The sequence below is a fragment of the Adiantum capillus-veneris genome, chromosome 20 (genome assembly GCF_014529385.1).
Source record: "Adiantum capillus-veneris isolate H3 chromosome 20, ASM1452938v2, whole genome shotgun sequence".
Taxonomy (NCBI): Eukaryota; Viridiplantae; Streptophyta; class Polypodiopsida; order Polypodiales; family Pteridaceae; genus Adiantum; species Adiantum capillus-veneris.
In genome coordinates this window covers 143,811,245-143,883,333 of record NC_140950.1, presented here as the reverse complement: position 1 = coordinate 143,883,333, position 72,089 = coordinate 143,811,245, and the positions used below count along the sequence as shown (strand labels likewise).

General features: G+C 41.9%; 2 protein-coding genes across 3 annotated transcripts; one reads left to right on the top strand and one right to left on the bottom strand.

Annotated features, from left to right (window-relative positions):
- Positions 1-28,351: 28,351 nt before the first annotated feature.
- Positions 28,352-53,465, bottom strand: LOC147433348 (uncharacterized). Of its 2 annotated transcripts, XM_086491753.1 has the most exons (7): positions 53,343-53,465; positions 53,015-53,183; positions 52,606-52,758; positions 48,688-48,733; positions 48,469-48,565; positions 46,068-46,138; positions 28,352-28,708 (listed from the first exon to the last, which is right to left on the bottom strand). In XM_086491753.1, the coding sequence occupies exons 1-7, from the start codon at positions 53,463-53,465 to the stop codon at positions 28,459-28,461; spliced, it is 909 nt and encodes a 302-aa protein (XP_086347879.1). In that variant the 3' UTR covers positions 28,352-28,458. The 2 variants fall into 2 exon arrangements, 1 of the variants encoding a protein (XP_086347879.1); XR_015185477.1 differs by lacking the exons at positions 28,352-28,708; positions 46,068-46,138; positions 52,606-52,758; positions 53,015-53,183; positions 53,343-53,465 and adding an exon at positions 47,253-47,672 and having other exon boundaries at positions 48,688-48,818.
- Positions 53,466-54,872: 1,407 nt separating this feature from the next.
- On the top strand, positions 54,873-55,181 carry LOC147433347 (uncharacterized). Its single transcript, XM_086491766.1, has 2 exons — positions 54,873-55,018; positions 55,103-55,181. Exons 1-2 carry the CDS (start codon positions 54,873-54,875, stop codon positions 55,179-55,181), a joined length of 225 nt encoding a protein of 74 aa, XP_086347892.1.
- The last annotated feature ends 16,908 nt before the right edge of the window (positions 55,182-72,089 follow it).

Genomic DNA, 72,089 nt, shown 5'->3' with positions numbered 1-72,089 from the left:
ACATATAATAGAGAAACATAACATAAAATTACCACAGATATTAGAGGAAAAGACTCTTGAGAAGTAATTTAATACAGAAGAGAGAACTGAATGAGAGTTTCTACCCTAGAACAAAGATTAAATTTCATTGCACGCTATATTTTTCTATGGTGTTTTAAATAATAGTATTTCTTGTAGTTTGGAGGATGTCTCTCAAATTATTGTATCCTTTGGTGGACGTCGCATCTTGAGTAATTATCTCTTGTGCTTCTAGTGCAATAGCAGTGCTCCTATCGTGTGTATTGTGTAGTACATGAAACTCAAAGTTTTGACAAAATGGTGGAAAGGACAACACATCATGTTTCATCCGTTTTAGTGGATTTGTCATGTGTGCTCTTTTCCTAGCTTCAAAATCGGATGTCATGCCTATATAAACACGGTTATTGATTTTGCACCTAATAGAGTAAACTATTTAGTTCTCTTCGTCTGTCGTTGTCTTTTGGGAGTTGGAGCAGCATTGGAAAGTGCTGCTTCCTCTTGTGAAGTTGTTATATTTTTGGGGATCTCCTTGTTGGTATCGTTGTCGATGTCATGCACTGAAGTGATGTGCTCAATTAGTATGTAATCAGATAATTATATTCTATAAGGGGTGCAGATGGTTACCATATAGCGGTTCAAGCTTTCAAAATGGATCAGTTGTCTCACCAATTCGGGCATCAAAAAGGTCTCTATTAAAATGCCATGTGAATTTCACATCAGTTAAGATTTCTCTCTCGTTCCCTTTGAATTTGTTCCCAAACTCTTTGACCATGTTGGAAAGTGCCTGGCTTGTTGTATTCTTGTCGAGAACGACCAATTTATCAAGGGCAATTTTGTAACCGTAGTGAAGCATCTTGATTGCGTAGATGGTAATTCCAGTAGTCTTTGTGTTCAGTATTTCTTGGGCTTCTATGTCTAGCAGTAGTTTGTTTGACTCATCAAATTCAATGCCCAACGATAGCAGTATTTTTTTTTGTAACCCTATAGAAAAAAAAGATAGATGACCAAATTTGTTAATGTTTAGTGTTTGCAATACAAGAATATGAAGAGATCGAAGTACCTATTGCCAACTTTAGCTCGTTATTTCTATATTCTTTGTTTCGATTACTGCATTTATTGATGTATGAGTGGAGGAGCTGAGTCATGCGGAACCCTTCAAAGAATGAACCCGGGGCCTCGCCAGCCATATTTTCTAGTCGCATTTGATTTGAAGATGGGTATACAAAATAACTGTTTTTTGGCTTTGAGGTAGCTGCGATGTTGATGAATTTATCAAATATCTGAATGATAGAGAAAGAGAAATATGATGGTTGAGTTTTCTACGTATTGAATGGCATAAAATGTAGCTACAAAATAGATTAATGCAAGGAATGGTTACATGGTCGGTGTCCATGAGGAGATGTTGGAGGTTGTTACTTGCTGTGAAGGAAATCTGCAATCAAGAAAATTGTCGTCAAAGAATTGATTGTGTAGTCCATGCACCTTACGCATTAAATACCGAAAGAGTTAGAGGACTTGTTTGTGAAAATAAGCAAGGAAATGTCTAACCATTGGGGAAGTGTTTTACTGGCCGGCCAAAACATCCTTAGGGTTGGAATGTTCAATATTTTGAGGTGGTGTCTTTCTGTCACACGAGAGAACATGACGTATGCCAATCCTGGGGTGAAAGCTTGTTTTGTAATGAGGATGGCTTTCTTTGATATCGTTGCTCCTTGAGATTTGTGTCCAGTGATTGCGTACGCGAGTGACAAAGGGAATGTGCTTTTGTGGAACCATTTGCAATTGATTGCTCTTGTAGCATGCTTAGTCCTTCGTATTGTCATGGTGGTATCAGTGGAAAGTAACATTACTTCTATAGCAACAATTTGACCGGTAGAGTCATATGAATAGGAAAGTGTACGACAAGTGGAGCCATTTGCGGCACCTATAGCCAAGTTAATGTTTTCAGTAATCATACATCTAGCCCCAATTGCAGTATTGTCCATCTCATGGAATGCCTTGTCTTGGAGCCATTCTTGCAGTAATGGTTCTTCAAGAGCATTAGTCTTCAGTGGAATGGAAACAATATCAGATGCCGAGAAGGACTTTTGCAGAATCAAGTTGTTGTACAGCTCAAGTTGTTATATATATATATCAACTCCAAATGAGTACATATCAATGTAGTAGCGTCATCGATTACTCTTAGGAGTTCAGTTTCATTAATTACACATTGTGAGAGAATTTTTGCTATCTGTTTTTCTATTGGTTGCTTGACACGGATCGTATCCAAGAATTGGACATAAGCGGGGTCTACAGCATGGCGAACTGAGAAGGTCATGTTTTGGGTAGTGGTTGCAGTGATGTAAGCTGAGTTTTGTATGTTGCAAACATGGCATAATGGCTCCTGGTGATGACAGACCGGAGGAAGCTGCGCCAAATCCCCAGAAACCAAGATGAGCTTCTGACTAAATGGATCAAGAAGTGTTCCGTTGCTGATGCTAACTATCTAGTGAACGACCATATTGAAGATTGTACTCGTTAGCATTGATATCTCGTCTATGATAATGACGTTGGCACCATGTATAGCGATAAATATTTCATCTGTGGGATGAATTGCTTGTGGAAAATGTTGTTTGGAACAAGGAATCCTGAATTGATAGTGTACTGTAGTTGCAAGGCTGCTAAGGCGGGCAGCCTGCTCCAGTTGATGCAGTCAGGATAACGGTCTTATTATTTTTTATGAAGCTTGAGGTGAAGAATTTTATGAGGAATGTTTTTCCACATCCTAGAACGCGTGTAATGACATGGAGGCCATTACTTAGGCCTGATATACGATCAAAGATTTCTTGTTGTTGAGAGGTCATAACTGCATTGTTGGTCTCAGTGAACTCTTGCAGTAGCTTCAACATTCTAGCACGACTTTGAGATACTCCTGGTTTGACTGTGTCATTCACTATACAAGTGAGTGGATCTTCACGATTGAGGATGAACTTTTGTTTTATGAGGTTTAAAATGTGTCCTGTATTTTTTGAGACGAGCATATTGCATTGGGTGTGCTCATTTATGTACATCTCCAAGTCTTCACCATCAAGAATCATCCGACAGATTTTTCACTCTAGGAAGTAAGAAGAGGGTGTGTTGGTTGGTGATAGAAGTTCCATCTCATTCCTAAAGGGAATTTTTTGCAACAAGACATTGAAGAAGAATCCCTCTGTTTGATGGCCAGGATCATATTCTGTAAATTTGACGAGGCGTTGTTTGTCTATGATGTTGTTGTACGCATCACGAAAACTCACTACGAGAGTATGTTCGTGTGGCTTTAGAATTTTGTATCTTTTGTGGTAGTCATAAAATGTAATCTTTTCAAAATGAAGGGGCCTTGCACAATATAAATCAATTGGATGCATGATTATAGTCTGGCTATGAGATAGAAACCTTTGCCGTAGTGATGGTGGAGAGGAGTAGATGTATTCAACCCGTTCACTCCTTGTGATGATTGGAATCTTCAAACAGTTGATTGCTGCCTCTGTTTGCAAATATTGGCTTTGATAATATAGAGGCTACAATTAGTTGAATCTTTACTTTGTCCAAGCTGTGAAGTCCAAGGCTTGCTGCATCATCTGTGGAGAGGTTCAATTTTCCAAGGGGTTTGGGTTTCATTGCATATTTGAGAAGGTAATGCAATATAGATGAATTTGTGACTCTTTGAATATTCATCATGTGTGCCTTCCATAGGAGCAAGATTGTGGGATGGTACCGGACAACATTTCGATGGTCATACCCAAAACGGTAGTAAAGCCATCTAGTGGTACAGGCATCCATCGTTGAAGTCGTGCTGTATTGTGGTTCAAACGGAAAGCCGTATTTGAACACTCTAGCTGATCCCATAACTCTGCAAGATCTCTACATCTGTGTATGTGTTTTGTCGTAATGAGGCTCCGCAACTCGGTGGTGAAGATGTCTTGTGATCCTACTGGTATGTATGCAGCAATCTCGTTTGTAACTTGGCACAAATCTTCGTTAGAGATCCACAGTATGACATGTGTATGCAGTGAGCCTCTATTTTTCACTTCGTAGCGCACCATGTGATGCTCTACATGGCCAAGTATGCTGCTTCCATTGATGATGTATTTATTCAGGAAAGTGTGCAAGCGAAGGTGAAACAGTGTTGCACACTCTACAGGGCAATCGTTCCACTTGAAGTCTTGGTTGTAGCCTTGAGCAAGTTTTTCAATTGTGATGACTTCTTGCCATCTTTTTTGGGAAACCTCATCAACAGTGAATATCAAGAACACATGTGGTAGTCCCCATGTGTCCACCATTGTTATGAGGTCTCTCAAGTTTCGTCGATGCCATGGTGGAGTACCTGGCATTGTGGCTGGGAGATTTTATTGAATAATATGCTTTATTGCATCATGTGTAGATGTCGTGGTGTGTGCTCGTTTGTAGTTATCAATATCCCTTTGCAAAAATGTACTATTTGTGGAGTTTGCAATCATGATAGCTTGTTTCAATTGGTACATCATGAGCAAATATGGCTTGTACAATGTGTACAGAGAGAAGGAAGTTCCGATTCTCATTCTAATGTATTCACTAAAGTCGAATTCTCTTCCTTTTCTTGTGGGAAATACCTGATTCTAATGTAATATCCTGCCGAGACATGTTTTGCTTTGTTGACCAGCAAATTAGTGGATTGTCAAGTAGCGACCTTCTATCAAGCAGGCCTTTTGCAATCGCAGTTGCTGTTTTTGTGACGCTGATTGTGACATCGATGACGCTAAGGAGTTGCACAATTAGTTGATTTGTGTTTAGGAAGGCTTCTATGTAGTCCGGTTGCAAGATGACAACGCTACTTGCTCTTCATTAGGAAAAATATGAATTCTCTAGGGGCCCTTTCGGATTAAGGTTAATTAGAGGCCAGTCAATGAGAAGAGGGTGGTGGACACACTCTATGCCTTCAAAAATGTAGGGGGACAAAGTAGCCTTACACTTCTTCAATGGGCTCTTACCTAGTGAGAAGGTGGGTGGGGGGGAGGGACATATGGAACCTCCAACTTCCCTCCTTTTTGATCCGGTTATGAAAAAATCCCAAAAATTTGAAAATTTTCAAGACTCACATTTTATCTTCTTAAAACCCCTCTAAATCTATTTTATGGTCAAAAAAACATTTTTTGACCTCAAAAAGTCAAAACGTGCACCCAAAAACCCTAAAATTCAAATTTTTAAAAAAGCTTTTGGAATATTTCCATCCAGAGCTCCCCCAAAAGTAGTCCTTAGGCAAAAAGTTATTTTCTCTCTCTAGAACCCCTTTTCCAACCCCTCCTTGGTTGCAACCATCACACTCATGCTCTAATCCAACACTCTCTCTCTCTCTACACCATCTCCATTGTTGCTGCAAGGAAGCTCCTCTCTCCTCCCCTACCACCTTCCATTGCCACACCAAGAAAGGGTTATCCACCTTCTCCTCCCATTGCCACACCAAGCAAGGATTATCCACCTTCTCCTCCCATTTCCACAAGGGTTAACCACCTTCTCATATCACTTTATCCCACCTACATTGTAGCAACAAGCAAGGTCCTGCTCCACCTCCTAACCATGGCCAACTCTACTTCGCAAAGGCGGCCAAAGGATGAGGTCACAACACTTGCATGCCACAACACTAGAGGTATAGATGATGAGTGGGTGCCACAAGAGCTCACCAAAGGTGCTTGGGTATACATGCAACCATCTGCTATTGGCCCTCATCGTGTGCGGAATCATGCAAACTTCGATCTTCATTGGAAAGGAAAGCCCCTTGGATTCAAGAACCGCAAAGACAAGGGGACCGTAGCCATTGTGCAACATGTTTTCTCAATGTCAACCATGCAATTGCAACAACCACCTCGATTTCCAACACATTGTAAGTACATGTTTTGAGAATACAAAGCTAGGTGTGAAATCACATTGTAATGTTATTATGGATTCATACTTAATATTTGTCATGCATTTATAGTCATATTTCCATCTACGTTGGTGGAGGAGCAGCCACTACATAGTCTCTCCGTCACATTCAATGCTATACATGCGGATATTGGAGCAACAATGTTCCCACATCATTGCCCAACCAAAATGGTTCAAAGAAGGATTTTCTTCTATTCTCACTCATATATTGTCCCTACTTCTACACAAGCGTTTGGAAATCTTGAACCCATCAAAGTAACTTCTTATTAAGTATGGAGTGGTCGGTGCCAGATTTGTGGTCGGTATCATCTTTCAAGCAAAAGATGATAATAGATGTCCAAAACTCTTTGAAATACTCTCAAGCTTCTAGGTCTGTGGGCTTGAGTTGGTGTTTGCCTATTCATTGTTTTATGCACATTTTTAAAGAGTTTGGATTCATGGAGACTACCACAATGCTTGTATGTAAAGATGTGCATTACAAGGAATTAGGAAGGCTTTTAGAAGAGGATTAGGGTTTTGTGGAGGGCCTGCACAATGGGGACCAGTACTGTTGTAAGGTTGGAGCTTCAGGTATTGGAATGCACTATTTGAAATCCCGCACCTCCTTGTACATACGATTTCACTATGATCGTTGGATGTGCAAGCTTGGAGTGTGGACTCCCTTACAGAGTGTAGACGGCACTATTGCAAGCTTTGACATTGCAGTGAAGATGCCCAATGATGCTTTGGAGGCAGTCCAAGTGAACAAGCATTGGACTCTCAGTAATGTGTGAGAACATTTGGTTATTATGGGTTTTGAGGCCCTTCAACAAGAACAATTTCGTTTACAAGGTCACAAGGTGAGAATCCTTCCACCACATACATCATGGTTTGTCGATCATTGGATGCTTATTGTAATGAATGTCCGCAGATTGAGAAGAGAATGGAAGACAAATTGAAGGTCGAGGAGGACTAGGGATGGATGGAACTATGCTATCGATCTTATAACTTTGTAACTCTTGCAGTTTTCATAACGATCCCCGATGTAATCAACATGATTTGCTTCGGCAAATCATGCCTTTCAATATAATTTTTTGCATTGAGATGAGAAATCACTTTTTGGTGAAAGTGCCTTTTTTTTTAATAATGTCTTTAAAAAGGGGTCCATTATAAAAGGGGGCCACCTAACTCATTCACTATTTTCACTTTTGCAACTCTTGAGCTCCTCCCCTCTCTATCTACACCCCAGGCTAGACATGGATGCTTCCACAACCTCTGCATCTGCAGCCACATCCACCCCTTTGTCACGCTTCATCCTCTTCCTCGAGGACACCAAATACAAAGGGAATTTGGACCTCCACACCTTTTTTACTCGTCTCCCTGACCTTGACGCCACAATTTCCCTTCACATGGATGCATTTGCCGAGATTTTTTCGTTCATGGAGGAGCACATCATAAAATATTATGTATCTATCTCCCCACATGCAGGGATCTGGGTGCCTTGCGATCTTTTGCTCTATATACACAAAGGTGATCGCCCATTCTCCAAGCGATTGCAACGATTCCAAGAAATTGCCACCGATGCAGGCCATTACTTGGACGAGCAAGCCCCAAGGGTGTCAGCGCTCAAGAAGCGCAAGTTGGGGGTGGAGTACCTTTCTCGGCTCGCAACGTTTATCTTCTTGGTGAGCGAGGAACCTGATTTGGAGAAGCTTCACTTACCACACCTTCAAGTTGGGTCCTTTATCAAGGACACCAAGGAGCATCAGGTTACCCCCATGAACCTTGCAGCGGAAGGAAAGACACTCTGGCTCGAGTACCCCAGAGGTCTCGAGGAAGTGGTTGAGAAATCCATAGTTGTGGCTAGCCCTAGTGACACCACTGACGTATGTGGCTATCCCAGAGCTAGAAATCAACCTCTTATCCTCAGTGGTAGTGGATGGGGAGGAGTATGTGTTTATGCATGATTTGGAGAAATCATCTGGCATGCGCATGGATGAATGCTTGAACGTGCTATGCAACAACACCAAATGTCCCTTAGACAATACGCCAGATGCCCTAGAAAGCAAGCTCTTGCCAATTGGGGACTCTTTTGCTGACAATATTGCAGTTGTAAGTGCGGAGGTCCTGGCATCAGAGCAGTTTCACGTGACTGAGGAAGAATTCCAAGCCACGCAAGCCAAGGTTGAGGCTGCTAGGATGCCTATGCCATTATGCAACCTCCCATCTGATGATCCAAAGCTCGTATCTGCGGTGCATGGGAGCATTGACTTGGATGAAAAGGGCAACAGGGAGGAGGACGACAAGGAGCAGGAGGTAAACTGTATCCTAATTTTCATGTTACTATTTTATCCTTCGTTGTCTTTTTTCTCAACCTTCATCGGTTTATGACAGGATGTCGTGGAGCTTGATGATTTTGTTGCAAGGACGGGTGGCAAGCGTACGGGCTTTGGACCTCAAGCTTCCCTTGCACATTACCTAGGACAACTCCCCCCTGGCAATGTGGCCATTATCCATAATGAATATACTCCCCAAGCCCATTTTATGACTTGGTCGTTGAAAGCTTTGAGCAAGTTTTTGTGTTTGAGCACCATTGCTCAAACTGCGCATCAAGTGTTCCTAGTGCGTAGATCCCTTGTATGCATAGCGTTTGGCACTGGCTTTCGTGGTGAAGTGCTTACCCAGATAGGGATACATGCTTCCATTGGCTCAACTGACCCAAAGGCCATAGCGCAGTCCCTCTTGACTGGGGAGTTGCCTTACGGGCAAAATAGGCTCCAGGAAATGGTCAAGAAAATTATGAACTCCTCATATACATGATGTAAAATCACCGTTTTGGAAGTAATAAAAAATATTTGGAATTGTCTCTCTATCTTGCAAATTCTTTTAAATGTGATTTGTCAATCTTGAAAATTGTTGTAATTGGTCATATGTTTCAATAAGCTGTCTTTTTTTACTTGAAGTAACAACATCGTTCTGGGTCTATTATCTTTGTAATGATATGACTTTGCACTTTCAAGTTCTGTATGTAATTTCAGTTAATTTCAGTAAATTTAGGTATTTTAAGTACCTTGGGGGGTAGATAAGCCCTCCAGGAGCAAAAAAAAACCTGGCCACAAGGGAGCGCAAATGGCCCATCGATTAGTTTTCAATGGTCCATTTGCGCGCCCTTGTGGCCAGGATTTTTTTTGCTCCTGGTAGGCTTATCTATCCCCCAGGGTACTTAAAAAGCACAAATTTATTGAAATCAATTGGTTTTGCATCATTAATTTAGATGGAGCCTTGTGGCCACCCTTTTTACGGCAATTTCATCATATGTTCACACTCAAGGACACTAGAAAAGGTGAAATCAATTCTGAATTTAAGGTTCCAGCACACTATCACCTGCATAAGCTCTACCTAGTGCACCCCTGCACCAAAAAGCCCAATTACATTGGACATTTGAAAAATCCAAATTAATGTTGCATAGACACTTGCTTTCACAATTGTTAACTTTTTTGATATCCTATGGGGAATTCAAAGCTTGAAATGGCCAAAAAAGGGTGGCCACAAGCCTCCATCTAAAATAATGATGCAAAACCAATTTATTTTAGTAAATTTGTGCTTTTTAAGTACCCTGGGGGATAGATTAGCCTACCAGGAGCAAAAAAAAGCATGGCCACAAGGGCGCGCAAATGGCCCTTCCAAAACTGATGGATGGGCCATTTGTGCGCCCTTGTGGCCAGGCTTTTTTTTGCTCCTGGAGGGCTTATCTACCCCCCAAGGTACTTAAAATACCTAAATTTACTGAAATTAACTGAAATTACATACAGAACTTGAAATTGCAAACTCATCTCATTACAAAGATAATAGACACAGTAGACACAACTGTTGATCACATTGTCATTGGAAAGTCAAAACATTACAAAGATAAGGGTGTGCAATACAAAAAGAGGGGTAACTTTGGCTAATGCTCGAAGTCATTGCAATCGACGTGCAAGCTGCATATCTTTTGGCTGTATTGTCACTCGCTTTGCATGAATGGCGCATAGGTTGGTATCTTCCAACACTGAAATGATGTGGGCCTCTTCAGCTTCTTGAATAGCCTCTAGCGCTATTCTTTGCATTCTATACTGATTTCCATAGCTTTGAAGCACCTCCTTCACTATGCGAGCAAAGGGGGTGCGTCGAATCAAAAGCTCCGTAGTCTTCTGGTAGTGGCGGATTTTTGCAAATGCCCTTGCTATTTTTCGGCGTCGCTGCGGGGTTATCGTGGGGGCACTTGCACATTTGCTGGCGGGTGGCGTTTAGGCTTCTTGAAAAACTTAGACGTGCACCTGTTTACATGCTTAGGGGCTGGTTCTGCAGCCTCTTCTGATTCATCCTCTTCCCTTGGCTGCCAATCTTGTTGTGTGGGGAGAGCTCCCTGGCCTCGAGGCAGTGTCTTCCCCCCAACGGCCACCCGGTGTGTGCGCGGTATTTTATCTCGTTGCCATGGTGGCTGACTCTTTGATTCAGTGTCTGTATGGACCACCCGATTCCTGGATGGTCCTGCTTGTGATTGTTGGCACGATGGCTGCTCCCTATCGGACTCTGTTGTGTGCTGTCCCTGTTCTTCTCTCCAACGCTGGGCACGTTGCTTCATTCTTTTTCTAGGTGTTATATCTTGAGGAGGTGGAGATTCAACAGCCCTCGATGACTCTGGTGCCCTACCACCATGCCCACTACCAGAAGAGTTCCTGGAACGGCCAGGTGTTCGTGGCCGTTTTCTTGTGCCTTTAAGCCATGCCGGTTCCTCACATCCTTGGAGAGGTAGTTTGTTTGGTGCGTGCCATTTTGTTGGTAAGAGCTCACCTGTTCTTAAGAAATGAGTGGTTTATGAGAGCATGCAATATTTATAAGGGCCCATTTAAAAAGGGCCCTGTTCACACTAATTTTTTTTAAAAAAACTATTATTTTTTAAATAAACATGTCGCTAAGAGTTGGACCTTGCATTCATGTTTAGTGACTCGCGCAGTATCCACTTTGATCCTTGTCGCACTCTGCATCGCCGCCATGCAGCATGCTTGGTGGGACCTTGCGACATTTTTCACTTGTTGCTATGCTCTTGACGAATCCATTTCTGCACTTCAATAGCAATCTTGGATTGTCGTGCACGCTCCATTGTGAGCTTACGAGCAAATGTTGTGCGAAAAAACCAGTTGAACATCTCCTCTAAATAATTGGATTGCACCATTCCACCACCATGTCAAGTATTTTTGAAGTACACTCCCCTTGCTCGATAATGGGACTTCTCCATACCTTGAGTGCTAAAAATTTCAAGCGATCCATACTTGTGCATAAAAAATGCACCATGCACAAACAAGATATGTTGTTCACATGAGTAAACGATCCACATTATTTAATAAAAACAATCCCTTGTAATAAATACACCACGTAAAATGGCTTACCATGTAATGTGTGATGTTATTTTCACCCCAAGAAAGGGTAAAGACCGTGGTAAAATCCGGCAAGGCTTCTTGAAATGATTGGCGTTGTTCTTCTGTTGTGCTGTTAAGGTCCATAAGCTTGACCATTTTATCAAAATGTGCCCAAACTTGCTTGCGCTTGTTTGCAAGCTCGCCATTTGAATCATTGTCAGTAGTAGCTTTGCATAACTCCTTCCAAAGATCCCAAAGGTTACCTGCCTGCTGGTTGGAGCTGTTTTGAGCATCATATCGACTTGGCTTTCCTTGGGAAACTTTCTTCAAAAAGTGTTTAGCTTTTTGTCCACTCATTGAAACTTGTTGAGCAATTTCATGGGCCTCCCCTGTGTTCTTTGCAGCAACGATAGATACATTTCCACCATGACAGCCAATGGAATTCAAGAGTCTTCCAGTCTTTCGATCGCTTCCTCGGACTTTTCCAACGGTTTCATTGTGAAAGCATAGTCAATGTGGAGCTTCAATAGACTATCAAAAATGCGCATGAATGCGTGTAATGTACAAAAATGTACATTCGATAGAGGAAATGGAAAGATTGGATTCCAAGCGTGGTCCTTTTGATCACGGTCTGGGGCATTGAGCATGGGACATCTCAGAATAGACGCTTACCATTCTCTACCTTCATCTCCAACATCACGACAATCTAACCCTTGTTCTCCATGCCCTTGCCATGGAAGCATGGAACCGCCCTTTGCAGTGCTCTTATGTGATTTTTGTCCATTAGGTTTGTACCCTCGAGTGCAAAATGGACAAGGCATGAGAGAAGAAGCCCGTTGTTTGCAGCCAAGCAAACACTTTATGGTCTTCAAATCCCCACCTAAGTGCCACTCCAAATCATAACTACCAAAACCCTCAATCTTCAACTTCTGACCTACAATTTGGGAGTGTATTACTTCTATGATCCATGGAGTTCTCTCAAAAATCCATGAAAGTACTCCATTGGTCTCTTTGGGCACCTCAATAGAACCCAACCACCAAATGTATTTCTCTGATTGCACGCTAAAATATGGGGTGGGAGATTGCTCGACTGAATCCCTTCGCTTGGTTTGCAGAAGGGCCTCGTTCATTAGAGTCACACTTAGCCTCTCTAACCTTTGGCCTTTCACTATTTGACACTCATCGAGCTTCAGCACAAAAGCGACTTCTGTGCCAAGCACTACAAAATAAATAGTGCCAAGACCTTAAACTTCAGAGTCTATGATAAGAACAATACCAAAGAAAAAAGTAAAGTGTGTCACCTTCTTCAAGTAACTCATAAAATCTAAGCATGGCTTCTTGAAGCCTTCTAAGATCCACGAAAATATTGTTCCACATTGTGTAAGGAAAGCCCTTCTTCGAAGGTCTTATGGATTGTTTCTTACCTTTTCCCCTTGTCTTTGTTGCGCACGAAGCATAAAGAGAAGTTGGCATCACTATAACAAAAGAAGGTGTTATCGACACATATATTGACGCTGCCCATCGCTATGAGCGTCACTGTAAAACCAGTCGCTATTAGTGACGCCGATAGCGACGCGCATAGCGAAGACCATAGCAGAAAATTTTTTTCTTGGACAGAGGGCAGGTAGCCTGGCCTGTGCCCAGTTAAAAGATGGACACAGCCACAGCTAGACTTCCTGCCCTCTGCCCAAGAAAGCGAGCAGCACCAAAATATCAACCATGCTCCCCCGCGCAAAAATTTCGGCAGAGTTCCCTTTGTTTTTACATAAACTTTTAAAAAAAACCATATCATGTATACGCCTCCTACATGCTATCCATGTAGGATCTCACATGAGATTTAAGGCCAATGAAAGACAACCGTACCAACTGAAAAGCATAGCCATAACTTAAAAGCATAACCATAACGAACCATAACCATAACTTAAAAGCATAACCATAACTTAAAACCATAACCGGCTATAATCACTTTGATCAAAACCATAATGCAGATAACCATAACCCTAAAAAAAATTAACAATAACCATAAGCATAACCAGAAAGAGAAACAATAACTGTCTATACAATGACAATGACAATAATCATAACCATAAGGGAAACAATAACTGTCTGAACACTAACTGTTTGTACAAAAAAGAGACAAGCGTGTATATGTCTCACAAAGCATATAGATGAAATGTGGTCTACTAATGACTAGGCATCGCAACCTGCACATAGGACAACTCACAAAATAAGTATTGATATTACTTTACATATACTGACTTAATTAAATCAACTCACACATATTAACGTCTCACCTCAAGCGATCAGCGAGACTGTAAGGCCTCCCAGTATACAGGCTCTCCTGAAGCTTCAAGATCATTCAGTACTTCATAGATACCTCTGTGATATCCATCTGACTCCTCCTTGCGTGATGGAGCTCGATGCATCGCAAGATTCTGTGTTTATACAAAAATCAAAGTAATAAGAATACATGATTCATCGCGTTTTAAAAAACGCCATAGTTAAGATTGGATTAAAAACTCACAAACTCATAGCGAAAGGTGTCGAAGCCTCCGCTGCCAAGATGAGATGTCCCCCTAGTCATCTGCCGTACCTGCGCGGCCTCACGCTGATGTCTGAACCGCGTGGCCGCTGTCCGCTCATCCTCCCTGATCTACAGCCACGTCTCGTGTGGGATGCCCGAAGGCTTCGGCGAGCCGGTCCTAAAAGCCTTCCGAGCTGCATCTCATCGATGTTTGATGGTGTCCCGTGCAACACCCTTGATCCACCGCGCCGAAACAACGAAAAAACCCAGAGTAGGCTGGTACTCTCTCAGGATGGTCTCCACTATGTAAGTGACTTTTTCCTTTTCTTGTTGATCCCAAGACGTCAGAATGCTGGTTGAAAACTGCAGCTCCACGAGCTGGCGAATTCGCTGTCGCATCTCAGTCCCGACTCTATCCATGTCAACAGAACCATCTCCCCGTATAGTATAGAGCTTGGAGGCACTAGGATCGTGTGCCCCCCAAGGTGTCCGAGGTGTGCCAAGAGTTGTGTCGAGAGGTGTGCCTGGGTAAGACGGGGGGTCGTGAGCGAGGAGGGGTCAAAGCATCTGTGGACCCTCCTCCACAGCAACCACCACCTCCACCTGACGATCGCCGAGATCGGCGAGTGCGCCTGTGCTGCGAAGATGAGAACATACCCACCTCTGTCCCACCCCTAGGTGTCGAAGCGGCCGTGATGGGAGAAGAAGGCGTCGTACCCATAGGTATCCTGAACCCCGTAGGCGTCCCCCCCCAGGCCTCTGCCATCTGAGAAGGCGTCATCCTTGTAACAAAGCCCATGAATGCATCTGCACTCATGGAAGCGAGATCTGGAATCTCGTCTGCAATACTAAAGTCCTGCACAAAGAAAGTAAAATAAAGCGTCAGAACACAGTTGTTTAAATTAACTTTAAGCTTAATTTTAAATCAAATTCTTAACACAAATACTTACAGGCCTAGGCCTCGACGAGTGAGGCATCATCGATAAGATCTTGCACCGTATCATTGTCTATCTCTAATTGCAAACATAACTCTGCCCCAACTCGTTCTGGCAGATTGTCTTCATCCATTGCATCTTCATCTACAAGTGTCAATTCTGGCACGTCTGCGTCATCCCTCGTATATCTGTCAGATTCCTCTGCGATACCTTTGTCCATCTCATCTAATGTCACAGTAGTATGGACGTCGTCTGACTAACTTTCCTCCAGGAGATCTTTCCCTTCAAATACGTGTTTATTTCTTGGAGCAACCTGAACCACAAACCACCATTGTCGCTCTCGAGTGTCCAGTACAAAGAACACTTGCTCGCAATGTTCGGGGAGAGCAAATGTGTCGCTCGCATCTGTCCAAGTCTTTGTAGAATCTATTTGCACAAGTTTTTTTCCATCTCTGCGTACCGTTGCATTGCAACCAGAAGTAATCACCTTGAACCACTTCACATCCAACGAAAACATCTCAAACTGCCTGAAGATTACTTTCAGGATATCTGACACCAGACCACAGTAATCCAGGTTGCTAGTGCTCTCATCCGTGTCTCTAGCACTGGCCCTGCTCTTTTGCATGAAACTAACCATTACCCCACTGTCAAACGTGTTTCTTCTGCTGTCAATTTGTTGTGTTCTGAAATGCTTTCCATGCAACCACAGTGCCATGTATGTATGATACTTCCAGTCACATCCAATAGCCAGCTCTTCCTCTTCTAGAGATATGGGTTCTCCGATCTGTCGAGATGCTCTCACTGTCTTGTCCAACCATGCCATTGAAGGGAATTCAGGTAGAGGAGCGAGATAGTCTGGTAAGGGTAAGCCTCTAGTCATTCGACTTTGCCTGAAATCCTGTCGCTCTAGATTGCGTCTCTCTTTCTCTTCTTCGTACCTTTCAAGCCATTTTTGCATCGGCGCTGAATTTAGTATACAGAACTTCATGATCTTTTCTCGCATGGCCAGGTTCATTTTCTTCGGCACCCCTTGCCCTTGCGGCTCCTCTCCCACCAGTCTTACATCCTCCTCATCGCTCCACAGTCGAGGCAATTCTGGGTCAAAAACGGATAGAAATTCGGTCGTCAATACAAGAGACTCTTGCACCAGCCATCCTTCTGCCATGCTCCCCTCTGGACGCGCTTTTTGGCAAACAAAACCCTTAAGTGTTTTCATGAACTGCTCTAGAAAGAACATCCAATGGCTATGGACTGTACCTGCCACTGCAACCTCATCTACTACATGGACGAGCAAGTGCATTTGGATAGTTAGGCAGCTCGTGGGTAGATACTTCTCAATCATGCAAACTGTCTCAATGGAGTTAGCCCTTGCGACTGCAATAGATTCCTCCCGTATCTCCCACATTCTTGACTATATGCATTGGATCCAGCAAATGGTTAATTAGTAGATCACCCCAGTATGGCAACGTATGGAGAATGGACAAACGTTTCATTCTTGAAACATGTTGCCCCTCATGTTTCTCCCATCGGTGACGCCACTCTTGTACATGCATAGGACGACATTCGACGCGACCAAGCTGGCCTTCGCGCAAGTGATGGCCATCTGGAAGATAATGGTGGTGGCCTTGATAAATTGTCTTTCGAAGAGAGGTAGAATAGTGCACATCCAAAGACTGCCCGCAAATTGGACATGCATTGTATCCCGAAGTTGTTAGTCCTGCATATATCAAAGCATGAATCAGGCCAAGGCAAAGGGCTTGCGAATAGCGAGAATTTTGTAAATTAATAACCATTACCAGAAGCTTCTTCGTATCCTGGCCAATCATGCATAGTCCACATAAGAAGTCCATGGATCCTTGCATGTTGTTGTCCTACTGGTTCAACCGCATCTGCTATGTCGATCCCATGCCATAACTCCTGGAGCTCGTCAACTAGTGGAGCTGGATAAACATCCATGGTTTTTGCCTTGAACTTACCAGGTACAATCAAGCTTAAAATCAAATGACCCTTCTTGATAGCAAGCCACGGCGGGAGGTTGTAATTGATAAGGCACACAAGCCAAGTGCTCCATGACGAGCTTCTCAAGCCAAATGGATTGACTCCATCCATTGCAATGCCCAAACTCAAATTGCGTGGTTCACTCTTAAAATGTGGCCAGGTATCTTCAATGTGCCTCCAAGCCTTCGAATCAGCGGGCACCCTAAATGTTGAGTCAGTGGATCTATTCGTAGAATTCCACCGTATCAACTTTGCAATGGAACCACAACGAAACATGCTTTTTATCCTAGGAATAATAGGGAAATGCCGCAACACTTTAGCTGGCACTGTCTCGTCAACTGCATCTTGTTTGTAGCGCATTGCTCCTCACTTAGGACATGACAGACAATCTGTGAATTCATTGCAAAAAAGAATGCAATCATTTCCCAATGAAAGTTTTCTACCTGATTGTAAACCGGACGGGGCCTCCATGTCCAAGCCAGAAGATAATGTGGAGATGGATGAGCAACTTGAGAAAGATTCAGAAGCCTTGCATGGTTCTTGCTCAAAAAAGCGATCTCGATCTCTCTTTCTCTCTCGATCTCACTCTCTCTCGATCTCGCTCTCGCTATCTCTCTTTCTCTCTCTATTTCCTTATTTTTCTATCTCTCTCTCTGTCTCGCTCTTCACTTCCCTCTCTCTCTCTCTCTCTCTCTCTCTCTCTCTCTCTCTCTCTCTCTCTCTCTCTCTCTATATATATATATATATATATATATATATATATATATATATATATATATATATAGAGAGAGAGAGAGAGAGAGAGAGAGATATTCTCTTTCTCTATCTCTCTATTTCCTATCTCTCTCTCTCTCTCTCGAGATATATATATTCTCTTTCTCTATCTTTTATTTCCTATCTCTCTCTCTCTCTCTCTCTCTCTCTCTCTCTCTATATATATATATATATATATATATATATATATATATCTTTCTCTATCTCTCTAGCTATTTCCTATCTCTCTCTCTCTACTTACCTCTCTCTCTCTCTCTCTCTCTCTCTCTCTCTCTCTCTCTCTCTCTCTCTCTCTCTCTCTCTCTCTCTCTCTCTCTACTTCCCTATCTCTCTACTGATCGAACGAGCGACTGAGCTAGGGAGATCTAGACGTCCACAACTGCGGAGGACTACACAACATCGACAGAGGCTGCATCAGAGGATCTAGCTAGGTCACTTTGGCTCAACATGCATAACGCCTGGTCAGACTACTGACCATGCAGGAGATTGATGAGATCCTCCAGCGACAACTGTTGGATCTCCTATGATCTACCTATCCCAGCTAGTTGGTTTAGCCGTTTAGTCCATTCCCAGCAGTTTAGGATTCCATAATATTTTATTTTGTCATCTTCTTACTCTGACTTTGTATCAGATCCATCACATTGTAACTTTCTTGTCTCATGTCTCATAGGTCACTTTGGCCTTTCGAAGACGTTAATATAACATTTCATTTCATTTCTCTCTTTAATTATTTTTCTTTAATTTTAATTTTCCAAGCATACATTAATTCTCTATCTCTCTCTCTCTCTCTCTCTCTCTCTCTCTGATTACCTACACACACACACATTTCTCTCTCTCTCTTTCCTACACACACACCTCTCTCTCTCTCTCTCTCTCTCTCTCTCTCTCTCTCTCTCTCTCTCTCTCTCTCTCTCTCTCTCGCTGGCATTTCTGTAGCAGCATTTCCGAAGTGAACAGGTTCAACAAAATTGATTCTCATCTCCTATTTTACATACAATGTCTTCCGGCACTCGCAAGGGTTGTTCTTCTTCAACAAGGTCCACAACCATTGTGGAAAATGATCCAAAATCTCCTAAGTGTGGAGATAGCAACACAACCACCCAACCAATGACATCGGAAACCATGATCATGGCGTACTTGGTATCATTGCAAGAGACCGTAAACAAACAAGGCGAAGACTTACGAGCACTTGCAATGGAGAATGGCACACTAAGGGTACTTGTGGTTGAGAATAAAAATCTCAAGAGGACACTTGAGATGCAAACAACACGTTTGATGCAACTTGAAGAGGAAGTCAAGGAATGTAAACGCTCTCTTGTGGACTTGAATGCTTTGAAGGAACGGATGAGCAAAGTAGAGCATGACCATGTATTGAAAGAGGAGAAATTTGACATTGTGAGCCAGATGTATGCGACAAAATTAACAACCTGTTTCTAATTCCTCACTCATGCAAGCTATGGTTCAAACAAAGAATGTTGAGAATGTGGATGTGGAGGAGTTGAAGGAACGGGAGCAACGTTCCAAGAACATTGTTATTCGTGGAATTCCCGAAGAGAAGTTAGAGACACCTCCTTCTCTTGCCATTGTTATTGAAGATTTCTTCAAAACCCACTTTGGCATGTCCGGAGTTATGGTCTACGGAGCACATAGAGTGGGGAAGCAAGGAGCTCCTCGCTCGGGAGAACGGCCAATTGTATGCACCATGCCGGATGAGACCAAGAGAAAGATTATTCTTGATAATAGTTGGATCTATTTGAGGGATACAAAATGTTTTGTATGTGAAGATCGCACTATTAAGCAACAAAATATGCGTCGCAAGGCATATGAGGAAAAGAATAATAAAAACAAGGAGATCTCTCATGAAGAAAATGTGCCCAAGGAGGAGGCAAGTCTCTCAAGCAAATAGGGATGCGTGACCTATGAGACCGAGTTACAATTGAAAATATGCTTTTGGAATTGTAATGGATATCCATGGAATGCGGGGGTTGGCATTGATGAACTAACAAGCAAAGCCGATGTTGTACTTCTTGTTGAAACTTGGGAGCATGATACACAAAGGATTAACGGCTTGGAGGATTACAATGTATATTCATTGATGTGGTCAAAGAATCTCAAGCAACGAAGAGGACAAGGAGGGTTAGCATGTATCGTTAAGAAAGGATTGGAAGATTTTGTATCAAATGTGAAAGATGACAAGTACAAACGTTATGTATGGCTGAAAATTATGACACCAAAAAGAGCACCCATTTTTGTAGCCGGTTGCTACATTCCTCATCATGATTCTCCCTTTTATGCTTGCATGGATAGAGATCAACCATTTTCTGATTTGGAAGAGGACATTGCTTATTTCAAAGGTGAACGTGATGTTATTGTATTTGGGGATATGAATGCTCGCACAAAAACATTGCAACATGATACTCAACAATTTGATATGCCATACATTTCAAGGGAGTTGGAGGAAGTTCACTTGTATGATCGTACTTCAATGGATGAGAAAGAGCCGGATCACTATGGAAAGTTACTTTTACACATGTGTAATAGCACGGGTATGCTCATTGGCAATGGTGTATCTTTGTGGAGTGGAACCAATGGATTTACATGTAGAAGACATTGTACATTGAAAAGGTTATGGAGACAAAAAATTATGGAGACAAAGATTCAATGTGATTGCCAATTGGAAACTAAAATGGAAGCTTTCAAGAAAGCTATTTGTTCTTTGCGGAAGAATGCTTTTCCATAAAGATCTCCATGGTTACAAAAAAGGGGATCACGCATAAAGGTGGTTTGATATAGAAAGATATAAAAAAGAATGTAAAGATGCTCGAAAGTCCTTGTTTAAAGCTTGATGCTGCAACTATGGACAAAGACAAATTTCAATGTCATTGCATACATACAAGGCATTTGATTGATTTCAAAAGATGAGAAGAAGATGGGAAGTAAAGCAAGCAACAAGAATTTAAAGTCCAAGGAAAAGGCAAATGCATGTGGAAAGATTTTGGAAGAAGAAAGAACTTGAGAGGCAAGCGGGTTGAGAATTTTGGTTAACATGATTCTTGTGGATATGTACAAACATTGTAGGCAATTAGATGATACAGAGCAAGAATAATACTGAAAAAGTATAAAATGCCATTTTATGGTTCACTCCCATGTATGCCGTCCTTTTTTTACTATTGAGGATGTATGCGGGTGGGTGGGCTTTAAAAATTTGGCCACTCGCAAAAGCGGGGAGATCTTCAAGGTTCAAGCCGGAGATGATCAAATGGACGGAGGATTTTATTTTACCCATGAGTGGATGTTTGTGATATGTTCAACCTTGCACTTCAACATGGTTAACCTTATGATTGGGAGTACTAACTTTGGGTTAAACCTTTGCATAAAGGAGGGATGTAAAGAATGTAAGCAAACTACCGACATAGTATGATTGGGGTCTCTTATGGAAAAAGTTGTTTGGGTGCATAATGGAGGATGAAATTGAGTGATTGGGGCTGAAAGAGAATGACAAGCGTGCAATGGGACAAGCGGTTTTCGTCGATGCCATAGCACCATTGATCATCTTGTCACTTTCGTGTTCTCATGAGGAAAGTCGGTTGAAAGGCAAGCGATTGTATTGTTGTTTTGTTGACTTTAAGAAAGCCTTTGATATGTTTCCACGTACAATTTGTGGAGAAGGATGAAGAAGAACTCCAAGTGCCACAAGTGAGTTTATCTGCGGTTGCGGTCGTATTTCGAATCTATGAGAAGGTGCTTTGTTAATTGCGCATGGGAAGAGAAATTTCAGAAATTTTTGTAAGCACTACTGGGGTTAAACAAGGCATGTCCATTGTCACCAATTCTCTTTGGTCTATGCATCGATCAATTGGAACAAATGGCACATGACTTTATGCAAGATAAGAAGGCATTGAAGAGGTCACTATTTGCAATGCGGTAATCATGCTTTTGTTTTGATTTGTGTATGGGATGATGTAGTGCTTCTAGCACACACTTTAGAAGATGCACAAAAGCTTATGGTTGTCCTTGAGAACTTTTGCTTGCATAGTGGGGTTGATTGTAAATGAATCCAAAACAAAGGTTTATGCTTGTGAAAACCAACCGTAAGAGAGAAGCCATGCATTGTGTACAACAAAACGAGACACTTGAAGTTGTTGAGAGATATTTAAGTACCTTGGCCTTGAGGTTCCATCCAATCACAAGTGGCATGAATGTGCTATGCGTCGTTTGGAAGCAGGTAAAGAGAGCATATTATGCATTTGAGAACATGTGTGTACTGCGGGAACATCAAGTGTTGGGTTCTCAAGTAAATTATTTTTTTGATGCATTGGTGACACCGGTTCTTCTTTATGGAGTTAAGGTGTGGGGCGGGAGCATTCAAAGTCTACTTGGAAAGAGTTTGTGAGAATGTCCAAAGCGTTTTCTTACAAACTTTCTTACAATCTTTCTCAAGTTAAGACACAAACACCATATATGCTCCTACTTCTTGAGTCGGATCTCTTCCAATTGAGGTTATGTGGCATGGAAAGGGTTGTGGAGTACATGATAAAGATGCGTCAAAACCCCCTCACATCGACTTCCTACAATTGCATGGGAACAAGCAAAAAAGTTCAAAAGACACGTAAAAGCAAGATCTTGAGCACGGGATGGATCAAGACATAAGAAGTGGTTTGGGAGATGGGATTGCATTACACTTGCTACATGATGCTTCAATTGACTCTCAAGTGAATGAAGCTTTCTACAATGCCAATGTAGTACGGCTTGGGAGAAAATCCGATTGGGTCCACGCTTCATACATTACACTACGTATATTGCCCCCAACTACAAAACCATGTTCTTCGTTGAGAGAGGAAAACCGTACTCACACTTACATGCTTGAGCCTATTCCCTTGTCCGCGATATGCACTATCGCAGCAATTCGGCTTAGCTCCCCATTTCCTTCGATGCGAGATAGGGCGTTGGGGCAATGGAGAAGAGTCAAATCGATTGTGCACATTATGCTCACTGCAAGTTCGAGAGTCTGAGTACCACAACTACTAGAGTGCTCAGCTTTTGATCACATCCGAACTTGCTTCTCGCACATTTTCAGCCCATAACTTAGACCTACACACTTTCCTCTCCCAGCCAAAGTGTGGGCTCTCCATTGCGACTCTCATCACTACAATTTTGGAGCATCGAGAGTCACTCATCAACCATACACATACTACATCACATGTAACTTTGGTCCCATAGGTCATATTTGACCTCCGAGGACGATAATAAAATCTATCTCTCTCTTTCCTACACACACACACACCGCGCTCTCTCTCTCTCTCTCTCTCTCTCTCTCTCTCTCTCTCTCTCTCTCTCTCTCTCTCTCTCTCTCTCTCTCCTACACACACACACACGATGTAGAGAGAGAGAGAGGGATTGGGGGGGGCATAATACCTGCGCAGCAGGTGGAGGCCAAGATATGAGCAGAGCGCAGGCGAAAATGACCCCTGCTGCTCGCGGGTTTCGCTTTTTTTCCCCAAAATTTTTTGTGTCATTATACGCATCGCTATACGCGTCGATATACACATGGGAAATAAAGCCTTTTCACGTGTATATCGATGCACATTGTGACGCGTATATCGACGCCCACTAATTTCGTCGATATACGCGCGTCGATATCTCCATGTAGTGTTGTAGTGCATTGTGTCCTCAATGTGTAGGTATGTCCCAATGCGGGAGAACACATTTCGTTTGTGGCCTTCTTTGCGAGCTTGACTTTGTGAGGAACGGGAAATAGGTTTTCCACAATGCCATGTTCTTTGAGGGCATCCTTTAGGAGTTGAAAAATAGCCTGATAAGCTTTGGTGCTCATTCCAGCCTCATCACAAGCTTGTTGCACGTCATCATCACTAACCACATTTCTCAATTTACGCATAAGGTCCTTGGTGACTGCATCCTTAATGTGCTTACCTCCAAGTGGTTGTAAGATAGAAATCACATCCTAGGTATTGAGACAACTAGTAAGAAGGTTGACTCGATCATCTTGGTTTGTTCCACCGCATGCCTTCTGGATAAAGTTTCTCGCAACAAATAAACATAAATGTTAGAAAATAGTGTGAAGTAAGAATGCATCATGTAAGTAAAGACCAATCACCTTGTGGCTGTAACTCATCGTTTGCGTGCTCCTCCCGAATGTGCAAGAGTTTCAATGAATGAATACGTGCGTTTGCGTTCCCTTGCACCAAGGGGTGTTTCTTTCAAGTATGTGATGGTGTTGGTAAGCTTCTGGATGTGGGGCTCCTTTTTTTGCATTTGTTGTTCAAGAGTTTTAACTAACCTCTCTGCAGAGGCAACACTCTCTTGTAATGCCATCGTCTTGAGGTGAAGAGCTTGACATTCGTGCATCCACATATGCAAAGAAGCACCTGCACCCATACACAACTGCTCGCATAGCATAACAAGCATGCTTCTCCCCTCCCAAGAAATTGAAGAAATGTGGAAAGGCTATTAAATGGTGGATGGAAGCGGCTTATAGGATCGTAAGGGTACAAATGGTCATCCACCCAAATGTCAACATTGGTCTCACAAGCGGTGCAACGTTCCTGTGATGACCTTTTGATCACCCTCACTAGCAGTCTTCGGTGCAAATTCCGTGGGTAAGCGAATATATATTCTTTTGGTGTGCGGAGTATGTGGTGGTGGAAGAAAATCATTTGTGATGTCCGTGAGCACCATGGAAGTTGTTGCGTGAGGAAGCAAATGATGAGAAGATAGAGGGGGAAGGGTAGGGAGGTTGAGGAAGATGGGAGGAGAGAAGGAGGGAGGGGGGGGAGGGAGAGATTGGGGAGGAGGAGGAAGGTAGGGGCAGGGAGGGAGAGGAGAGGGAGAGAGGAGGGAGGAGGAAGGATGAGGAGAGGATAAAATTTTTTTTTACTTTTTGGGGAAAAAGATTTTTGAAAAAATCGACTTTCTAAGCTTGTGGATTAAAAAATGGATCAAAAAATGATTTTTGGATATGTATATATGTTGGGAGGGAGTTTTAAGTAAAAATGATTTATTTTTTTTAAAGTCAAATTTTAACTCTTAGTGACCCACGTTTTTGCTGATGTGGACACACCCCTATGCTTCCTTCACTTTAAAAAAAGCTAGAGAGAGAAGGTAACCCCTTAGGTACACATCCTACATTTGTTTTAAAAAAAGGCTAGAAAAGCCTACTCAAAACTACCTTCTTCAATGCCCTTGCCCCTTAAACCCCACACAACATTAACCTTAATCCCTAAAAATTAGGATTCCTTACAAGGCTCATGCAAGGTTCATATTTCTCCTAATGTGAACTTTTCAGGCAAGCAGAACAGCAAGTCCAATTCACTTTGAGACTATGTATTGCTGTTGTTTGCAATAAGGTTGCGTTTGCTAGCTTCATGAGTGTGGTATTAAGACCGTTTTTTTTTTTATATTGCAAATGCCACACCTTCTGCAGATGGAAATGTTGTGAGCTGTGATGTTGCATTCCTCTTGCCAAGCCTCATAAATATGTTGCACACTAAACCATGAAGAAGCAACAGGATAAAGTAGGACTTTTTGTCTATTCATAGTTTGAAAAGTGGCGTATTTTCGGCGTCTTTTGTGGGTAGCACGTAGCGTAGTAGTGATTGCCATTGAGAAGGCCTACACTTAAATGCATTGACTAATATAATGAAATTGAACGACAAAAAAAAAGTAGAAGGGATTAATATAATGGAAGTAGGCAACGAATCAATGGTCAAAGAACTATTGCAAACCATAATGGAACTTTTAGCTAATACTGAAGAAGGGCATGCTAATGTTGGATACAAGTTGGAAGAAAAGAATAGAATCTCTATAAATAAAAAGAGCTTGGTAGTTGCGATAAATTTTCTAGACTCGGTGGAAAAAATAAATACACATTTCTGAGATGGGACGCAAGCATTGTTCGGGGTGCATATGCAGATGTTCCAGATCTTTATCTAAATCAACGAGCGTCTTTCTTTCAGACGGACTCTCCAGAAGGTAGGCATTGTTGATTATATTCTGTATGGCTTGAACCTCGATAGCAGTGCTTTTTGCATCAAGTCAAGTTTGTAATAGACACAAAATTCGTTGCAAAAAATATCGAGCTGATTAATGACCCATGCAAGTGCATATACATCAATTGATTTGCTCCAAGGGCATGTAGATCTGGTGTTGAGTATTTCAGCTGCTCGCCAAGGCCTTTTGGCAGGCTCTTTTGGCTTGCAAATATTTGTTGGTCTTCTCTCATACGGTGGTCGAAGGGCAAGACCCCAATCTATAATGCCTACTCTTGGTATTCCCTCTCTAATGAAGTCTAGCATAATGTTCCAAGGGTGAAGGTCATTGTGAATAGCTCCATTGTCATGTGCAAATGTCAAAGCTTTTATTAGTGCATGAATCAAAGATGAAGCATGATCGATGATAAGCGTGCATTGCTGCAACTCCAGTTCAGTTGATTTTTTGTGTTTTTGATCACCCATGGCAAGTACAATTTTACTAATGCTTCCAGAAGGTGTAGGCACACACTTCATCAAATCGCCAAGGGAAGATCCATTGAAATAAGGAAATATAAGTACCCATGGTGATTGAATTTTATGTGCAAGAGCACGCACAATACCTCGGTGATTGAGTTCAACACTACTCTCGATTAAGAATGATTTGAATTGTTGTTTTGCTTGACCTTTGAATTCCTTACAGCAGTATACATTGTTGGACAGAAGGAAAGAAATCCCTTTGATCTTGCATTCATAAGTGTCTCCATATGACCCAGATCCTAGTTTCCTTCCTTGTTTTATAGCCTCAAATGGAATGCCCAAGGTGACAGAGCAAAATGAGTTGAATACAGTTTTCTAAATATGCAAACTAGACATGGATCCTCTGGTATCTTGAAGGGTCTCCTTCCACAATTTCTTACTGAAGGTGTTCTGTGTGTCAATATTCCTTGCACGAGTGGATTTTTCCTTTTCAACCTTTCAGCAGTTATACCAATGTTGTAATTTCTCCATTTGTATGTCCTCTGGTAAGTCAGCTCACAGGTCGATAGCACATTTTGGCATGTCTCCAATAATACTAAAGAGAAGGTGATGCACGTCACTATTATCTGCACCCTCAAACTTCAAGGCTATTGAGCGGACCACTTCAGAGAGCAAGGCTTGCAAGCGCCACTCATCTCGCAAGGTTGTTGTTATCTCGTCCAATGTGAGGGCATCCACTACACGCACTAATTGTGTGCGTAATCTCTTTTTCAATTGCAGTGCTTGTTTGGGAAGCATTTTACCTACAAGCACTGAAATGACATTATGATGTATTGGCGAGAGCATTTATCACTTCACAGCTCAAAAGGGGAGCTAGATTTCTAGCAACAATGACAAGTACTGTATTGACAAGGAGGAGGGAATGGAAATCAATAAATTAGTGTATATAAATAAATTTTTTAAATGACCTCAAATATTTGATAAAGCAGTGCAATATGTTTGGTCAAGATCCATGCTCGTAACCTAGGAGGGGCCCTCCACGTACAAACTAATAGGAAGTTCAATTGTTCCACATTGGATGGCGTGCTAAGAGTAACAACTAATGGAAATTGTGCCCCTACAATGGGAACTAACAGAAAGTAGCTTGGTTAGGCACAACGACATGGGGGTCCAAAGTGATAGCAAATGTTGTAGTACGAGATCCGATCTTTGCAGTCGACAGGTTAAACAATGGAATTCTATAACTAAATGCAACTTTACAGTTTAAAATGGGGGTGTGTACAAAGGAGGCAATCACCACAGTTTCTGGATGGGAGACAACGACATTTGCAATCGAGAGGAGGATTGGTGTCGAATTAATCATGATTTTGGTGTGTGATAAAATTTTACAGTTCAAGACGGGGACGTACACAAATGAGAGATGACGACATTTGCAATCGAGAAGATAATTGATGTCGAAGTGATCAGGCTTTTGGAGTGTCATATAGGTCTATATTTACGGCACAATAGAAGTAAATTCAATTTTACAGTTTAAGACGGGGGCATGCACAAATGAGATGATGATTATAGTGTGTGAATGGGAGATCACGACATTTGCAATCGAGAGGACGATTGATGTCGAAGTGATCAGGCTTTTGGAGAGTCATACAGTCCTTCACATCTACCCAACAACAGAAGTAAAATTCAATTTTCTTCTTAATACCCTAATTTGATATGTACACAAAAACGACCTCTAAACTTGGAACGATAAATTGATAATACCGAACAATATACTAGCAATCAATTGATCCCTGGTTTTTCAACAACAACATCATAGTACTGCATAATAGATGAGCAACCTTGATCACTAAATCACCAAATAATGACAGAGTGTTAAGGAAATATGGTTTCTCAATAAAAAAGACAATGCAGAAGTTCTTCGTTAATTGATAGCATGGAATTATTTGTTGCAGTAAACCATACAATACAGCAACATGCACGTGCAAAATGCTAGTGTTTTTTGTACAAACATCGTGCATAGAATGCTGGTGTGTTGTGGAAAAAAAAACCATACATAAGTGTTGTGTGGAGTTGGCACAATTCTCCACATTTTTTATAATACCGTAAGGAATGTGCCTTCCTCCCCGCCACTTTTATCCCCTCCAGTGTTGAAGGGGGACTTATGATTTTCCTCTAGTGTTAGAGGGGCTAGTTTTTTTAGTAAAATATATATTTTTTTTAATGACGATAGTTTGTTAGCTTTGCTTTCTTACATTTGATTCAAGGAACAAGCACTCATGCAGTACTGTCGATATGCAGCGTACTAAAATTTGAAGTAGGGATTCTATTAAACAACTTTTTTAAAGGAAAAACCCAAACATTGGCTTAGACAAAGATTGTAGTGGTTAAGTTCTCTCTCTCTCTCTCTCTCTCTCTCTCTCTCTCTCTCTCTCTCTCTCTCTCTCTCTCTATGAGGTTGCTGAAAACAGCATGTCCACACACACACACGTAGATGCACGCGTACATCTCCCCAGCTTGGAGTCAGCCAAGATGCACGCATAGGTGATTATCTCTCTCTCTCTCTCTCTCTCTCTCTCTCTCTCTCTCTCTCTCTCTCTCTCTCTCTCTCTCTCTCTCCGACTTGGAACAAGCCAAGAATATGGACGCAGACTGCAACTTTTTAACCTTGTTTCGATTTTATTGTTGCGCAGCCAAGATCTGCACGCATAGGTGATTATGTCTCTCTCTCTCTCTCTCTCTCTCTCTCTCTCTCTCTCTCTCTCTCTCTCTCTCTCTCTCTCTCTCTCTGTGTGTGTGTGTGTGTGTAACAGCATCTCATAACTGAAAAAATTGTCAAAACTTTTCGTTTTTGTTGCCGACCTAAAGGCAATGTCAGACAAAACTCGCAAGGGTGGAAAAGCCACACTCGCCATGGAGAATGATGCAAAATCTTCAAGGAATTTGGATGCTAATCCAACCACATCGTCTACAGCAACGGAAGCAATGATCATGGCTTACTTGATCTCGTTACAAGAAACCGTCAACAAGCAAGGTGAAGAGTTGCGCGCACTTGCACTGGAGAATGGCACTTTAAGAGTTCTCATTGTGGAGAATGAGCACCTCAAGAAGGTTCTTGAAACGCAAACAACATGCTTGATGCATCTTGAGAATGAAGTTCAAGAATGTAAACGCTCTCTTGTTGACATGAATGTATTGAAAGAGTGCTTGAGCAAAGTTGAGAGTGATCATGTATTGAAAAGAGGAAACAATAGATACAATACGACATGATGTATGTGAGATGAGAAACACATCTAAATCATGGGCTGATGGGTGAAAGCATGTTAACCTGTCGCGCTTATTGTGCTAGTTAGCAGTTTCAAGTTAGCACATCTTCGAAAAGTTGGGCGTCCGGTAAATTTTTTACAAATAATATCAAAATTTGTCGGAGGTTGTACATTTGGATTCCTTGTTTCAAGTGCTTTCTATTGATATATCATATGTCATAGATCTTGGAGATGTAGCTCAAGTTATTGTACTAGTTAGCATATGTCAAAATTGTGCTAGTTAGCATTGTCCGGGACATTAAAAAGCATGACAAGTTAACATGCTTTCACCCTGATATATGTAAGGATAATGTGGTTTCTACATCTCCTATTACACAAGCCATTGTCCAAGCAAAGAACGTAGAGAATGTGAACACTCAAGAATTGCAAGAACGAAAAAAATGTTCAAAGAACACCGTCATTCGTGGAATCAAGGAGGAAAGCATGGAAACACCCCAATCTCTTGCGGTTGCTATTGAAGAGTTTTTTGCTACACACTTTAGCATGTCAGGAATCATGGCTTATGGTGCATATCGGGTTGGAAAACAAGGACTCCCTTGCTCAGGAGAAAGACCTATTGTATGGACCATGGTTGATGAGGTAAAGAGAAAGATCATCATTGACAATGGTTGGATCTACCTCAAAAGAACGGGTTGTAATGTATATGAGGATCACACTTTTATGCAACAAAATGTACGTCGCAAAGCATATGAGGAAAGAAGCAGGAAGGTTAAGGTATCATCTCAAGAAGAAAAGCCACTTGAGGAGGATGCAAGTCCACCCAACAAATACGGACACATGATCTATGAGACCAACTCACGCTTGCAATAAGATTTTGGAATTGTAACGGGTATCCATGGAATGCGGGAATTGGCATTGATGAGCTTACCAATGACTCCGATGGACTTCTTGTCGAAACATGGGAGCATGATGCGCAACGAATTCTTGGATTTGACAAATATGATGTACATTCTTTGATGTGGGCCAAAAATGCAAAGCAACGAAGAGGCCAAGGAGGCGTAGCATGTATGACCAAAAAGGGTTTGAAATATGTTTCCATTGTCAAAGAAGATAAGTATAAACGCTACTTATGGCTGAAAATTAGCCCACCAAATGGTCAAGTCATGTTTGTGGCTAGTTGCTACATTCCTCACTATGACTCCAACTTTTATGCTCGCTTGAATATGGATAGAGATCAGCCCTTTGTTGAACTAGAGGAAGACATTGCTCATTACAAGGATCAAGGTGAAGTCATTGTTTTTGGAGACATGAATGCTCGCACAAATATGTTACAATACGACACACAACATGTCGACATGCCGCATGTCTCAAGAAGAATGGATGACTCATACATGTATAATCGAAGTTCTAATGATGCAAAAGAACTGGATCACTATGGAAAGTCACTTCTACATATGTGCAATAGTACCAAAATGCTCATTGCAAATGGTGTATCTCTATGGAAAGGCACCAATGACTTTACATGTAGAAAGCACAATGGTGATAGCGTGATTGACTATATGTTGTTCTCGGAAGCCACTCTAAAATGCATACAAAGCTTTACACTTGGTGAATAGAATCCGGAATCGGATCATAGGATGTTATGTATTGACCTCAAGTGTGGTAAACGGCCTGAGCATGTAGCCTCCAATCATGATGTGAATCATTTGTACCTACGTCTAGACTTCAAACGAGCACTTATATATGATGATATGGTGGACCAAATGTTAAGCATGATAGAGCATCAAGAGAGCCCAACATTAGAATGCAAGTGGAAAGTTTTCAAAGAAGTAATTTGCTCTTGTGCAAAGGAATGCTTTTCGGTGAAACACATGTACCAAGAAGAAATGGTTTGACATGGAATGTAGTCAAGCCCGAAAACACTTGCTAAGATTGGATACAATCAAAGACAAGGAAGTTTACTTGGAATGTTCACACACATACAAAGCACTTGTTCAAAAGAAGAGGAGAAGGTGGGAAGTTAAAAAACAACTTCTTTTAGTGCAAGAGAAAGCACATGCATGTGGCAAGTTTTGGCAAAATCTAAAAGGCAAGCGCATTGAGAGCTTTGGTGACTTGACTCCTGAGGATATGTATATGCATTGCAAGAACCTCTATGAGCAACCCAATGTTGATAAGATGGAGTGTTGTAGCTCCCTTCCATTTATGTCTCCCTTCTTTACCATTGAAGATGTATGTCGCGCACTTGAGAAACTTGCTACTCACAAGGCAGGTGACCTTCAAGGTGTCAAAGCTGAAATGATTAAATGGACAAGCAAGAAAACACGATATTGGATATGCGATATGTTTAACCTTGTAGTGCAGTATGGTATGCCTCATGATTGGAGTGCAAATTGGATCAAACCTTTGCAAAAAGGAGAAGATGTAAACAATGTAAACAACTATCGCACTATAATGGTTGGTTCTTTGATGGCAAAGTTATTTGGATGTATCATGGAGATGAAGATAAGTAAATGGGCTAAAAAGAATGGCAAACGTGCGCTTGACCAAGCAGGCTTTCGAAAGCATCATAGCACTATTGATCACCTTGTCACTCTTCGAGTTCTTATGGAAACGTCTCGATTGAAAGGAAAAAATTTGTATTGTTGCTTTGTGGATTCAAGAAAGCTTTTGACATGGTACCGCAAGGAAATCTTTGGAGACGTATGCAAAGCCTTCAAGTGCTGAGAGAATTTATGCATGCAGTCTTTCGCATCTACCAAAAAGTAATATGTCGATTACGTATGGGAGATGGAATTTCAGAATTTTTTGCAAGCACCATTGGTGTCAAACAAGGATGCCCACTTTCCCCAACCCTCTTTGGGCTACTCATTGATGAATTGGAATGCACGGTTCTTGATTTTATGCAGCAAGAAGTCATAGAAGAGGTTAAGATCGAAAATACGGTGATCATGCTTTTGCTTTATGCCGATGATGTTAGTGCTCTTGGCACATACCTTAGAAGATGCACAAAAGCTTATGAGTGTCTTGGAACGCTTTTGCCTACATAGCGGGCTAATCGTGAATGGATCCAAAACCAAGGTTATGCTTGTAAAGACCCTAAATGACGAAAATCCATGCATTGTATACAACAATGAGCAACTTGAAGTGGTAGATCACTTCAAGTACTTTGGCCTTGAGGTTCCATCCAATCATAAATGGAAGGATTGTACAGCGGCGCTTGGAAGCCGGAAAGAGGGCTTATTATGCATTTAAGAACATGTGCAATGCTGGAGAGATCAAGTGTTGGGCTCTCAAAAAGTACCTCTTTGATACATTGGTGACACCGGTGCTTCTTTATGGAGTGGAGGTGTGGGGTGGAAGCATCGGAAAGTCTACTTGGAAAGAGTTTGAAAATGTCCAAAAGCATTTTCTCACCAGCTTTCTCCAATTCAAGACACAAACACCCTACATGCTCTTACTTCTTGAGTCCGGATCGCTTCCCATTGAGGTCTTGGGCATGCAAAGGGTTGTGGAGTACATGTGTAAGACACAACGTAGCCCTTTGCATCGACTTCCTAGAACGCATATGAAGCAAGTGGTTCAAAAGACATGCAAGAGCAAAATACTGGTTTGGAAGATGGGATTCATGTCACTTGGTCAAGGATGCTTTGATCGACTCCCAAGTTAATGATGCCTTCTTACAACGTCAATGTATCACGACTTGAGAGAAATCCGGAGGTTCTCGCTTCAACCATTACACCACACACGTTGCCCCAAACTACAAATCTCTCTTCTTCTCCGAACGAGGTAACCGAACCCATCCCTGTATCCTTGAGCCCATCCCGTTGAGTGTGATCCGCACCATTGCCTCCATTCGTCTTAGCTCCCATTCTCTACGCTGCGAGATAGGACGTTGGGGCACTGGCGAGGAGTGTCATCGACTTTGCACCTTATGCCCTCGTCAAGTGCGAGAGAGTGAGTACTACACACTACTTAAGTGCTCAGTTTTTGACCACATTAGGTCCTCTTTTCCCCATATATTCAGCCATGAGCTCTCCCTACATACCTTCCTCTCCCAACCACGATGTGGACTCTCTATTGTGACGCTCATTTTAGCCATTTTTGACAATCGAGAGTCACTTATGACTTCCACTCACACCACGTGACATGTTCATTTGGTCCCATAGGTCATATTTGACCTCCGAGGACGATAATAGAACTATCTCTCTCTCTCTCTCTCTCTCTCTCTCTCTCTCTCTCTCTCTCTCTCTCTCTCTCTCTCCGCCCGCCGACGGCTTGGAGTCAGCCAAAATCGCGTCTTGTTGACCTAAGCTAAGAAGAAGCATAGTGCTTTTGTTGTACCTTGCACATAGCGGGGCCATCGCGAAGGTGATTATGTCTCTCTCTCTCTCTAAGCCTTAGACTAACAATATCATCGTGAATATTTTTAACTTCATTATTTTTTGTGTCTACATTAACATCTTGCGTACAGTTTAAGATGCACGCGTACATCTCCCCAGCTTGGAGGCAGCCAAGATGCACACGTAGGTGATTATGTCTCTCTCTCTCTCTCTCTCTCTCTCTCTCTCTCTCTCTCTCTCTCTCTCTCTCTCTCTCTCTCTCTCTCTCTCTCTCTCCGAAAGTAAAACAACAAAAGGAAAATTTCTAGTCATGAGTAGAGAAGCTCTGTTTCGCATGCCTACACACAGAGAGAAAATGGGTCCTTCAAAGGAAAGTGGACCTGTATGGGCAGGATAAACTCAGAACAATCTTGATCTCCATCGTTTTCCAGACTTGATGTCAACCCTTTTCCAAACATGGGCTAGCGCTGGTTGTAAACCATCAGAAGAAATTGGAGTAGCAGGCCTCCTCTGAGTCAAAACCTTCGAAAGAGATTGGGGTAGTAGGCGTCCTTTGAACAGAACTCTCTCTCTCTCTCTCTCTCTCTCTCTCTCTCTCTCTCTCTCTCTCTCTCTCTCTCTCTCTCTCTCTCTCTCTCTCTCTCTCTGTGTGTGTGTCTGTGTGTGTGTGCGCGCACGCGCGCTACTTGATTTTCTGCACGCTAAGAACGGTGCCACACTGCTATAAAAGGTGGTGGATGCGGTGGCTGCTTGATTTTCTGCATACTTTTAGCTTACCTTTAGCTTTACCAACAGTTCTCAAATCAACGCACGCATGCCAAGTGGCATACCTCCCCTTCCTGCATGGCAAAAATCGCTCTTACATAATCAAGGTAAAAATTCCCAAAATACCCTTATATCTATTTTGGTTGGATTGTTCAAGATTTTCTAATCTTCATTCATTTTTGACAATTGAGATCCGTTTTTGAGTGCTCAACATGTAATTTGTCACCAATTACCATCGCAAAAACGGCAATTATGTCCAAAAATAATGAAGCAATTCATCTCCAAAGCCTACATAGCTGTAGTTTTAGCATCTTGTACGATAGACAATCACTCTTCGTGTGAAGATCTACAAGAAAAATTATTTTTGGAGAAATTTACTCTGACAACCAGGGGTATTTTGGGAATTTTTGAAATTTGAGGGGTATTTGGGGAATTTCCACAAATTAGAGGGGTATTTTTCCTTCTTTTAATTATTAAGCTTTCTTAAAACCTCTAATGGTCTTTATTCCTCTAGGAGGAAGTTCACACGAACATATGAGGTGTGTCCGATATCTTTCATGAAGAATGTAATGCCATGATACACGATGTATGATAATTACCCCTCAAGCCACTTCTATGAGGAAGGAGCCGACTATGAGCTGCATGTCCCCTCCCTTTGAACGTTACGTTCTTTCTTAAAATTGTATCCATAATGATTGCCCAAGTGTCTGATTCCTAAAAAGTCCTCATGTTGAATCTAAAACAAATTAGGAGATAAAATTTTCAACCATTGTGATTGTCGGACTATAGTGGTAGAACACATAAAGGCAAATTCAAGCACCTTCATGGGAGGTCTGCTTTTCTTGCACCTCTGTGTCCAAACCTGTGAAATGTTTCGTCACTACTCCAAATCATGGTCCTCACACCCATGCACGCACAAACATCTTCTTTTTTGGAAAGGCTTCGCTTGTTGTACTCGCTAAACATGCAATTTTTCTTAAGGGGTAAAAAAGAATACACAATTTACCTTTTCACTAAAGAGGGTGAAATTGTTGTGTAAACACATCGGCTTCCATTCTTGACATTCCCTTCAAAACCAACATTACCCGTAACCAAGTCGTGATGGAAATAATGTATATTACTGCATGGTTTGGCCAGAATAATCCCCTGGATGCACGGCGAGCTGCATACGCATGGCTAGTAACAAACCCTGGATGGAGAAACAGTGAGAATAGAAATAAACACAAACATAACAGTAGAATGTGAGGGCGAAAACAGAAGAATTCAAGAGACAGAGCGAGGCAAAAGATATATGAACATCATCGAGGTGGCATGGAACTAATGAGCACTTGTAACCCAAATGCTTGTTCTTCACGGCCTTGTCATGCATGGCATTCCTTATGAAACAACTATAGCGGGAATGCCATGAATGACATGCACACATTTATTGATTGCTGCTATGCTTCCACCTAAACCATGATTCCACGTGTCATTTTGAACTTTTACCATCACAACAGCAAGAAATTCCATTGTGACAAGGGTGCAGACGTGTCCAATACTTTTTCTGCACCAGAAAGCTTAGCAGTTCAAAAGATATTGTGTACGAATTACAAAAGTTCCATTCCAGTACATGTCAGCATCAGTGTCTTTTTTCTTTCTTGGGCAGTCATAGTGAGCAACCAATCGTACTTGCCTTACACCTATGACGTATTTACGACCCTTCACCTAACATAAGTGATTTGAGTGTCTGGTATTTCTTATCCTGCCATTGTGGTGTCCTAGACGAAAAGATCTTTCGATTCTTCTTTTGAAGTGCTCTTCAACATTAAAGGCTACTATATTACAGTTTCAAAAGACAACACTTGTGATTAACCGATAGGCTCTGCCCAAGTCATTTATCTGAACTACCACCATGTCGTAATAACTAATATCTATTTCTCCTAAATGATTTTCTCATGTTAAATTGGTCATTTAATATGGGGAAGTGCCAAGGTAGAAAAAGCTAGAATATTGGTTAAGCTGGCAGACCGGCCACAGTAGGGATCCAAAGGAGGGAAAATAGGGATCCAAAGGGGGGGCCATCTACAAAAGAGCAATGTGCAACCATGGGATTTAAAGACCGTAAGGTTCAACCCATTAAGACTTCCAAAATTCTAAGGTTCCAAAATTCAAAGGTTGTGTCCAATGGTCAAGCTTAATAAAATTGGATGATTAGTGAGTGTGCCAAAAAGTCTTCAAGGCTCCTACATAGGAGGGGACGAGCCCTGTTAGTAGGGGATGAGAGAGAAACACACACACACATGCATGCTCCCTTTACACAAAGGGAATGAGGGACACATGTCAACTCCCTAGCCCAATTTCCCACAAGGTGCACTAAAATCCTATTAGATGGCCATGGAGGTGGACCAATAAGAATTAGGCTAGAATAAATCTAGTTTAATTCATTTAGAAACACTCAATAAAAGAACCAATAAGAATTAAGCTCTCTAGAAGACTATTGGACAGTCTCCCAAGGGGTCCAATGAGAAATCAGTAGCCCAATGGCTTACCTGATTCCTATTGGAAGACAAAGGGTCCAATGAGAGTTTAGTTGCATTATTTAATTACCTAAAGCTCTCACAAAAGGGGAAAGGGGGACATATGTCACAAGGCTATCAGCTATCACTTATGCTTCTTAAATCCTATTGGCTAAGCCTGGAGGGGTCCAATGGAAAGCCAGCAAGAGGAATTAGCAAGAGGGGTCGACCAAGAGAGAGAGAGGGCTGATTTTTCAAAGACATTATTCCACACACATTCACACTAGCTCATGTGAATCAAGAAGACTCTCTCTCTCTCTCTCTCTCTCTCTCTCTCTCTCTCTCTCTCTCTCTCCTTCTCAAGATTTAATGGAAAGCTCATCATCTACTCCAAGCTTGTGAGAAGGGAGGCCTACTCCAACAACTCTTGGCTTTGTGATGCAAATCCAACCAAGAGCCAAGTTTCAATGCATGCTCATCTCCTCTAACATGCTAATTACTAAGCTATGCTAAGCTATTATGAGTAATTAGGTGAGGAGATATACTTCTTTCTTGTAAGACTACTCCTTCCTCTCAATATACTCTCATACCCCGCTAGCCATCTTTGAAGGTGTGTGAGGTCTTGGGTCTGAGACCGTGAGGAAATTGCTGTTGTGTTTTAAAGTGTTTGCTAGTGCTTGAAGCTTCCATCTTCATTGCACTAGCTAGTTATTGAAGGAACACAAAGAAATGTATTGTGTTATCAATAGCTTAATTTCTCTCTATTGAAGTATTTGTTCATGCCTATCTAACTAGGTGTTATGCTTTTTGTTGCTCTCTCCATCCAAGCACTCTTGCTATGCTCATTAAAAGTCTATTCTAATGAAATGCTCACTATGTCTATGCTATTTTTAGCTACACACAAGTTACTAGGCCATTAAATGTTACATTGGTATCAGAGCACAAGGTTTCTCTTTTCTTGCTCAAGAAGGGAGTTCCTCAAGCTAGCTATAAATGGTTGGTATTATTAATTGCAATTGAGTAAGTAGAATAGGGATTTTTTAGCCTTATAGTGGGCCTGCCTTCGTGCAGATAACGGGGCATCACCGTCGAGATCTATGGTCTTAATAGTGGATTCCTACGCGGCTTGCCTAGGGCTTAACCACCTATGAGCTATTAGAAGCTTGACAAGAGCCGGTACTGTTTTGGTTTTGAAAGACCCTCTCTTCTATTCCTTGCAATTAATGATATTCGAGCCACGGGTGCTTTTCTAAAGGGGTAAAGAGGAGCAGCAACTAGGGCTTGAAGTGCCAAAGTACACCTAAAAAAAATTTAGAATGTTTGACAATAGTAAAGAGATTGAAATTAATGCTGATAACTTTGATTTTGCTAATAAGCAGGCTACTGATGATGCCCCTATGCTTGTTAACTACCTTATCTCTAGGCTTCAACAAGCCATAGGCAATCCATCCCTCCAAAGTGAAATGCAATGGCAGCTTCGTGCTCATGGGATTCTCCATACTTCCCACCATGACGAGAGAGTACCTAGGAAGCCTCCTTGTGAGACTTCCAAAAGAGGCCTCTCTCTGATTCAGGAAGAAGAAGAGGATGCGTACGAAGGGCTCAAAAGTCTACTACTTGACGACGCCTCTCCTTCCCAAAGGAGAACTCAAGAGCCCCACCAAAAAAACGAGAAAGAAATGAGTCTCCTGCCACCTCGGCGGAGATGGCTCCACGAAAACGGCGGGCAAAACGCTCTCCATCACCTCCTAAACGGAGAAGACCATCGCACACTTCTCCACACCATAATTCAAAGAGGGATGACAGAAAGCAAGAGAAGAAAAAGGCAAGAAATAGGTCACCCTCTTCTCCATCTTCTTCATCCTCTTCCTCTTATGAAGAAAGTAATGGTGCAGACAAGGAGGAACAAGGCAAGAAAAAGGTGAGAAAGAGGTCACCCTCTTCTCCATCCTCCTCAAATTCTTCATCTTCTGAAGAAAGCGATGGTGCAACTTTTGAACCATAAAAAATAAGAGGCCATAGGAAATCCTATGCCGCGTGGACGAGATCATCCAAGCTCAATCATCCAAGCTCAAGAAGTTCAAAGAGGGAGGAAAGAGCATCTCTTTCCTTACCTACAATGGCACCTTTGGTGCTACGGACAAAGTCTTGGCTTTCATCCAACAATTGAATCCGGTGTTTGGAGATCAGGGCTTCACTGAGTCCTCTAAGCTACACCATGTAGTTATGTATTTTCAAAAGTCTGCCAGGCAATGGTGGTCTAGCTTCGAGCAAACGGTGAAGCCCCACAAACATGGAAAGCTTTAAGAGATTCCATCATGAAGCATTTTTTGGCTACCGATGTCAAAGAAAAAGTACTCACCGAATGGTGAAGCTTGAAGCTCTCTCCCTACAAATCCATTCACAAATAGGTGGACACGTTTTGGGACTTACATCTCAAAGACACTATCTTCAAAAAGATGGATTTTGGAGAGCAAAACCAACAATTTTGTGCGGGCTTAAGTGAAGAAATGGCGGAGTATGTCAACTTCCAAAGGCCACGCACCATATCTACGGTTATACACCATACTATGGTGGCTTCTCAAATCAATTTCCAAACAGGGGCTAAGAGAAATCTTAAGCCCACGGAAAACAAGGGTTCTAATGAGCCTAAGGGGAAGGACAATGTCCAAAAGTCTCCTAAGGGCAATTCCAATAACAACAAAGCTAAGGAGATTGGAGTTTATAAAGGCAAAAATAAATTCTCTCTTGAAGAGCTTGAGTGTTATTGCAAGGATAACCGTTGTTTCAAATGCGGCGAGCAAGGGCATGCGTACCACGCTTGTCCCCAAAACAACACCCACCATGAGCCTCCTAGAGCTACCTTGGTCGAAATCCAAGAAGAGGAAAATCACCACAAAGGATCTCCTCTATGCCATGCTTGGGGTAAGGTAAGAGAACATGATGCTTTTATTCTCTTTGATCGTGGTTCTACTCACAATTTCATATGCACAGAGTTGGCCACCAAGCTAGGCATCCAAGCCTATGAGATGGGAGATACCCTACCAGCCGATGGTGCTTTCAAGGGGCAAGAAGCTTCAGTCATACCTTTAATCGATAAATTGAGGCTCCATGTCCAAAGCTATGTGGACAAAGAGGACTTCTTTATCTCTCTTCTCAAGCACGAGGATGTAATCCTAGGGGCACCATGGTTTGATCGCATGGCTGCCAATGTTAATTTCCTGAAAGAAAATCTACTTCAGGTTCAGTGAAAAAGATATGTACATAGACGCTAAGGAGTTGGGTAACACCATACCCATTGTACATATGCAAGCTTTCAATAAGTCAATAAAGAGATCTATTCTTGTACATGATTTTTGTTAAAGATTCTCAAAATGAACCTAATGCTTTAGCAAAAGAAAATATAAACAATCACAAGGAATTAGAGTTATCCAATTTTCTCAAGGGGTTTCAAGATGTTTTTATTGACAACATCCCTTGTGAACTACCTCCTAAACGAGGCAATGATGACCATGCAATTGAACTTCTTCCAAAAATTTTACCGCCTAATAAACCTCCTTATAGAGTTTCTCAAGCTCAACAAGAGGAGATTATGCGGCAAGTGCATGAGTTAGTTGAGAAGGGCATGGTTAGGCCTAGCTCATCTCCATTTTGTTCACCCGTGCTACTAGTGCAAAAGAAAGACGGCACATATCGTATGTGTGTCGACTATAGAGCACTAAATAGGATCACTATCAAAAATAGGTTTCCCATTCCACGGGTAGAAGACCTATTTGATAAGCTACAAGGGTCGCCCTACTTTAGTAGAATTGACCTAAAAAGTGGCTACCATCAAATAAGGATAGTTGATCAAGAATTGTAAAGACCGCATTTTGCACTACGTTTTGGTCTTTACGAATACATTGTCATGCCTTTTGGCTTGACCAATGCACCAGCCACATTCAACCGCTTGATGGAGAGGCTATTCAGGTCTCACAGAACCTTTACTGAGCTACTCTAATTCACTAGACAAACACAAGCAACATCTCCAGGTAATATTTCAAGTCTTACAAGAGAATAATCTTTATGTTAATCGAAAGAAAAGTGAGTTTTTCTTACAAGAGATTCAATATTAGGGCACATTATCTCTCAAGATGGCATCCAAATGGATCCATCAAAGCTAGAGGTAATAAAAGGATGGCCTAATCCAAGGATTCTTCATGAACTAAGAAGCTTTATAGGTATGTGTGCATACTATAGATGCTTCATAGAAAAGTTCTCACTAATAGCAGGACCATTACATGACCTAACAAAGAAAAACGTTACGTATACATGGTCTGCCAAGGAGAACAATGCTTTTGAAAAGCGCAAAGAAAAGCTTACCTCTCAACCTGTGCTTACACTTCCGGATCTCTCAAAGCCATTTGAGATCCAATATGACACTTGTGGTGATTGCCTTGAAGCTGTTTTGGTCCAAGAAGGGCATGCCGTAGCTTATGAAAGTCGAAGGCGGCAAGCTCTAGGCATATATGAAAAGGAATTCCTCGCAGTTCTACATGCCTTAGACTCATGGAAGCACTATCTATTGGGGACTCCTTTCATTCTGTGGACGGATCACCAAAGCCTTAAGTACTTCATGACGTAGACCAAGCTCTCCAACAAACAAATGAGGGGCAAATTTCCTTTTGCAATTTCATTTTCATATTTCTCACATTGCTGGCAAGCATAATCAAGTAGCCGATGCACTCTCAAGACGGCCGAGAGTGAATGCGGTTTCCATAGCAACTCACAATGATCTATCTTCTATGATAGATGAGTATGCTTTTAATCCTAATTTTAGAGATGTGATTTCAGCCCTTGCATTAGGTAAAAAAGAGGAACCATTTACTTTACAAGATGGTTATCTTCTCTATGGCAATAGACTATGCATTACTAACTCACTACGTGAGAAAGTAATGTATGACTCTCATGCTCCTCCTTATGCGGGGCATAGAGGGATTCAATCTACCCTAAAAGGGATTGAAACATATTTCTATTGGCCTACCATGAAAGCAAACATACAAGAGTATGTTTCTAAATGTGTGGTATGTCAAAAGACAAAATTTAATAGAGGGAAGCAATTTGGATTGCTTCAACCTTTGCCAATCCCTAATTCTAAATGGGAGAGCATATCCATGGATTTTATCTTTGGGTTGCCTAAGTCTATCCATGGGAATACGGGAATATGGACGATAGTAGACAGGTTCAGCAAGTAAGCTCATTTTATACCTTTCAAAAAGACTATCAAAGCCCATCAGATGGCAACCCTCTTCATATCAAAAATTTCCAAGTACCATGGTTTGCCAATGTCCATAGTGTCGCATAGAGATCTTAGAATGACCATTAATTTTTGGAAGGGTCTCTTTGAAAATTTAGGGACAAGGCTAAACTTCTCATCGGCCTATCACCCCCAAATGGATGGCCAAAGTGAAATAGCTACCTAACAATTCTTGATCTACGAAAAGCCTATGTAATGGAAGTAGACCAAAGGTCCCAATGGAAGAAGTACTTACCCTTAGTGGAGTATGCCTACAATACCATTGTACATACTTCCATGGGAAAAGTACCTTTTGAGGTAATTGAGGGATGATCCAAAAGTCCCCTTCTACTCAAAGTACACGGGAAGATCTTCGTTGCAGATGAGTATAGCCGAGACCTACAAAAATCTTTACAATAGATTAAGGATGATATCTCTATCTCACAACAAAGGAAAAAGGCTGTTGTTGATAAGCACAGAAGAGCCCAAGCCTTTAAAAAAATTAATGGGTCTTGCTATAATTTCCCAAGGCTCGATTAAGGCACACCACGGGCAAGAATCCTATGGGACACCAAAAGTACTATGCTAAGTTAGCAAAAAGATACTATGGTCCCTTCCAGATTCTTAAACCAATGAATGAGATGGCATATCAACTCAAGTTTCCCAGTCGTTGGCTCATACACAATGCTTTCTATATGAGCCTACTAAAACCTTATAAAGAAGAGCCACCTCAAGAACCACTATTGAAGACCCACCGGAGATCAAGGACCAAGAAGAGGTGTTGCAATCCGATTCTATTCTCTGACATGAAGACAAGGTATTAAGAGGCGATAAGATTATCCGATGGTATCTTATTAAGTTGAAAAATTATCCTTTTGAAGATGCTAGAAGGATGCAAGGCATACAATTGAAGGATAGCCTAAACCTTGTCAATGCTTACAATGCTTCCCTAGAGTAAGGGAATGTACAAATGTTTAAAGTGAACAAAGTTTTTTGTCTTATAAGACTCTTTTTCTTTATTGTGCACAAATGTGAAGTAGTATGCATGCTTAGAATCAAGTTTTCGGAGACGACGTCTCCCAAACACCAAGTAGAGCTTGTCACTCTACTATGGAAGATTGTTCAGCCCATTAAGGCTTCCAAAATGCTAAGGTTCCAAAATTCAAAGGTTGTGTCCAATGGTCAAGCTTAGTAAAATTGGATGTTGAGTGAGTGTGCCAAAATCAAGGCTCCTACATAGGAGGGGGTGAGCCCTGTAAGTAGGGGATGAGAGAGAAACACACACACACTCACAAGCTCCCTTTACACAAAGGGAATGAGGGACACATGTCAGCTCCCTGGCCCAATTTCCCACAAGGTGCACTCAAATCCTATTGGATGGCCATGGAGGTGGAGCAATGAGAATTAGGCTAGATTAAATCTAGTTTAATTCATTTAAAAACACTTAATAAGAGAACAATAAGAATTAAGCTCTCTAGAAGACTATTGGATAGTCTCCCAAGGGGTCCAATGAGCATTCAGCAGCCCAATGGCTTGCCTGATTCCTATTGGCCAGAAGACAGAGGGGTCCAATGAGAGTTTAGTTACATTATTTAATCTCACAAAAAGGGAAAGGGAGACACATGTCACAAGGCTATCACTTATGCTTCTTAAATCCTATTGGCTAAGACTGGAGGGGTCCAATGGGAAGCCAACAAGAGGAATTAGCAAGAGGGGTCGACCAAGAGAGAGAGGGAGCTGATTTTTCAAAGACATTATTCCACACACACTCACACTAGCTCATGTGTGAAGCAAGAAGACTCTCTCTCTCCTTCTCAAGCTTTAATGGAAAGCTCGTCACTTACTCCAAGCTTGTGAGAAGAGAGACCTACGCCAACAACTCTTGGCTTTGTGATGCAAATCCAACCAAGAGCGAAGCTTCAATGCATGCTCATCTCCTCTACCATGCTAATTACTAATCTATGCTAAGCTATTATGAGTGATTAGGTGAGGAGATATACTTCTTTCTCGTAAGACTGCTCCTTCTTCCTCTCAATCTACTCTCATACCCCACTAGCTCTCACCATCTTTGAAGGTGTGTGAGGTCTTGGGTCTAAGACCATGAGGGAATTGATGTTGTGTTGTAAAGTGTTTGCTAGTGCTTGAAGCTTCCATCTTCATTGCACTAGCTAGTTATTGAAGGAACAAAGGATTGTATTGTAAAATGTCTCCCTTGATGGGGGAAAACTATGATACAAAGCCTTTTGGAGGGGGAGCCGGCTCCATATAAATCCGGTCCTCAACTGTTATCAATAGCTTAATTTCTCTCTCTTTTGAAGTATTGTTCATGCCTGTCTAACAAGGTGCTATGCTTTTTGTTGCTCTCTCCATCCAAGCACTCTTGCTATGCTCATTAGGAATATATTCTAATGAAATGCTCACTATGTCTATGCTATTTTCCGCTACACACAAGTTACTAGGCCATTAAATGTTACACACCACTACCCTTCCCAAGTGTTGAGTCCTGAGTTCAAACCTTGGCACCTGTTTTTGTGTGCATGCTTCAGGAGAAAATAAATGATTGTGATTATCATTTGCTCAAGTCAGCACAATTCACGTTATCAACATGGCAATCCAATTTATGGGCACTAAAACTGTAGGGTGGGCCACCTAGCAAAGAGTTCAGTCAATTGAGCTCAAGGGTGGAGCTCCTTCCAACCATTGCCTTGCACGGGTGACAAGCCCCTACTCTACGTTTTGTACACCCGTCTTACTGATTCTCGAGGCATGACTTAATGGAAGACACTGTCAGAGCCAATCAGGCAAAAACAAAAGTGGAGGCTACAAGCAAGTCCCTCCCTAATTTGCCGCGCTTGCACATATGCACATACTAACACATGTGCTGTAATTTCAACATAATATTGCATGAAATCAAAAACACCCAAAGGCACAAGACCATCAGGGACCCTAAGGTGTATCATCTAAAAAAGCAATACGAGCAGATGCCTGCAGAAGTTGTTCTAAATTCTGTCGAATACTGCATGAAAACAAAAACATCCAAAGGCACAAGACCATTAGGGACCTGTTGGTGAAGATGTACAAGGTGTATCATCTAAAAACACCAAAAGGCACAAGCCCAGTAGTGACCCTAGTATTGAATGTGTAGAAGATGTATCATGTAACACCCCACTGAAAGGCATGGAGAAGCACCTGAAATGCTTTCATAGTGAGAAAAACATGATATGAGCTAAGGCACAAAAGACACGATGGGCAACGTACGACACTCAACAATAAGTAATAGGTACCTGAAGATGTCGACATCACCTACTAGGAACAGGAGTTGCACTATACATTCACTCCTTAGGCTTGATAGGAGAACCAATTCCTCCTCCCTCTCTAACACAAAATCATCATTCATCACAATTTAAAGATATGTCATGCATGCATACATGCACACATATGTCTGTACACAGACACATGCACACACACGTATACAAACACGCACTGTATGTACACACATGTGCAAAAATATATATGTGCATCCATACACACACATGCACAAGCTTATATACTTATAGCCACACATGCATACAAGCACACAATTTCCTCATCAGTTCTATGGATACCTATTTGTTTTGCAAATGCGTACACAATAACTTGCTCAGAGAAAGGAGCCGGACTATGAGCTCCATGTTCCCTCACTTCGACTGCTAGAGGTTCTTCGTTAAAATTGTATCCATAACGAACACCCTAGTGTCCAATTTCGAAAAGGTTCTCCTATTGAATCTTTGCATCTAAAACAAATTATAAGATAAAAGTTTCAAGCCAACTCCGACTAATGATCTAGACACCCATGCGCGCACAAATATCTTTCTTTTAGAAAGGCTTTGCTTGTTTCTTTCTTTCTTAAGGGGTAAAAAATGATAGACAATTTACCTTTTCATTGCAGAGGCTAAAACTTGTCCTATAAACACATCCGCTTCCAGTTTTGGCATTCCCTTCAAAACCTACATTACCCATAACAAAGTCATGACAAGAGTAATGTATACTAGCATGGTCTGCCTAGAATAATCCCTTGGACACACGAGCTGCATATGCACGGCTAGTAGCAAACACTTGATGGAGAAACAATGAGAATAGGAACAAACACAAACGTAACAGCAGAATGTGAAGGTGCAAACAGAAAGAATTTGAGAGTCAGAAAACATCATTGAGGTGGTATGGGAAAAAGGGAACTAATGGGCACTTGTAACCCAAATGCTTGTCCTTCACGGCCTTGTCATTCCTATGAAACTACTACACCGGGAATGCCATCAATGACATGCAAACATGTATTGACTGTTGCTATGCTTCCAGTCAGACCATGATTCCATATGTCATTTTGAACATTTACCTTCACAACAACAGAAAATTCCATTATGACAAGGGTGCAGATGTGTCCAATGCTTTTTTTGCACCAGAAAGCTTACACCTATGACATATTTATGACACTTCACCTGACATGCGTGATTTGAGCTTATCCTGCCATTGTGGTGTCCTTGACGAAAAGATCTTTCAATTCTTCTTTTGAAGTGATCTTCAGCATTATAGGCTACTATATTACAGCTTCAAAAGACAATTTCTCATGAAAACGCTTGTGATTAAACAACAGGGTCTTGCCCAAGTCGTTTATCTGACCTACTTGTGTGTGCATAAAAGAAAAAATTGTGATGATCATTTTCTCAAGTCAGCATTGTTCACTTTATCAACACGGCAATCCAATTTATGGGCGCTAAAACTGTAGGGTGGGCCACCTAGCAAAGAGTTCAGTCAACTAAGCTCAAGGCTGAAGCTCCTTACAACCATTGCCTTACACGGGTAACAAGCCCCTAGTCTGCATTTTGTACACACGTCTTACTGGTTCTCAAGGAATGACTTAATGACAGACACTATCAGAGCTAATCAGGCAAAAACAAAAGTGGAAGCTACAAGCAAGTCCCTCCCTAATTTTTTGAGATAAGCACATGTATGCACATATTAACACGTGCCTACAGAAGTTGTTGCAAAATATTGCATGAAAGCAAAAAACACCCGAAGGCACAAGACCATCAGTGACCCTGCTAGTCAATATCTAGAAGGTGTGGCATCTAAGAAAGCAATGCTAGAAGATGCCTACAGAAGTTGTTCTAAATTCTGCCTAATATTGCATGAAAACAAAAACACGCAAAGCAACAAGACCATTAGGGACCCTGTTAGTGAATATATAGAAGTTGTATCATCTTAAAAAATTGAAAGGCACAAGCCCATTATTGACACTGTTAGTGAATGTGTAGAAGGTGTATCACCACTAAAAGGCATCGAGAAGCACCTGAAACACTTTCATATTGAGCAAAACATGAAGTATGGGAGAGCTAAGTCACAGAAGACAAAATGGGCGACGTACGGCGCTCAAAAAATTAGTAATAGGTACCTGAAGATTGTCGACAGCACCTACTAGGAACAAGAGTTGCTCTATACATTTACTCCCTATGCTTGATGGGAGAGCCGATTCCTCCTCCCTCTCTAACACAACATCATCATTCATCACAATTTAAAAGATATGTCATGCATGCACACATGTCTGTACACACACACATGCACCCACACATACAAACATTCATCTGTATGTACACACATATGCACAAACAAATATATGTGCATCCATACACACATATGCACAAGCTTATATACTTATAGCCACACATGCATACAAGCACACAATTTCCTCATGAGTTTTGTGGTTACCTATTGTGCCTACACAAATAACCTTCTCAAACACTGCATGTCCCCTCCTTTGAATGTTAGGTTCTTTGTATAACCATGGTGATCGGCAAACAGTAGTGGAAAAACAACTTAGAAGATAAAAGACAAGTCAAAGTGCCTTCTTCTCAGGAGGTTTGCTTTTCTTGTATCTGTGTGTCCAAACTTGTGAAATGTTTTGTAGATTTGCCATTTGTAAAGCTGAGGACTGTGCCATCATAAATTACAAGTTCTCATGAGCCCAAGGGTTTGCTTTGCATGTGTTTGACCATCCCTTAATCCACAAGAATTTTTAGACATATTCCCATTATCATGGCCCGAAAACAGATAGTGACAACATCATGAGCTTCTGCAAGCGAGGCACTACATACCTAGCTAGGTGTTGTTGGGGCAGGGGGCTGGTGGGACCCGGCAGCTCAACCGCACCTAGCTAGGTATGCGGTGCCTCCTCTGCAAAAGCTCATGATATTGAATACTATAGGGGAAAAAAAGGGAAAGGGGGGCCTTTCCCGCAAGGGAAAATGTCTAGAGCTTCTAGTGTGAAGAGATCTGATTGTACTTGTAATTTGCACTGTTTGTCAAATTGAGACTCGCTCAACTGGTTAAGCTGTGTAGTAGGCATGTCTGCAACCAAACTCGCAAACAAAGCAAGCTTCCTGCAAACGTAGGCAACACTTTAAAAAGAAACAAAGTGTTGCGCAGTCCCTCTTATTAAATTGATGACCTCCAACGTGCGTGAAGATGTGCAAGTGCATTAACTGATACGTGAGCAACTAACCTTGTTGCACAGTTGATCAGCATACTAGCAGAATGAAGGAGACCTCCTGAAGATCAGAGACCCAAAAATGTAAGCTTATGGACCCCGAGAAGGAAGATTGGCCTCAATACCTTTCACATGCAAACTAGAAAAACATTGAAATCGATCATATCGGAAACTGTCTTTCTATAGAAGGTACTAAAAAGGTTTCAAAATGAAATGCTAAGCTTCACAAAGTGATTTCACACCAGACACATGTTACTATTATGGGAAACTGATATAGGGCAAGTTCTAAACAAGTTATAGCAAAACGTGTTACCTCTACAAGACGGTCTTGCCATATCTTGAGAACGGCAATGACCTATTGTTGGTAGTCTCCGCTACTTGATCAAAGTTCCCGCTGCAGAAGAAACCTGCCATATTAGCACATTGACAAAACAAAGAGAAAGACGGTAGTCTCTTTATCACTTTCAATCCAACCATTGATCTCATAAGACCAGAACTGATGCAATGATGTTCATAGTCACCAAATAGTTGGGTACACAAATGTCTTCAAACTTATTTATCACGTGAGAAGAAAGCGTGAGAACAATAGAAATGCACTCGCATCTAAGAGAGACCGTATTGGCCTTTAAGACTACATGTATTTTAATATGTCATATGCTCTAATATGTCATATGCTCTAATCAAGAGAGATAGTTAAGCTATGTCTAAATATAACTTCGTTAGGCCAGAACTTCATAATGAACAAGAAGGGGATAATAAAAGAAGCCAAAAAATATGGAGAATGAATACACGCCCTCTTGTGCATGAGCAGTATTTGAAAGAAAATATTATAGATTAGCAGATAGATCAGCTACCTAGTCAAATACATGTAAGATAAATTTAGAGAAGACTCTTCCAACTACAGTCATGTATAGTACTGAATTAAAATGTGGTAAACCACACTGGAGTAGCTAGCTAGAAAGGCAACAAAATAAAGAAGGATTTCTATAAAACAAACAAGAAATCCTATATGACTAATTGACCTTACCCTCAAAAATCACCCACTGATGAAGTGTATGTTCTTCAATTCATCATAAGTACCATGCACTAGGTTAGGTGCTAGTCATTTCATCAACCCCCACAAGTAAATGGAACCAAAAATCATAAGCATAAATGAGAATCTCATACATTTGCTCTTGAAAGCAATAGAGACAAAGATACGTCAAACGTCTATTAAAGACCCAATGGGTCTAAGAGATTGAAATTGATACAGGAGAATTATGTATGTTGAGATAAATCAGCTGAAATAGAATAATTGTATATCAAAGAAAAGAGGGAGATGGGTTTTCCTTTGGGGTATCTTATAGTTACAAGATCATATATAATTTAAGATGTTTTCTAAGTTCTATTGGTCAAAATGTAATAAATATACCTTGCTCCATATTCTTAAATGTGATCACAGGGTACTACAACCTTAAATAAATTCGCCACCCAGACTTGATACTTCCCAATTTTGATTCGATCATCTTCGTATGGCACACATCTTAACATTGGAAGAAATGGGTTGGAACCTGGTGACTTTGCAAGACAGATGCTAGCAGTCAATATAATTCAACTTACCTCCACAATCAATCTACAATAAAAAATTGAATAGTTGAACTTTCGCTATTTTGTATGGTGCACAACTTAGCATTGGAAGAAATGGGTTGGAACTTGGTGACTTTGCAAGACAGGTGCTAACAGTCAACATAATTCAACTTACCTGCACAATGCAATCTACAATCAAAGACCAAATAGTTGAACTTTTTCTATTCCATATATGGGGTAGGAACAGAAGGGAAAGAGATGAGGAGAGAGAGATAATCCACACCAAAGACTTCCTCTACTGAATAATCACCACTATGCAAATAGAAAAGAAGCAAAGCAGCTATGCACACCAAATTGCAACCTCCAATCCATTAAAATATGTTTTTCTACAACTTCAAACTAATGTAAAACTATGAGAAACTTCTTATAATGACATATGCTAGAATCATCAGCATCTTCACAAATGAATACGAGTATAAAAAGCGTCATAGGCACTCATGTGCACATACCATAATTAACGAGGCATATCAAAAGCCACTAACGAGCAAAACACAACAAAAATGTATCTCGCATCATGAAAATCGTAGCCCACATAGAATGCACCTCAATAAAAACTTTGTATGATGACAACACACCTCCTTGACCTTGAATAAATCTTAGCACTTTAGTTGCACACATTCTTTTCTACATTGCTCCTTTACTTTGTCCAACTTACAAAAACTCATCAAACACATGAAAAATTCACATTACACGTTGCAGGCTTCAAAGCTAGTATGTCTGTTTTGACCTGCTTCGTAAAAGCGAATCTGGCAAGATGCTCTCGTAACTCTAAGCAGAAAAAAAGGAAGAAAGGGCACGTGCAGAGAGAGAGAGAGAGAGAGAGAGAGAGAGAGAGAGAGAGAAAGAGAGAGATTTTGCATGCAGAGGAGGCGGCAAAGCGAGATGGATTATTGCAATGCAGCAGCACTATACGGGCGGAGTCTCTCTGTCCCTCACGCTGATCAGCAACGTGGGCCCGCATGTAGGGTGTATTGTGAGATTTTTAATGTGTCCTTTGAACCGAGGGCAGGGCTGCGTCTCTCTCTCTGTCTCTCTTTCTTGGCATGGATGGTGAACGTGCAGGGAGTAGAGCAAGGGGATGGGGGTTTGTGTGATGGCAACAAGAGGGAGAGTCGCTTGGAATATCGACCATGGATTAGAGAGATGGAGACGCAGGAATAGGGGCAGGACCGGATGAAAGAGAGGGCGGTGGCCGTTGTATGAGACAGTAGAGGCGAATTGCGTGAGTCTCTCTCTCTCTCTCTCTCTCTCTCTCTCTCTCTCTCTCTCTCTCTCTCTCTCTCTCTCTCTCGTATTCTCTCTGTCTCCACTAAGCAGACATAGGCCACCATGTCTCTTTCTTTTTTATCTCTGTCGACAGCATTCTCCCGTCCAGCACAGTTGCGCATATTTAGCGTGAGTGGGCGCACGCAAGTGGCTGTGACGGTGTATAGACTGCGGGGAGAGATCAGCACGGGCTCACACAGAGCGGGGTGCAGAAGGAGGATGTGGGGTTTGGTGGACGTGGGAACTGGAGCAAAGGTGCGAGACTTTACATTGCCGAGAGTGGGAGAGGGAATCTTCCAATGTAATTAATTAATAGAATGCAAGATAGACCCAGTTTTGGTTGTTGAAGTCTTCTCTAAACATCAAAAGTTCAACATAAGCTATATAGACATCGTTCCAATCCACCTTCTAATATAAACAAAATCTCAAACTCATGTCTTGGTTGCTCGAGAGCATATTACAAGTAAACCCCTACTGCTAAAAATCTGTTTATTGACTAGTACAAGAAATATGCAACCATGGCTACTAGTACGCTCATCTAGTGTATGGGACAATCACAATCTATCATGGAATTGGGAGGGTATTCTTAATGATCTCCATATCATAGATGTGATCTTGTACAAGCACAAATAGAAAACAAGAAATTACTTGAAGAACTTACAAGAAATTTACCATAAAAGTGCTAAAAAGGAACATACATGAGTGACATCACGACCATCCTTTTTGAAGCTGACCTCCATGCTACCATAAGTAATGTGCAACGAGCATGGGATTTGACAAAGAGCACCACAAAACAGAAGTATTGGGTAATGGATTAAGCCTGAGACAAATTGAGATAAGATAAATGACTCACCTTCTGTTGCAGCAACATTCTCATGAGAGAGATCTTGATAAAGGGCACAAGCTACCCATGGAAGCGGAGAGTTCCCTTTTGTAGTCTCCTGAAGAGATCCTCGACCACAAGCATGCGTAGACCACTTTTGAAGAGTTTCCTTGAATTGTTGAAGTTCCATGTGTCGAACTTCAAAGTATGAAATCTACCTGATAATACTTGATGCTCGAGCGCAAGGCGAACGTCGACATGCAATATTTTAGAGAGCAAGTGGGCAGTTGTCACCCAGTCCCTCCGTGTAAGGGATTGTCGGTCCCCCTCCGCTTGCCACCCTATACTCGGTGAGCAAATCAATCTCCAACCTGCAAATAACGTTAAATTCAAAAGTCTTCAACTAATCATTCAAAAGAAAATGTAGTTTGCGATATAGCTCGATGAAAAATCTGCCTGGAAAGTAGTTCATAACACAAAGGGCTCAAGGGGATGTAGGGTGCTCATCCATGAAAGAGCGCAACCGTGCATATGTGATACTATCACCATAGGATTCTGCAAAAGGTAACCCGGGACCAACCAAGACACTGAATTTTGCTTGCTATTGGCGAAAGGTGATCTTCATACATTTATCCACACAAAGGGCCACCGCACTCACTAGGTTGACCTTGAAAACTTCGGGGGATGACCCCACAAGATTCTTGTAAAAGAGGTCAGAATTGACATCACTTGGATCCAAGCCTACCAAAAACCTCTGAATGGGGCTCAAATCTGTTTTTTGAAAGATATCTGCAATCTGCAATTTGCAATTAAAGGTTACACAAAAAAGTACATGGGATGAGGAGGAGGAGGAGGAGGAGGTGAGAGACTCATATGGCATGATAGGTGCAACATGTGTGTGTGTGTGTGTGTGTGTGTGAGAGAGAGAGAGAGAGAGAGAGGAGAGAATTAATACCTCTTCCATTTGAGAAAAGGCACGATTGGTATGCATTCCCATGGGCGAGATGAGGATGTCTTGGCCATTTCTTGCCCTGGTTTGAGCATCCCCAAAGCTAAGGCTTGTGTTCTTCAGCGGCATGAGTTTACACTGTCTAGAAATTCAGCCTTTGCATCAATGGCATCCCTTGCCGGCATAATTATTGGTAAAAGCTTGAATTCGAGAGTTGTCGGAGTATACTAACTCGGTAGTGGAGAGTGCTCTACAAGAAGTTTAGTGCACTTACTGTTTTCCTTTTCATCATCCACCTTGCGTTTCGACAATGCTTGCCCGAAACTGTTCCTCTCGACCTTGTGTTTCGACATCGCTTGCAAACATGCTCTTTTCTTTTAATCCCAAGTAAGTTTTTTACTTAGGGTGGGTATTTTCTATGTAAACTTCAAAAATATAACGCCCAAGTATATTTTTTACTTGGGATGGGTATTTTCTATGTAAACTTCAAAAATATAACTAAAATTTATAAATTTTGAAAGGTTTTTATTTCTGAATTTGAGAAGGATTTTCCCAAAGTTTTACAAGTTCTAGGCTAAAGTGCACCTTGCGTTTCCATCTGTCTGCCACCATATTAATCGACGTCATCATTAAATCACTATTAAATAACACTATATTAATAGACGTCATCAATAAGATTAAAGCACTAGTTAAATAAAGCAAGGTGCACTTTAGCTTAGAAGTTGCTCAACTTCGAGAAAATCCTTCTCAAATTCAAAAATAAAAACCCTTCAAATTTTATAATTTTTGGTTATATTTTTGAAGTTTACATAGAAAATACCTACCCTAGTAAAAAACATACTTGGGCTTAAAAGAAAAGAGCATGTTTGCAAGCGATGTCGAAACGCAAAGTCGAGGGGAACAGTTTCGGGCAAGCGTTGTTGAAATGCAAGGTGGATGATGAAAAGAAAAACAGTAAGTGGGCTAAACTGCTTGTAGAGCACTCTCCATCTCTAAGTTAGCATATTCTAGCAACTCTCAAATTTAAGCTTTCACCAATAATTATGCCGGCAAGAGATGCCATTGCTGCAATGTTTGAATTTCTAGACAGTGTAAAGCTCATGCCGGTGAAGAACACAAGCCTTACCTTGGAGGATGCTCAAACCAGGGCAAGAAACGGCCAAGACATCCTCATCTCGCCCATTAGAATGCAACCAATCATGCCTTTTCTCGAATGAAAGAGGCATTATTTGTCTTCTCTCTCTCTCTCTCTCTCTCTCTCTCTCTCTCTCTCTCTCTAACACACACACACACATGTTACACCTATCATGACATATCAGTCTCTCACCTCCTCCTCCTCCTCACCCCACGTACTTTTTTGTGTAACCTTTAACTGTAGATTGCATATATCTTTCAAGGAATAGATTTGAGCCTCATTCGGAGGTTCTTGGTAGGCTTGGATCCAAGTGATGTCGATTATGACCTCTTATACAAGAATCTTGTGGGGTCATCCCCCAAGGTTTGCGTGGTCGACCTAGTGAGTGTGTGGATCAATGTATGAAGATCATCTTTTGCCAAGAGCAAGCCAAATTCGGTGTCTTGGTTGGTCCCGGGTTACCTTTTGCATCATCCTATGGTGATAGTATCACATACGCGGGGTTTGCATCCCCCTTAAGCCCTTTGTGCTATGAGCTACTTTCCAGGTAAATTTTTCATTGAGTTATGTCGCAAACTGCATTTTCTTTTAAATGATTAGTTGAAGCTTTTGAATGTAATGTTATTTGTAGGTCGGAGATTGATTTTCTCATCGAGTTTAGGAAGGCAAGCAGAGGGGGACCGACAATCCCTTACACGGAGTTTCTCTAGGAGATGGCCACCTTCCATCTCTCTTTGCTACGGAGGGACCGGGTGACAGCTGCGCACTTGCTCTTTGAAATATTGCATGTTGATGTTCACCTTGCGCTCGAGCGCTAAGACTTATCAAGTAGATTTCATACTTTTAAGTTCGGCACATGGAACTTCAACAATTCACGGACACTCTTCAAAAGTGGTCTACGCATGCTTGTGGTCGAGGATCTCTTTAGGAGACTACAAAAGGGAACCCTCCGCTTCCAGGGGTATCTTGTGCCCTTTATCGGGATCACTCTCATGAGAATGTTTTTGCAGTAGAAGGTGAATCATTTATCTAATTTTTTTGCAGCAGAAGGTGTTTCTCCCTAATTTGTTGCGCTTGAACTCCTGCACACGTATGCACATACTAAGACATCAACAACCAAACTGGATCTATCTTGCATTCTATTAATTAATTACATTGGAAGATTCCCTCTCCCACTCTCGGCAATGCAAAGTCTCGCACCTTTGCTCCAGTTCCCACGTCCACCAAACCCCACATCCTCCTTCTGCACCCCGCTCTGTGTGAGCCCGTGTTGATCTCTCCCCGCAGTCTATACACCATCACAGCCACTTGCGCGTGCCCATGTTAGGAAATAAGACGTAGCTAAATAGATAATTGAGTAGATTACTTAATGGAGAGAGACAGATTTATATACACGAGATTATAGAGTAGAGAGAGAGAGAGAGAGTACACACGATATACGTGGTTCACCCAATGTGGGCTACGTCCACGGGAAAGCAGCCACTCAATGGCTTTAGTACTTCAAAATAAGAAGTAGTTTACAAAGGGATTATACCCTTAATGGAGCTCCCGCCTTGCTTCACTCTCACCACCTCACACTCACCTTGTTGCATCAACTTCACACACTATAAAATGTGTGTAGAAATGGCCTCCTTTTATAGGCCAAAAGGGCTGCCCTCTCTTATGAGAGACAGCCATGTGTAGCCGCCCTTATGCGAATAAGTCCAAATCGGACCCTCCAATCCGCCCATGTGTGGCCGCCCTTGAGAAGACAAGTCCGCTTTTGAATTCGGCCACCGGCCACCGGCCATTGACTTCCGACCACCGGCCATCGGCCATTGACTACCGGCCACCGGCCAACCGACCGGTTGTTTTCCGACCACTTTCCGGCCGCCGTCCGGCCATAATATTCCGGCGAAAAAGAATATTCCGGCGAAAAAAAGTCTCGGGGGCGGAGGCCTTTAAAGTTGCCCCTGATTCTTGTCCGTGAAAATTTTGGTTTCCGGTGAGTGATTTTCCTTCACGCACGATGGCTTCTCCTCATAATGGGGGCCTTACAAATGTGCGCTTTTACCACAGAAAATTACAAGGGTAAATCAGGCTCCATACTTAACAATCTCCCACTTGGAGACTGATCTCCAAACCAAACCTGTGATTGCTTTCCATTCTGGCTTCTTATCCTTGAATGCCGATTGAAGATGAGCAAAAGCTCAACTTCTCCTTGTTGACCACCTTTGTAAACATGTCTGCAGGATTTTCACTTGTATGCACCTTTCCTAGCTTTAGTTGTCCCTCTTTGAAAAGAGTGCGTATGAAGTGATATCTCACCTCAATGTGCTTTGTCCTTGAATGAAAGGCTGAGTTCTTCGCAAGATGGATAGCGCTTTGGCTATCACTGTACAAGACACAATTGTCTTGTTTGAATCCAAGCTCTTCTAAGAATCTGTGAAGCCACAGAATTTCTTTGCTTGCCTCCGTCATTTCTACATACTCTGCTTCCGTGGTAGAAAGTGAAACCACTTTCTGCAGCTTTGAAGCCCAGCTTACTGCTATGCCTCCAACCGTGAACACATAGCCAGTAGTGCTCCTTCGAGTATCTTTGTCACCTGCCATATCTGCATCAGCATACCCTTCTAGAAAAATATCAGTTCCTCCAAAATACAAAGCATTTGTTGTTGTCCCTTTTAGATACCTAAGTATCCACTTCACAGCTTGCCAATGCTCTTTACTTGGGTTTTCCATGAACCTAATCACAACTCCCACTGCATGTGCAATGTCTGGCCTTGTCCAGACCATAGCATACATTAGAGAACCTACCGCTGCAGCATATGGAACTTTACACATATAGACTATCTCCTCTTGTGTCTTTGGACACATATCCTTCGTTAGTTTAAAATGACCAGCCAAAGGTGTAGAAACTGGTTTTGCATTTTGCATTGCAAACCTTTCTAGTACCTTCTTGATGTAATCTTCTTGAGATAGCTTTATTGTCTTCTTCGTCCTGTCCCTTGATATTTTCATACCAAGTATCCTCTTTGCAGCACCTAAATCTTTCATTGAAAAAGATTTGGACAGCTCCTCTTTTAGGTCTTTGATGTCCTGCATGTTAGCACTTGCAATCAGCATGTCATCAACGTACAACATTAGGATGATGAATTTCCCATCTCCCAAATTCTTCGTGTAGACGCAGTGATCCGAGTTGCATCTTGTGAATCCATGATCCAACATCCATCGATCAAACTTCAAGTACCATTGTCTTGATGCTTGCTTTAAACCATACAAGCTCTTCTTTAATCTGCAAACCATTTTCTCCTTACCTTTTACTTCATACCCCTTTGGTTGAAGCATGTAGATTTCCTCCTCTAAGTCACCGTGAGGGAATGCCGTATTTACATCCATTTGCTCGAGATTTAGATCATGAGCAACCACAAGGCTTAAGACAAGCCTAATTGAGTTCATTTTTACAACAGGAGAAAATATTTCATTGAAGTCAATACCTTTCTTTTGAGAAAAACCTTTTACCACAAGCCTAGACTTGTACCTTTTCTTCCCACCTTCTTCTTCCTTTAGCTTGTACACCCATTTGTTTTGAAGTGCCCGCTTACCTTTAGGCAACTCAACCAACTCCCATGTTTGGTTGCGATGTAGTGAGTCCATCTCCACTTGCATGCTATTCGTCCATTCTTCTTTGGATTCATGTTGCATAGCTTCTTCATATGATTCCGGCTCTCTAGAATCTGAGATCAAGAGATGGTTGAAGGAAGGAACAAACCTTTCTGGAGGTCTACTTGCTCTTGTAAATCTTCGGGGAATAGATTGAGGCTCCTCATTTGGTTGACGTTGTTGCACATTGTCACCGTTTGCAGTCCTTGAGTCTTCACCGTCCTCAAGCTCCATGTACTCATCACCTGTTTCTTTTGTTTGTTTTCTTTCCAAGTAATCTTTGTACATATTTTGTTCGTTAAAAATTACATCCCTACTCCTTAAGATTTTACCATCTTCAGGATTCCATAGGCGATACCCAAAGTCTCCTTCTCCATAGCCAATGAAGAAACACTTTTTGGACTTTGCATCTAGCTTTGATCTTAGGCTTCTATCTATGTGCATGAAAGCCTCACACCCAAACACTTTGAGAAATGCATAATTCACCGGTTTACCTGTCCATGCCTCTTCTGGAACTCCCCCATCCAATGCCGTTGAGGGTGACCGATTGATTAAGTACACAGACGTACTTACAGCTTCCGCCCAAAGTTCAAGCGGTAGGCCTGCATGTAGCCGCATGCTTCGTGCTCGTTCCATGATTGTCCTGTTCATCCTTTCCGAAATCCCATTTTGTTGAGGTGTCCTTGGGGTTGTCCTTTGCCTCCGAATTCCATTGCTAGCACAAAAGCTTTCAAAAGCTTGGCTGCAATATTCACCTCCATTGTCAGATCTGAGGCATTTAACCTTGGTACCTGTTTCATTCTCCACAAAGGCTTTCCACCTTTGAAATATGGAAAATACATCGGATTTATTCTTCATGACATAAACCCATGTTTTTCTAGTCGCATCGTCTATGAATGTTACATAGTACAATGAGCCACCAAGTGATGGTGTACTTGCAGGACCCCAAACATCAGAATGAACCAACTCAAGTTTTTTATTTTTTCTTTCATTTCCTGATTTTTGAAATTTTACCCTCTTTTGTTTACCATAAACACAATCTTCACAGAACTCTAAGTCCACTTCTTTCAAACCTGGTAGAAGCTTCTTTGTTTGAAGGATTTGCATTCCTTTGGCACTCATATGCCCAAGTCGATAGTGCCACACCGCACTGTCAACTTCTGTAGTTGCTGCACAAGCTGAAGGTTGCGTGCTAACAGTACACAAGTAAAGTGTACCGACTTTTTCACCCTTGGTAACCACCAAAGATCCCTTTGAGATCTTCCACCGTTTGTTTCCGAATGCAATGTTGTGACCTTCATCGTCCAATTGTCCTGTAGAGATCAAATTTTTGTGAAGAGAAGGAACATGCCTAACATCTTTAAGCTTCCATTCATTTCCGTTAGCAGTTTTGACAAAAACTGTACCTTTGCCGACAATCTCACAAGATTCATCATCTCCCAAGTATACATACCCAAAATTACCTTTGGTGTAGTCTTGGAAATGTTGCTTGTGTGGTGTCGCATGGAATGAAGCCCCGGAATCTACTATCCAGGAATTAGACACATTGTCTAATGAGAGAATTAGAGCATCTTGCTCTACTTTACCTGCCACATTGGCCTCCGATGTTGGCTTGTTGTCTTGAGACTCTGTCTCCTTCTTCTTCTTGGACCAGCAATCCTTCTTGACGTGGCCCTTCTTGCCGCAGTTCCAACATTCAAGAACTGACTTTGTGCGTGACTTGCTCCGCTTTGAGCGATCACGACCCTTTTGGTTTTTGAACCTGTCCTTAGGCCTTCCTCTTGTTTCCACTGATAGTGCATCACTTGATGATTCTCCTGTGCTTCTCCTTCGCATTTCCTCGCTTAGAAGAACACCCACAACATCATCAAACTTAAGAGTATTTGTGCCAGAGATAGAATTACTTACAGCCATCACAAGGCTGTCCCAACTATCCGGTAGAGATGATAGTATAAGGAGAGCTCGCACTTCGTCATCGAAATTGATTTTCACTGATCGAAGTTGACTTATGTTTGTGTTAAAGTCATTTAGGTGTTCTGCAACTGAACCATTCTCTGCCATCTTTAGATTGAACAAGCGCTTCATAAGAAATACCTTATTGGATACCGATGGTTTCTCGTAGAAGTCGTCAGGTGACTTCATCAAGTCCTCCGTGGTCTTCATCTCCGAAACATTGAAGGCCACCGTTGACGCCAAGCTTAACCGGATTGTTCCCAGTGCCTTTCGATCAAGGACAATCCATGCTTCATCTGCCATTGTTGCGGGCTTCTTCGCAAGACCGCCTAGTGGCAAATAGAGGTCCTTCTGGTAGAGATAGTCTTCAATCTGCATCTTCCAATGTTGGTAGTTTTTGCCGTTGAACTTCTCAATCTTGAGCTTCCCTTCCTCCGCCATAACTCCCACTCAATTCAAGGAATCCTTTCCTTGAGATAATTTAGCTACGAGCAAACCTTGCTCTGATACCAGTTGTTAGGAAATAAGACGTAGCTAAATAGATAATTGAGTAGATTACTTAATGGAGAGAGACAGATTTATATACACGAGATTATAGAGTAGAGAGAGAGAGAGAGAGAGAGTACACACGATATACGTGGTTCACCCAATGTGGGCTACGTCCACGGGAAAGCAGCCACTCAATGGCTTTAGTACTTCAAAATAAGAAGTAGTTTACAAAGGGATTATACCCTTAATGGAGCTCCCGCCTTGCTTCACTCTCACCACCTCACACTCACCTTGTTGCATCAACTTCACACACTATAAAATGTGTGTAGAAATGGCCTCCTTTTATAGGCCAAAAGGGCTGCCCTCTCTTATGAGAGACAGCCATGTGTAGCCGCCCTTATGCGAATAAGTCCAAATCGGACCCTCCAATCCGCCCATGTGTGGCCGCCCTTGAGAAGACAAGTCCGCTTTTGAATTCGGCCACCGGCCACCGGCCATTGACTTCCGACCACCGGCCACCGGCCATTGACTTCCGACCACCGGCCATCGGCCATTGACTACCGGCCACCGGCCAACCGACCGGTTGTTTTCCGACCGCCGTCCGGCCATAATATTGCGGCGAAAAAGAATATTCCGGCGAAAAAAAGTCTCGGGGGCGGAGGCCTTTAAAGTTGCCCCTGATTCTTGTCCGTGAAAATTTTGGTTTCCGGTGAGTGATTTTCTTTCACGCACGATGGCTTCTCCTCATAATGGGGGCCTTACAAATGTGCGCTTTTACCACAGAAAATTACAAGGGTAAATCAGGCTCCATACTTAACAGCCCACTCACGCTAAATATGTGAAACTGTGCTGGACAGGACAATGCTGTCGACAGAGATAAAAAAGAAAGAGACATGGTGGCCTATGTCTGCTCATCGGAGAGAGAGAGAGAGAGAGAGAGAGAGAGAGAGAGAGAGAGAGAGATTTTGGATGCGGAGGAGGCGGCAAAGAGAGATGGATTATTGCAATGCAGCAACACTATACGGACGGAGTCTCTCTGTCCCTCACGCTGATCTGCAACGTGGGCCCGCATGTAGGGTGCATTGTGAGATTTTTAGTGTGTCCTTTGAACGGAGGGCAGGGCTGCGTCTCTCTCTCTGTCTCTCTTTCTCGGCAGGGATGGTGAACGCGCAGGGAGTAGAGCAAGGGGATGGGGGTTTGTGTGATGGCAACAAGAGGGAGAGTCGCTTGGAATATCAACCATGGATTAGAGAGATGGAGACGCAGGAATAGGGGCAGGACCCCCATCCCCTTGCTCTACTCCCTGCGCGTTCACCATCCATGCCGAGAAAGAGAGACAGAGAGAGAGACGCAGCCCTGCCCTCCGTTCAAAGGACACACTGAAAATCTCACAATGCAGCCTACATGGGGGCCCACGTTGCAGATCAGCGTGAGGGACAGAGAGACTCCGTCCGTATAGTGTTGCTGCATTGCAATAATCCATCTCTCTTTTCCGCCTCCTCCGCATGCAAAATCTCTCTCTCTCTCTCTCTCTCTCTCTCTCTCTCTCTCTCTCTCTCAGTGAACAGGTTCAACAAAATTGATTCTCATCTCCTATTTTACATACAATGTCTTCTGGCACTCGCAAGGGTTCTTCTTCTTCAACAAGGTCCACAACCATTGTGGAAAATGATCCAAAATCTCCTAAGTGTGGAGATAGTAACACAACCACCCAACCAACGACATCGGAAACCATGATCATGGCGTACTTGGTATCATTGCAAGAGATCGTAAACAAACAAGGCAAAGACTTACGAGCACTTGCAATGGAGAATGGCACACTAAGGGTACTTGTGGTTGAGAATGAGAATCTCAAGAGGACACTTGAGATGCAAACAACACGTTTGATGCAACTTGAAGAGGAAGTCAAGGAATGTAAACGCTCTCTTGTGGACTTGAATGCTTTGAAGGAGCGGATGAGCAAAGTAGAGCATGACCATGTATTGAAAGAGGAGAAATTTGACACTATGAGCCGGGATGTATGCGACATGAAAAATGTATGCACAAACAAGTCTTGGGCTGATGTATGTGGTAGCAATGTGGTTTCTAATTCCTCACTCATGCAAGCTATGGTTCAAACAAAGAATGTTGAGAATGTGGATGTGGAGGAGTTGAAGGAACGGGAGCGACGTTCCAAGAACATTGTTATTCGTGGAATTCCCGAAGAGAAGTTAGAGACACCTCCTTCTCTTGCCATTTTTATTGAAGATTTCTTCAAAATCCACTTTGGCATGTCCGGAGTTATGGTCTATGGAGCACATAGAGTGGGGAAGCAAGGAGCTCCTCGCTCGGGAGAACGGCCAATTGTATGCACCATGCCGGATGAGACGAAGCGAAAGATTATCCTTGATAATAGTTGGATCTATTTGAGGGATACAAAATGTTTTGTATGTGAAGATCGCACTATTAAGCAACAAAATATGCGTCGCAAGGCATATGAGGAAAAGAATCATAAAAACAAGGAGATCTCTCATGAAGAAAATGTGCCCAAGGAGGAGGCAAGTCTCTCAAGCAAATAGGGATGTGTGACCTATGAGACCGAGTTACAATTGAAAATATGCTTTTGGAATTGTAATGGATACCCATGGAATGCGGGGGTTGGCATTGATGAACTAACAAGCAAAGCCGATGTTGTACTTCTTGTTGAAACTTGGGAGCATGATACCCAAAGGATTAAAGGTTTGGAGGATTACAATGTACATTCATTGATGTGGTCAAAGAATCTCAAGCAACGAAGAGGACAAGGAGGGTGTGTCGGCTCATATCCACCACCTATATGCCAATCCATAATTGTTGTAGCTCTTCCAATAGTGGATGAAGATACACATCCATATTCTCCACTTTATATCGCCCTGGCACAATCAAGCTTAGCCATAGGTGCCCCTTCTTCGTAGTCAACCACGGGGGAATGTTGTAGTTGACGATGACAACGGGCCATACACTGTAAGATGTTGATCTTTGACCGAATGGATTTACGCCATCCATAGCCAGGCCTAAGCGCAAATTTCGAGCTTCCCTGGCAAAATCCGACCATGTTCCATCTATATGTTTCCAGGCTGTGCAATCTGCAGGAATTCGTAGCACACCATCCGAAGATTTATTCTCCTCATGCCATGATGCTAGGGCGGCCATGGACTTACATTCGAAGAAATGCTTGATGCGAGGAAGCAGAGGAAAATGTCGCAAAACCTTTTGTGGAATTTTTTTCCCGTGGAGATCTACTCGATATCTTTTGGAATCACATTTCGGACACTTCTCCATGTCTATGTATTCCCCTCTGAAAAGAATGCAGTCATTAGGACAAGCGTGGATAGAATTGTAATCCATCCCCAAGTTTCGCAAAATCTTTCTTACTTCATCTCGGGAATCTGGCATCACATTGTCAGCTGGTAGTATGTGCTCTTTAAGCAATCTACACAACATAAAAATACGATACAGTCGTGTAAAAATCTATCAGATCATTATACATTTAGAGTTTTATTAAAGTAAACTAATTGTAATAGATCACCTGAAAAGAGCTGTGACGCTAGTGTCACTCCATCCAAACTTTGTCTGCATGTTGAGAAGAACCAGGAGTGCTTTCAATCTAGACATACGTGCTCCATTATACAATGGCGTATCGGCTTCACTTTTCATATCATCATAGATAAGCCTTTCTGAATCCATGATCGTCTCGATCATTTCATCAATCTCGGGCTCAAACATTGCCTCGTTGGGAATGTGCTCTGCATGATCATCCCCCGAGCTGTCAGAGGCTACATCTTGTGGCCTCACATATGCTGCTTGACCAAAGCGCCTGCGAACACGTCTATTGGGTTGCAAGATTGCTGCTTGTTGGCCAGCGTCAGAGTCCGACGAGTTATAATTGGCAACAACTCGATCTATAATAGATGGATCGAACTCGCCAAATTCGCGAACGTGCTGCAAAGAAACACGTCTTGTCCGTCGCACAGCATGCTTGCATTGATTACAAGGACATAAGACCCTCGTTGAGAGATAGGTGTTTCGGTTGGACGGTCCCACATCCTCGTCACTACTCATAATGAGGATAAAAATCTTATAACCTGGACAACAAATTTAATATTCTGTTGGCATTCTTCGTCTTATCTCTCTCTCTCTCTCTCTCTCTCTCTCTCTCTCTCTCTCTCTCTCTCTCTCTCTCTCTCTCTCTCTCTCTCTCTCTCTCTCTCTCTCTCTCTCTCTCTCTCTAGTCATGTCCAATCCCCGCACACCTCGGTCTAGAGGTGCACGGAGATCAGAACCACCGGGTTATAATCTCGTCTTTATTGGTCAATACCTATATTTGTGGGTACAAGAAATCTACAGACCCACGTCTACATGATACTGCATGTAGTGGACAAAACCCCTTTGCCTCTTCTCTAGCTGTAGCACTTCACAGCATCTTAACATCTTTTCACAGTAGATCTTTTCACTGTTCGTCTAACTCTAAACCCTAAACCGTAAGTAATTCTTGCGTGGACTCGATCTAACGTAAATAAGCGTAAATCTAAATAAACGTAAATCTAACTAAAAATAAACCTAAATCTAATTTAACGTAAGTCTACATCTAACCTAATCTTTAACGTCTTTTGGGATAGTTTCCTACGACGTTAAAACTCTCTTCTTCTTGTGTGTGTGTGTGTGTGTAAACCTAAATAAACCTAATTCTAATCTAATATAACATAAATCTAAATCTAACGTAAATTATGTTATATTAAAAACAAAGAACTAAACTAATAGGGATTATAAGAACCTTAAAACTGATTTAACACATAATTTTTCACATAACTCGGCAAGAGTTGGCATTCTCATCACTAAAGATGTGAGAGTTAACTTCCGGCGGTGACGCTGCCTCATCTCCATCCACATTTGACGACAGCAATTGGCCCTTTAGACCGTTCTTGCTCTTGTTACTAACTTTGAAGTTGCTGTTGAATGACTAGAGGTTGTCTAGATGGTCATTGTGTCGGGGATGTAGTGACTCTTGCCGCCCTGAAGATCCACCTTCTTCCCTATCTTCTAAAGACATTTCACCAGTACTTTTGGATCGACGGAGCCCACCATGAGTGAAGGCAGCAATACCCTATATTCCATTGAGGGCTTTCTTCACCCGCTTCATGCAGGCATCGCAGTCTATGGAGACCTAAATCTAATCTAATATAACGTAAATCTAAATCTAGCGTAAATAAACGTAAATCTAATTAAAAATAAACCTAAATCTAATTTAATTTAACTTAAATAAACCTAAATCTAATTTAACGTAAGTCTACATCTAACCTAATCTTTAACGTCTTTTAGAATAGTTTCCTACGACGTTATAACTCTCTTCTTCTTGTGTGTGTGCGCGTGTGTGGATGTGTGTGCCAATAAAAAGAGATAAATGGTATAACCTTTCTATCACCCATGCCAAGTATGATAGATTGGTTATGCCATTTCCCTCTTGAATAATAGGTCTTGAGTTCAACTCCTCGTCGGCTAGATCTTTAGGTCTTTTAATTTTAATTAGTTTCCTATGACGTTAAATTAGTTTCTCTCTCTTTCTCTCTCAATCTGTGTGCGTGTTTATGCATGTTTTCTCTCTCTTTTCCTCTCTCAATGTGTGCGTTTTTTGTTTATGCATGTTCTCTCTCTCTTTTCCTCTCTCAATGTGTGCGTTTTTTGTTTATGCATGCTCTCTCTCTCTTTTCCTCTCTCAATGTGTGTGTGCATTGTTTGTTTATGTATGTGTGTCTGCGTTTTTGTTTATGTTTGTACTCTCTCTCTCTCTCTCTCAAAAACACTATGTGTGTGTGTGTGTGTGTGTGAGAGAGAGAGAGAGAGGGAGAGAGAAAGAGGGGAAGGGAACATGAGAGTGAGGAGAGGGAAGGAGCATACCTGGCTCTCCTTCCTCTCCTCGTGTGTGTGTGTGTGTGTGTGTGTGTGTGTGTGTGTGTGTGTGTATGGAGAAGAGAGAGAGAGAGAGAGAGAGGGAGAGTACAACCTGCTCCTTGCTTGAGGGCGCCAAAAAACTCAGATCTGAGATCTGAGTTTTTGGGTGCTCTCTGTTATTTTTTTAGCTCAGTCGGCGTCGCTATGAGCGTCGCAAATTTACAAGTAAATTTGCGATGCTCATAGCGGCGCCGGGAATTTTTTTTTGAGCGTCGTTGTGTGAGCGTCGCTAATATGAATAGCCTTTTGTAGTGTGTATGGTTAAGAAAGGATTGGAAGATTTTGTATCAATTGTGAAAGATGACAAGTACAAACGTTATGTATGGCTGAAAATTATGACACCAAAAAGAGCACCCATTTTTGTAGCCGGTTGCTACATTCCTCATCATGATTCTCCCTTTTATGCTTGCATGGATAGAGATCAACCATTTTCTGATTTGGAAGAGGACATTGCTTATTTCAAAGGTGAAGGTGATGTTATTGTATTTGGGGATATGAATGCTCGCACAAAAACATTGCAACATGATACTCAACAATTTGATATACCATACATTTCAAGGGAGTTGGAGGAAGTTCACTTGTATGATCGTACTTCAATGGATGAGAAAGAGCCGGATCACTATGGAAAGTTACTTTTACACATGTGTAATAGCACGAGTATGCTCATTGCCAATGGTGTATCTTTGTGGAGTGGAACCAATGGATTTACATGTAGGAGACATAATGGGGATAGTGTGATTGACTATATGCTACTCTCTGAAGCCATCATGTATCGCATAAAGAGTTTTATGTTTGGTCAATGGACCCCGGAATCCGACCATCGCACCTTATGTATTGACCTTTCATGTGGAGAAGCAACTAAGCATGATAATCTCAGCCAAAGGAAAGAGAAGTTATCACTATGTATGGATTTCAAACGGGCACCAATGTACATTGAAATGGTTGAGCAAAAATTATGGATGACAAAGCTTCAATGTGATGCACCATTGGAAACTAAATGGGAAGCTTTCAAGAAAGCTATTTGTTCTTGTGCGGAAGAATTCTTTGCCATAAAGCATCTCCATGGTATCAACAAAGATAGATCACGTAAAAGGTGGTTTGATAAAGAATGTCAAGATGCTTGAAAGTCCTTGATAAAGCTTGATGCAACTATGGACAAAGACAACTATCAAAGTCATTTGCATACATACAAGGCATTGATTCAAAAGAAGAGAAGAAGATGGGAAGTAAAGCAACAAGAATTTCAAGTCCAAGAAAAGGCACATGCATGTGGAAGATTTTGGAGAAACTTGAGAGGCAAGCGGGTTGAGAATTTTGGTAACTTGAGTCTAGTGGATATGTACACACATTGTAGACAATTATATGAGCAAGCAAATACTAAAAAAATGTCATTTTATGGTTCACTCCCATGTATGGCGTCTTTTTTTACTATTGAGGATGTATGCAGTGGGCTTGAAAAGTTGGCCACTCGCAAAGCGGGAGATCTTCAAGGTATCAAGCCGGAGATGATCAAATGGACGGGAGATTTTACCCATGAGTGGATGTGTGATATGTTCAACCTTGCACTTCAACATGGTATGCCTTATTATTGGAGTACTAATTGGGTTAAGCCTTTGCATAAAGGAGGGGATGTAAAGAATGTAAGCAACTACCGGACTATAATGATTGGGTCTCTTATGGCAAAGTTGTTTGGGTGCATAATGGAGATGAAATTGAGTGATTGGGCTGAAGAGAATGACAAGCGTGCAAAGGGACAAGCGGGTTTTCGTCGATGCCATAGCACCATTGATCATCTTGTCACTCTTCGTGTTCTCATGGAGGAAAGTCGGTTGAAAGGCAAGCAATTGTATTGTTTTTTTGTGGACTTTAAGAAAGCCTTTGATATGATTCCACGTAACAATTTGTGGAGAAGGATGGAAGAACTCCAAGTGCCAAGTGAGTTTATGCTTGCGGTTTCTCGAATCTATGAGAAGGTGATTTGTCCATTGCGCATGGGAAGAGAAATTTCAGAAATTTTTGTAAGCACTATTGGGGTTAAACAAGGATGTCCATTGTCACCAACTCTCTTTGGTCTATGCATCGATCAATTGGAACAAATGGTACTTGACTTTATGCAAGAAGAAGGCATTGAAGAGGTCACTATTTGCAATGCGGTAATCATGCTTTTGTTGTATGCGGATGATGTAGTGCTTCTAGCACACACTTTAGAAGATGCACAAAAGCTTGTTGGAATTAGGGTTGCAGAGAAACACACACAGCTTGGAGAAGACGAAGGAAGCTCAAGGCACACAATAGAGAGTATGTTACTTAGTGTGCAATGGAAAGATAGATAGCCCTAGAGTGATGGGCGTATATACAATGCATAGGGGAAAAAACCTCCTAAAGAGGGAAAAAATGCCCCGGCGGTCCTAGTGTGTTCACACACATCACTACCACATGTATATTGTAACAAATCCCCCCTAGAGTGATGCGGTGAACGAGAGCTGGCACATGAGTAAAGGGAAGTGCCATGCCCTGAGGACAGGATCAGTCCACAAAGGGGAGTAAGCCCAAAGCTTTGCGGAAAGCTTCAAGCTTCTCACAAGACAATGCCTTTGTGAAAAGATCTGCAAGGTTGTCCAGTGTTGGCACATAAGCCAAGCTGATCTCTCCTGCTGAGAGCCTCTCCCTGACATAGTGGTAATGCACCTCAATGTGCTTTGTGTGAGCATGAAAAACTGGGTTCCTCGCAACTGCCAATGCGCTCTGACTGTCAGTGTAGATAGTGTTGGCAGTGTCCTATCCAACACCCAAGTCAGCCATAAGGCGTCTGAGCCATACACACTCAACCGTAGCTGTGAAGACTGCCCTGTACTCAGCCTCACAAACTCGAAGTGGCCACAGTAGTTTGCTTCTTGCTCAACCATGATATACATGAACTGCCAAGCATGAAACAAAAACCACTTGTGGACACTCGCGTGTCAAAACAACCAGCCCAATCTGAGTCCGAAAAAGCATGTAAGTCTGGCGGCAATGATCCCCCCTTGGGATAAAACAAGCCAAGATGTAAAGTGCCACTAAGGTAGCGGAAAATCCTCTTGCCAGCCTGCCAATGCTTAGACCCTGGGCTAGGCATAAATCTGCTGACCTGTGAGACTGCAAACTGAATATCTGGCCTCGTGTTGCATACATAAATGAGGCAGCCAACAGCAGTTTGGTAAAGAGTGACATCAGCAGGATCGCCAGCATCATGTAGACTCAATTTCAAACCTGTTTCCATGGGAGTGGCAATAGGTTTGCAATCCTCAAGTCCAAACTTACATAGCAATGTCTCTATGTAACTTTTCTGACACAAGGCAATACCACCATCACACTGCTTAAACTGTATACCCAAGTAATGATGCAACAAGGCAATACCACCATCACACTGCTTAAACTATATACCCAAGTAATGATGCAACAGCCCCAAATCTTTCATCTTGAAAGTAGCATTCAAATCAGCCTTAAATTCAGCAATATGTCTCTCATTTGGTCCAGTGATCAGCAAATCATCAACATAAAGAACCACAATGAGAAATACATCATCCTCACGCTTTACATACAATGTGCTTTCTGTTGGACTGTTACGAAAGCCTCATTTAACCAAATGAGTGTCAGCTTTCTCATACCAAGCACGAGGAGATTGCTTCAACCCATACAAATCCTTCTTACATTTGCACACTTTGTCCTCTTGTCCTTTTATGACAAAACCGCGAGGCTGCGTTACATAAACTTTCTCAAATATGTCACCATTCAAGAAAGCAATAACAATGTCTGATTGATGTACATCCCAACCAAAATGAGCTGCCAATGCACATAGAAAACGCACAGTAGTCATACGACAAGTGGGAGCAAAAGTCTCTTCATAATCTATGCCTTTTTGTTGTGCATAACCGTTTGCAACAAGTCGAGCCTTATGGCGATCGATCTCACCATCCGGCTTGCGTTTCAACTTGTAAACCCACTTCGTACCAATGGCCTTTTTGCCAGGAGGCAAATCACATAAAGTCCATGTGTCATTCTCTATAAGTGCATCATATTTTGATTTCATGGCAGCAATCCAATTTTCTGAATTCTGTGCTTCATCAAAAGACAGAGGCTCCTCAACATCATGTAAACTAGACACAGGCAAAGCATAACAATCTGATGCATAAGATGCATGGCGAGAGCCTGAACGAGTACGACTAGATAAAGGTGCATCCAATTTACTGTCACGCAAAGTGTGCACCAGCCATTTTGGCATACCTCTAGCCTTCTCATTTTCAGCCCTTTCCTCATCAAGTACATCATGTACATCTGCATCAGTAATAGGCTGTTCTAAAACATTTTCAGAAACCCCCATAGGCTGTACATTTGCCTCATTGGAACTTACATTCGTATTTCCACCACTGAAAAGAGGCAACAAAGTGTCATAAATGTCATGTGAGCTTACATTACTGTCTCTAGTACATGACAGCAAGGGCTGAACAGAGTCTTCCACAAACACTACATCCCGTGAAACCAGAATACGTTTTGTTTGCGGATGATACAACCTGTAACCTTTGCTTTCAGCACTATAACCAACAAAAATACATTTGACAGCCTTATCATCCAATTTTCTGCGCTGCACTTGTGGCACCAAAGCATATGCCAAACAGCCAAAAACACGCATGTGCTCAATAGAAGGTTTTCTATCATGCCATGCTTCATATGGAGTAATAGACTGCAAAGCTTTCGTAGGACACCTGTTAAGTACATAAGTGGCACACATGATGGCCTCAAGCCAAAAAGAATGCGGCAAAGCTTGACTTTTGACCATACATCGTGCCATTTCCGTTAGTGACCTGTTTTTCCTCTCAGCAACACCATTTTGCTGAGGTGTATAAGGCACTGTACATTGGTGTTTTATCCCACGACTAGCCAGAAATGCATTAAATTCATGAGACATATACTCCCCCCCTCGATCGGAACGGAGGGTGCCCATAGTACATTTTGAGACATTTTCAGCCATAGCCAAAAATTGTTTGAAGCACATAAAAACTTCGGACTTCGCTTTAAGCGGAAATACCCATGCATGCCTGGAGTAATCATCAATGAAAGTCACGAAGTACAGGTAATTGCCCAAGGACGGAGTTTGCATGGGCCCACAAACATCACTATGCGCAAGCTGCAACCTGCATGTGGCCCTAACTGAACCATCCTTTGGAAACTTAGAACGCTGCATTTTACCGAGAATACAGCCTTCACAAACATGTTTGACAGGTGCTTCAAGAGGCGGCAAAGAAGCAACCATATCAGATTTCTGCAAACGCAGCAAACTGGCAAAATTCAAATGACCAAAACGTGCATGCCAAAGTTTTGCATATGAAATAGCCCTTGAATCTGCAACAGCATTTGCAAAAGCCCACGGCCCACGGCACAAAAGCCCAGATGCAACAATTTCATCACCAAAACTTAGATCATGAACTGTACATCTGTCATCCACAAACTTGACTACAAGTCCAAGTCTAGCAAGTGCGGATACAGACAAGAGATTCTTCTTGATCCCAGGTACATAAAGTGCATCAACA

Excerpts from the sequence above, each read along its gene's own strand:
- LOC147433348 (XM_086491753.1), bottom strand. The coding sequence starts at position 53,465 with ATGCCGCTGAAGAACACAAGCCTTAGCTTTGGGGATGCTCAAACCAGG. Across the intron at positions 48,734-52,605 it reads CGAGCATCAAGTATTATCAG|GAGGTCTCCTTCATTCTGCT; the intron begins GTAGATTTCATA and ends TCTGATCTTCAG. Across the intron at positions 46,139-48,468 it reads ACAAACAGTGCAAATTACAA|GTTTTGAAGGGAATGCCAAA; the intron begins GTACAATCAGAT and ends TGGGTAATGTAG.
- LOC147433347 (XM_086491766.1), top strand. The coding sequence starts at position 54,873 with ATGAAGATCATCTTTTGCCAAGAGCAAGCCAAATTCGGTGTCTTGGTT. Across the intron at positions 55,019-55,102 it reads TGCTATGAGCTACTTTCCAG|GTCGGAGATTGATTTTCTCA; the intron begins GTAAATTTTTCA and ends TGTTATTTGTAG.